We start from the raw sequence: 71153 nt of genomic DNA, 5'->3' as shown, positions 1-71153 counted from the left end.
AGCATTCTGCGCCTGTGGCAATTTCCAGGCGAGTCTCCAGAGTAGAGCAACAAACACACTGTCCAGTGCAGCTGTACATGATCTTTGTAACTCTCCTGAAACAGCTTCTGCATTATTATTATTATTATTATTATTATTATTATTATTATTATTTTACAAATTATGTACTTTAAATATTTTGAGTAGTGACAGTGGGTTACATACAAATCTAGCCCAAGAGAAGGTTGCCCATCTAGTAAGAAACAATGGTATTTGGTAGGCAAATTCTTTTCTGCATATCTGTATATCCTGCACAGCTTCTGCCTAGGAGATGTAGCAGCGTGGAAGTGAAAGATAATTTATTTCCTTTGTGTTGGGTTCCTCTCCTAGGCCGCATAATTGCTCCCAAGAAGGCTCGGGTCATCCAGCAGCAGAAACTGAAAAAGGTGAGATGCTCCCACGCTCCTCCATGCTAAACTGACACTCTGCAAGCAGCAACGGCAGAGACCACCTTCTGAGGCTTGTGCTATGTGGGCGCATGTTTTCAACCCACGGACCAATCATCAATTGTCTTCAGTGGCACGGAGCACTTTTCCACTGGCTTAGCCTAAGACATGATGTGTAGCTGCTTCTGGACAGGGGTAGCCTGGCCACCATGCTCTATGCTCAAGTAGCTTCTCGGTTAGACTCCTGCAATGCATTGCATTTGGTGTTGCCCCTGGAGACAGTTTATAACTAGTACAGATTCAGCTGCTGTGCTTCTAGCTGAGATGGCTCATCTGAATTTAAAAAACTTCTCTGGTTCTCTGTCTGGTTCTCAGAGAGAGGGCCTTCTCGGTAGTGGCACCCGCCCTGTGGAACGCCCTCCCATCACATGTAAAGGAAATAAGCAACTATACTATTTTTAAAAGACATCTGAAGGCAGCCCTGTTTAGGGAAGTTTTTAATATTTCATAGAATCATAGAGTTGGAAGAGACCACAAGGGCCATCGAGTCCAACCCCCTGCCAAGCAGGAAACACCATCAGAGCACTCCTGACATATGGTTGTCAAGCCTCTGCTTAAAGACCTCCAAAGAAGGAGACTCCACCACACTCCTCTATGTGACATCCTTTTATATATTTGAACATGGCTATCATATCACCCCTTAACCTCCTCTTCTCCAGGCTAAACATGCCCAGCTCCCTTAGCCGTTCCTCATAAGGCATCGTTTCCAGGCCTTTGACCATTTTGGTTGCACTCCTCTGGACACGTTCCAGTTTGTCAGTGTCCTTCTTGAACTGTGGTGCCCAGTGCTCTCAAGCCAGGTGTCACCCATCTTGTATTTGTGCTTCTCATTTTTGTTGCCCAAGTGCAATACTTTACATTTCTCCCTGTTAAAATTCATCTTGTTTGTTTTGGCCCAGTTCTCTAATCTGTCAAGGTCGTTTTGAAGTGTGATCCTGTCCTCTGGGGTGTTAGCCACCCCTCCCAGTTTGGTGTCATCTGCAAATTTGATCAGGATGCCTTTGAGTCCATCATCCAAGTCGTTGATAAAGATGTTGAATAAGACCGGGCCCAAGACAGAACCCTGTGGCACCCCACTAGTCACTCTTCTCCAGGATGAAGAGGAACCATTGATGAGCACCCTTTGGGTTCGGTCAGTCAGCCAGTTACAAATCCACTGAGTGGTAGCATAGTCAAGACCGCATTTTACCAGCTTCTTTACAAGAATATCATGGGGCACCTTGTCAAATGCCTTGCTGAAATCAAGGTAGGCTACATCCACTGCGTTCCCTTCATCTACCAGGCTTGTAATTCTGTCAAAAAACGAGATCAGGTTAGTCTGACATGACTTATTTTTCAGAAATCCATGCTGACTATTGGTGATCACAGCATTCCTTTCTAGGTGCTCACAGACTGTTTGCTTAATGATCTGCTCCAGAATCTTCCCTGGTATTGATGTCAGACTGACTGGGCGGTAATTATTTGGGTCCTCTCTTTTCCCCTTTTTGAAAATAGGGACAACATTTGCCCTCCTCCAGTCTGCCGGGACTTCGCCTCTTCTCCAGGATATTTAATGCTGTATTGTTCTCCAGCATATTTAATACTGTATTGTTTTTAATACTCGATTGGGAGCCGCCCAGAGTGGTTGGGGAAACTCAGCCAGATGGGCGGGGTATAAATAGTAAATTAGTATTACTGTTGTTGTTGTTGTTGTTGTTGTTGTTGTTGTTGTTGTTGTTTGTTTCTGAGCCTAAGTGAAGGCACAAGCACTGACTTTTAAGGCCCTTGGCTCTCATGGGTATCTAAAGGAATGCCCATTCTCACACTGACCCGCATCTACCGATACTTTCTGTCATGAGTGAGGTTGGTGGTGACCATGGGGAGAGCTTTATGTTTTAGACTCCAGCCAAATCCTTTTTTCCCCCCTCCTAGGCCTTCTACGTATGTTCAAACTCCCCTACTGTTCTTTTCATTAGGATGTTTTTGATCGTTGTTTCATGTGGATTGTATTGTTTGCTTTTATTGTAAACCAGCCTGGGGTCATATCTGATCAAGGGTGGTATAAAAAGGTAAAGGACCCCTGACAGTTAAGTCCAGTCGCGAACAACTCTGGGGTTGCGGCGCGCATCTCGCTTTACTGGCCGAGGAAGCTGACGTTTGTCCGCAGACAGTTTTTCCGGGTCATGTGGCCAGCATGACTAAGCCGCTTCTGGCAAAACCAGAGCAGCGCACGGAAATGCCATTTACCTTCCCGCCAGAGCGGTACCTATTTATCTACTTGCACTTTGACGTGCTTTCGAACTGCTAGGTTGGCAGGAGCTGAGACCAAACAATGGGAGCTCCCCCCGTCGCGGGGATTCAAACCACTGACCTTCTGATCGGCAAGCCCAAGAGGCTCTGTGGTTTAGACCACAGCGCCACCCGCTAAAAAACCGGAAATACCTTACCCCCCCCCCCGTAAGCAAACTTCAATGGCACACCATAACATTGGGACATTTCAGGTGCATAGCTGCTTAGTTGTCATATAAACTTCTTTCTCTGCAGAACCTGGAGGTGGGCATCCGTAAGAAGATTGAGCACGAAGTGGTGATGAAGGCCAGCGCTAAACTACCCAAGAAACTGAGTGTGCTGAAGGCACCCAAAGCGGACACCACAAAAGAGCCAGGCCACTCCAGCAAGCCTTAGCTATGACCTGTGTACCTGAGTGGGTGGCGGAGAGCAGCCATATACGGCTGGACGACTGTACCCATGACATCCGCCTTGTAGTGTTGGAAAAGCCTACAGATTAATAACGTAGCAACATTTCAGTTGGTGGCGAAAGCTTCCCTTCACACGAGAAACCGGGTGGGCTGTTCTGTGCCTAGGTGAAGAGATGGGCTTTGTTTTTCAGCTCTGTTGTATGTAATATTGGTTCAAGTCCCAGCATTTCCCCTGTTTTATATTTGGACTTGTCTTCTCGTTAACATCTTCAGTGGAAGCCATTCTTTCAAAGCTAGCCTGGACTGGGTAGAGTTTGTAGGAGCGACTGGAGCTGTTGCCATTGGTGTTTCAGCAGCACCAAATTGTCAGAATCAGACACGGACTTCATGTGTTCATGTGGGTCTACAGACATGGCATGTATGACACCTATATCACATTGGTATTTACACATGTGGGTGTCTTTGCAAACATGGGAGTCCAGTGTGTGAATGTTGGGCAGGACCCAGCTGGCTAGGATGAATCTCAAACCACTGTTTTCTATAGGGCTTGAATGTCTGCATGAGACTTGATCTACCCCGTATGAAGAAGCAGAAATTCTCAACTGAGTTTTGAGGTTTTTAGCTGTTTCTGGAAACAAGTGTGATTTACTCACTTGTGTTTTGTGGTTTGGGTAAAAAGGATCCCTTCTGTCATCTGTCCCCTTTCTGCTACCTTCTGAGTGTCCATATAGTTTTATTTTGCTGCCCATTTCAACCTTGTCCCTTTTGCTTCTGAAATAATCTTTGTTGATTGCTTTTGGAACCCAGAAGGTCCATTGTGGCTTGCTCATAGTAGCTAATTCTTCCACACGGAGATAACATAAAACCAAGGTATATGTTCTCAGATCAGGAATCCCAAATCTAAAGTAATTTCTTAAAATTGAAATCCCTGTTCCTGTAACTACTGCAGATGTTTGTTTATTACTATCGTATCTCCACCACATTTAATAAATATATTATCTAAAAAGCGCGTTCTTAACTCAGAGCATTTCATCTTGCAGTTTTGTCAGTTGAACAGGGATGAAAGATTTACAGTGGTACCTCGGGTTACATGTGCTTCAGGTTACAGACGCTTCAGGTTACAGACTCCGCTAACCCAGAAATAGTATCTCGGGTTAAGAACTTTGCTTCAGGATGAGAACAGAAATTGTGCAGTAGCAGCAGCAGGAGGCCCCATTATCTAAAGTGGTGCTTCAGGTTTAGAACAGTTTCATGTTAAGAATGGACCTCCAGAACGAATTAAGTTCTTAACCCGAGGTACCACAGTACTTGGAAATGTCCTGGAGTGGAGGCGAGAAGTTAGTCAACACAGAGGGCACAATCTGGCTAAACACAACCACTTTATCCTTATTTATTGCATTTATATATCCCTCCTTTTCCTCCAATGAGCTCATGGTGGTGTACATGGTGCTCCCCCTCCTCATTTCATTGCCACAGCAGCCCTGTGAGGTAGGTTAGGCTGCAAGGCAGTGATTGGCGCAAGGTCGCCAGGGAGCATTTTGGAGATGCAACCCACGATCTGGGACCAGGCACTGTTGTTTGGGTGAGAGGCAGGATACTTGCAACCACAAATTTTAAGATTTGCCACCTAGACTAGGCAAAATATGTGGACTTCTTATGGCAACTTGCTTTATTAAATGTGCTAAAATGCATATTTAAAAGATCTAATCAGAAAACAATTGGGAATTCTGAAATGTATAACAAGAGAAGCTAGATTCTGCAGCATGTATAAACTATGCATACTAAGCAAATTTGCATGATTTCTCTTATTTTGAATAATTTATTCTGCAGTTTTTGCATAATTTATTCTGGTTGTGCGGGTCTTTGAGGATAGACAAGGAACTGTGCAGGGCACTTAAACTAGGGTTGCCATATTTCAAAAAGTAAAAACCAGGACACCCTGAAAGTTGTTGAGTGTTTTTTAGAAGGACTCAAAATTGTTGAGCTTTTCTTAGGCAAACCCGAAAGTTGTTGAGCATTTACAAAAACACAAACAAACTTGACTTGCCTAAGATCCAGGAAAAGATGCCACATTTCAGAAAATCCCCCCAGATGTCAATTCTGCCTTTCAAATCCCAGTAATGTCCAGGAAAATCTGGACATATGGCAGCCCTAACTTAAACCCCACTCCCAACCAGTAGAAATCTGACATAGCATCTTCTTTGGGCTTCTGAGATTTCTGCAGGTATTGCTTGCTTACTTTGAAATATATTTATTTTTTATTATGTGTTCCATTGTTAGCTGCCCAGAGAATCCTGTTGAGGGGCAGAATTATGCACTATAAATATATTGGCAGTCATGTTGAGATTGTCAGGAAGTGCACCTAACACCCCATCCAGTGGATTATCGGTAAAGGTAAAGGTTCCCCTGACCTGCTAGGTGGGCAGGAGCTGGGACCGAACAACGAGAGCTCACCCCGTTGCGGGGATTCGAACCGCCGACCTTCTGATCGGCAAGCCCTAGGCTCAGTGGTTTAGACCAGTGTTTCCCAACCTTGGGTCGCCAGCTGTTTTTGGACTACAACTCCCATCATCCCTAGCTAGCAACACCAGTGGTCAGGAATGATGGGAATTGTAGTCCTCAAACAGCTGGAGACCCAAGGTTGGGAAACACTTGTTTAGACCACAGTCCCTTTTGGATTATCTGTACTCCTGTTTAATTAAGGCACACGCACAAACACCACATGTAATGACTAAAAGAGCATTAACAGGACACAGAGGAGGGGATTACGGAACGAGGGAGGAAATGCCACACAACAAAAGCCAGCTTTGATAGAGACATAGTCCACATGTTGACAACAATCTCAACAGCGTTTGTAACGGTGTTGGGGTGTGTGTGGAGGGTAGGGTAAACCTGAGCAGATTCAATGCGCCTTCACTTCTCAAGCTGTACAACATCTCATCTGAACTGGTCCTTTGGTGACAAATAGAACTTGGAGGAAGAAAGAACGGTAAGATCAATACAATATGATAGGGGGTTTGTCCACACTTTTGACTGAGGTGCCAAAAGCAAGAGTGTGGGAAACTCCCATTTGGACATGCTCCAAGTTCAGTGCTCCTATTTCAAAACTGTCCTGCCTCCTCTGGGGAAGCCCTGGCCTGATCAAATCCCATCAAGGAGAGAGGAAGTATCTAAGGTAAAAGCCTTTTCCCTGAGATTGAGGGATGACCCTCTTTTTTCTTTTTCTTTTCTTTTCTTTTCTTTTTTTTTTTTTTTTTTTTGAGGCTCATTATGACCAGTTTTGGGGAGCAGACAGATAGATGAAACAGGAAGATAAGTCTAGTAAACAGCTGCAAGGATTTTTTAAAAGAAAGACTTGAGACTTCAAAAGGGATCTGGTGGCATCGTTTCTGGAGGTATGCAGTGGTAACTGAATGTTGGCTTCCCTCTGAGCCTTTAAACCATCCAGTATTCTATTATTACATCCATCAAAACTTATTTACACTGTAATTTTTCTTTCTTTTTTAAACTTATTTTTATTAAAGATTTTCTTGATTTATAAAGGTATGTGCAATGTCTCTCTGGTTTTTTTTTATGTAACTTTTTTTTTACAAATTGGTTTCATTTGTTCAGACTTTAGGAAGAATAGGGGGAAAGAGGCGGAGGGGGAAAGATGGGTGGGGGTGGGGTCGGGTGGTGATGTTTCTATTTTGCTTAATATATGTGGGGGTTTGTGTCATCGTTGCTTGTGCAGGTTCTTTACACTGTTGAATTTATCTTAATGCTGCCAACATTTTCAAGTGTACTCAATTTCCCCCCATATATTCAATAAACATTTTCCAATCTTCTTTAAACGTATGTTCTTCTTGTTCTCTTATTCTATATGTTAGGTCCGCAAGTTGCGCATATTCCATCAGTTTAAGTTGCCATTCTTCTTTAGTTGGGTCCTCGCTCATTTTCCATTTTTGGGCTAAGAAAACGGGCCGCTGTAGTAGCATACATAAATATTTTTTTTGAACACCTAGGAATTTCCATCTGAATTATCCCCAACCCAGAGGATTCTGGTTTTTTTGGGAAAGTACTTTTAAACATTTTTTTCAATTCATTATGAATTATTTCCCAATACTCTTTTACCCCTTTACAGGTCCACCACATATGAAAGAACGTACCCTCAGCCTCATTGCATCTCCAGCACTTACTGATTCAGTCTTATACATCTTAGCAAGACTAAAGGTAAAGGTAAAGGGACCCCTGACCATTAGGTCCAGTCGTGACCAACTCGGGGCTTGCGGCGCTCATCTCACTTTATTGGCCGAGGGAGCTGGAGTACAGCTTCCGGGTCATGTGGCCAGCATCACTAAGCCACTTCTGGCGAACCAGAGCAGCACACGGAAACACCGTTTACCTTCCCGCCGGAGCAGTACCTATTTATCTACTTGCACTTTGACGTGCTTTCAAACTGCTAGGTTGGCAGGAGCAGGGACCGAGCAACGGGAGCTCACCCCATCACGGGGATTCGAACTGCTGACCTTCTGATCGGCAAGCCCTAGGCTCTGTGGCTTAACCCACAGCGCCACCCGCGTCCCTACTGAATGGTTTAGTTTAAACTGAACATAAACATAAACAGAATGGTTTAGTTTATGTAAAATATGCAGGGATTTATGTTATAAAAAATGAACCATGGAAAATGAAGAAGGGAAGTCATTGATATTTTAAGGTTGTTTAAATGAATATTCTAAAATGTAAAACAGAAAATTTAATGAGAGAGAGGGAGGGAGAGGAACTGAGCATGGAACCTGCAGGCATAGCATTTACACTCCCACTGAGCTATAATGCGTCACACAAGTGCAGGAGTTCAGGAGGAGTAAGAATTAATTGTTTCTCATAAACCTTACCCGATGTGCTTCTTCATGAGTCACTGTTTGGGATATTCCCTCCTATCCCTGATTGGACGGAGGCGAAGGCAGAACAGGGAACCTTCTCAGAACGCAGGTAATTAAGAAATTTCTCTGGTGGTGTGTATGCAGAGACCAGGCAGAATTGCCCATCTTGAGCATGGGCTCAGTGGAAGGAGCCAAGGTCAGAGCACTGTGGCATTCAGTGTCACAGTGGGCAGCCTCGGCTGTGAATGGCTACTTTGGCTCACAGGGGCTTTGAATCTGTTTTCTCTCTTCTTGCGTTCCTGTGTGATCATGTGGCACACAGTTTGGAAATTACTTCCCTTAGCTGTGACTGACAATTGGGAGGCTTTCCTCTATGGTCACCAGGAGAGGTCACTGTTGGAGTCAGAATAGTAGTTTACAAAGATCATAGAATTGCAGAACTGGAAGGGACCCCAGCGGTCATCTGGTCCAAGCTCTGGCAATGCATGAATCACAGCCAAAGAATCCTTGACAGATGTCCATCCAACCTCTGTTTAAAAACCTTCAGCAAAGGAGAGCCCACCATCTCCTGAAGGAATCCATTCCACTGTCAAACAACTCCTACTGTCAGAAAGTTCTTCCTAATGTCAGAATGTTTTCCCCAAATCTCCTTTCTTATAATTTGAATCCATTGATTCAGGTCGTACTCTCTGGAGCAGCCAAAAACTAGCTTGCTCCATTTTCCTTTATATATATATATATATATATATATATATATATATATATATATATTATTCTTTATTGCTTAAAAATTTACGTATCTATAACATGGTACCTCGGGTTAAGTACTTAATTCGTTCTGGAGGTCCGTACTTAACCTGAAACTGTTCTTAACCTGAAGCACCACTTTAGCTAATGGGGCCTCCCGCTGCCGCTGCGCCGCCGGAGCACGATTTCTGTTCCCATCCTGAAGCAAAGTTCTTAACCTGAAGCACTATTTCTGGGTTAGCGGAGTCTGTAACCTGAACCGTATGTAACCTGAAGAATATGTAACCCGAGGTACCACTGTACACACATTGTATGCCAGGCTTCCTCAACCTCGGCCCTCCAGATGTTTTGAGACTACAATTCCCATCATCCCTGACCGCTGGTCCTGCTAGCTAGGGATCATGGGAGCTGTAGGCCAAAAACATCTGGAGGGCCGAGGTTGAGGAAGCCTGTTGTATGCTATCTCTTTACATATGAAGAAAAAGGATATTATGTAGAGAATAGAAAATTTATAAAGGAACGAAAAAGAGGAAAATAAACAAATAAAGAAATAACAAATATACGAAGTAAAAAAATCAAAAGAGGAAAAGAAAAGACAACATTATTTACACAACAAAAATGTTCATCGACACAATCCTTGCTCCATCTTCCATGTGACCAAAGCAGCATATTGGAACTAAAGCAGATTCGAAAAGATAAACAAGTGGACCTTTTGCTCATAACCCAACTGATTGAGCTTTATATTTGAAGCACACGATTCATTTATTATCCTCACTGTTGGTTTTTTTACATTTATTATTAAATAATGTATATTTGTGTGTACTTTTTCTTATATTGGTACCCCACATTTCCTTTTTTTTAAGTTTTATTAAATGTTACAAAAAATGAATAGAAAAAAAGAAATAGAAACAATACATAACCATACATAAATACATTTTGTCTACACAATTTTCCAGAATGCATACTAGAAAAGAAGAAAGACAAAAGATAAAAGAAACAAGAAAAAGAATGAAGAGTAAAAACATTTTTTATAATCAATTATTCCAAGTTTTGGAAAGTGGCAGAGGGACATTATGAAGTTTGTCTGGCAGGGCAAAAAGCCCCGAATAAAATTTAAAATATTAACAGATGCAAAGGAAAGAGGGGGTTTTGCCCTGCCGGACTTAAGGTTGTATTATGAAGCTGCATCCCTCTGCTGGCTGAAAGATTGGTTTTTGCTAGAAAACACTGATGTCCTAGATCTGGAAGGGTTCAACAATGCTTTTGGGTGGCATGCATATTTGTGGTACGACAAGGTAAAGTCTCATAAGTTGTTTAAAAACCATATTGTAAGGAAATCTCTGTTTTCTGTCTGGACTAAATACAAGGACTTATTTGAAAACAAGACTCCGAGGTGGTTATCACCGATGGAGGCTAAAGCCACAAAAATACTTAATATGGGGGGTGGCTGGGCAAAATACTGCGAAATAATAGAAAGAGTGGGTGACACTTGGAGGTTGCAGAGCTTTGAAAAATTGAAAGGGAAGGTGCGAGACTGGTTTCACTATGCCCAAATTTTAGAGATCTTTAAAAAAGATAAAAAAATTGGTTTCCAGGTGGAAAAATCAAAATTAGAACTAGAATTACTTGAACCTAAGACGAAAGTGCTTTCAAGAATGTACAACTTGCTGCTTAAATGGAATACTCAAGATGAGACAGTCAAATCAGCCATGATAAAATGGGCACAAGATATTGGATACAACATTATGTTTGAGGACTGGGAAAGGTTATGGACCACCGGTATGAAATTTACGGCATGTAGTGCCTTAAAGGAAAATATTATGAAAATGATGTACAGGTGGTACATGACCCCAGTCAAACTTGCAAAGATATACCATTTGTCTGATAATAAATGTTGGAAATGTAAGGAGGCTGAAGGAACTTTTTACCACCTCTGGTGGACATGCCCGAGGGTGAAGGCCTTCTGGGAAATGATTTATAACGAGTTGAAAAAGGTATTTAAGTATACCTTTCAGAAGAAACCAGAGGCCTTCCTCTTGGGCATTGTGGGCCAGAGGATACCTAAGAAAGACAGAACCTTCTTTCTATATGCAACGACTGCAGCAAGAATTCTCATAGCTAAATACTGGAAGGCACAGGAGCTACCCACACTGGAAGAATGGCACACACAACTGATGGACTATATGCAACTAGCCGAAATGACTGGCAGAATCCGAGACCTGGGAGAAGAGGCTGCGGAAGAGGATTGGAAAAAATTTAAGGACTATTTACAAAAACATTATAAGATATATGAATGTTAAAAATTTGCTAAGGTTTGAGGTAAATATGCTTCAGTATTGAAATTCGGAGTTGATAGAAACAAAGTTAATGATTGAGAAAAGTTTTAATTTCAGAGTGAATAATTAGATGAAAATACAAAAACACAGGAAACAAGGTATTAATTTGCTGTTTATACTTATTATAAAGAATGCAGGGATGGAGGAGATGGGGAAGTCCAGTGGATGATGAAAAAAAAAAAAAAGACTTCGAAAAATGAATTTTTTCTTGTTTAATTTCTTTTTCTTTCTGTAAAACCGCTTTTGTTGTGTTATTGATGATGGATTTAGATTCTGGAAAAAAGCAATAAAAAAATTTATAAAAAAAAAAATATATATAATCAATTATTCCAAATTCATACTTCGAACATTACAATATTTAAATCCTAGTTAAAATATTATAAAAGACTTCCACCGCATTCACCACACGTCTCTTGGTTATCTAATTCACCTTTACATCTGTTCTTCAGTCACTTCTTTCCTTAAATTCTTTCGTAGTCCGTCTAATCTTTGCATTCTCAATATTCTTCACAAGGTTTGTCTAAGCACAGCCAAACTTTTGTGTTTGATCCCTGTTTGTGTAAATACTCATTTCAGCATTCCCATTGTTTCTGTAGATTTATGCCTTATTATATCCGTCAATTTTGCTAACTCCAGATACTCACATAGTTTACTTAACCATTCCCTTTTTGTTGGGATGTTATTTCCTTCCCAGTAACTGGAATGAGGACAGCACAGACTTCCAGGCCCTCATATGCGGCTTGGTTCCTAGTGTGGCACATGTCAGATCTCTATGAAGTTGCTCACCCCAAACCATTTTGCTTCCGTGAGGAAAGAAACCTTCAGGGCATTCTTGCCAGAGTTGCAGTCTATTTCAAACGAGGCAGAATAGTATCAACCCGGCCCGATGACACAGAGCCCTGATTACTTCATTGGGTTGTCTTTGGAGGAATGAGCCCTATTGGGTTTCCATGCTGCAATCCATCTTATGACTAGTAGGAATGTTCCTGGAAGCCAGCTTTCCCACTGCCCATGTGCTGAAATGCTTTGGCCTTCATCATGCTTGGTTTCTGTAGAACAGGCTTGATTACACCAGATGCAAGCCAAGGGTGCTGTGAAGGCTGGTAGAGGGCGGAAGGCGTACCTGTCTGACCCACAGGGCACAATCCATCAGGAAGTTTTCCTGGGCAAGCCCTGCAGAAAAGGACAGGAGCTCTTGCGCAGTTTCCTCTCATTTCACTAAGGAGAACGTTCTGATTATTAATGAGCAGGAGACTAGTTGCCTTAGGCTGCAATCCTAACATACCAGACAGGTCAAACTCCCAGTTGGACTTAACTTTTCAGTCTGCACTATAAATTATGAAGTTATCAAATTCAGTGTGTAGCGCCATGTTGCTCCATCATTGCTGGTGTTTGTATACATTCAAGCTGTGTAAATAAATGCATATAAAGTTCAAGAGTTTAGGGGAAGAGGTTTTGGATGAGAAACCTCTAGTGCAATAATCTGTTTTCTCTTCTCTTCTTTTCTTTTTTTTACTTGTTCCCCAAAAATTTTATTGGTTTTCACAATATTATAAAAACCAAACAAACACACAAGACAAACAAACAAAATAAACAAACATAAATCATAGCATTATTGAAAATTACAGTTATTAACTTTCTTAAGTGACTTCCTCGCTTCCCCTTAGTTGAATTTCATTGCATGTCCTTTTAACGGTTTTCCAAATCCCAATTTTTATGAAATTTAACTTAAACATTAACATCCTTAAATCTTCACCTTATAGAATTAAACATATTACTTCATCACTTAACATAAATAAAATCCTAAGCCCATTAAGTATCTGCAAGCTATTTCCAGTTAATTTAACTTAACAAATTTAACTAAATAATCATTTAAATTTATTCCATTCTTCCTGGTATCAATAATCTGTTTTCAATATGCAGGACAGGAACAACCTGGAGCCCCTAGACCAGGGTTTCCCAAACTTGGGTCTCCAGCTGTTTTTAGACTACAATCCCCATCATCTCTGACCACTGGTCCTGCTAGCTAGGGATACTGGGAGTTGTAGTCCAAAAACAGCTGGGGGCTCAAGTCTGGGAAGTCCTGCCCTATCCCCTCCAAGGAGGGGAGGAGAATGGGAGGAGAAACATACATTAGGAATCTTGTGAAGGTTGTGTTGCAAGGTCCTTGACTTGAGGGACTGGTATTGGTATAAATTCTGCGCAGTCCTAACTATTATTGCCTTTGCAAAGTTGGGATCTCTGCATGGTTGCATTATGATCTCTTTGGCTTTTCTATGTGTCCTGTGAACAAGGTGGTCTCTGGTTCAAATTTCACCTTTGACATAAAGTGCTAAGTATTTATTGTATATTTTCCAGAGTTATAACCATGTTATCAGAAGTTGAATGGTCACTGAAGGCGGAATTTCCCTCACACCACCAGGCATGCATGTCACGTCCTGATCCTGAGATGGCTTCTGTTTGGAGGATTGGCTTTATAAAGTTTTAAGACCTGCCTGCAGTTAATTTTATCGCGTGATCTATACTGCAATAATTTTTTGTATTGCAATTGCATTTTTATTGTTTATTTTGTATTTCAATGTACTCTTGCCTAGAGACCTTTGGTTATGTAGCAGCACAGAAGCATCAAGAGAAGCTTCTCCCTTCACTGACAGGACTATGGTAGCTGAATCATAGGTGATAATATCCTGTTCTCTGTGAGTCTGTTACAAGTAAATGAGGGTTATATAGTACACCAATATCAGGGACACATTGTGCCTCTGAATACTAGTGTTCTCATGTCCTGCTTGTAGCCTTCCCAAAGACATCTAGTAGGCTACTAGGAGACAGGATGCTAGAACATACCATGCATTTAAAGTACATGCATTTAAAGCTCCAAAACATGAAGGAGTCTTGTGGCAATTTGAAGGTTAAACAAATTTATTATGGCATCAACCTTTATTGACCGAAGTCTTTTTTATCATATGCACGAAGTGTTGGCAAGTATATGGATGTAGAGAAATACACACACACACACACACACACACACACACACACACACTGAATTCAGGGGGAAATGAAATGCAAAAACAAATTGGGGGGGGGGGACACTGATAATTACAGCAACCATTCACAAAGCAGTGTTGAAGATAGCCAGCATCCTGGCATTTGTAAGCTAATTGACACCTGTAGTGAGGTTAAAAACCCGTTATGTTGATTCAGACCTCAGGTGATAGAACCTAACTTCTTGTTAAGTTGCAACTCATCAGTTTCACACTGAGGATTCCCTTTGAAGTCCTTTTGTCCAAGAAGGACAAAGGTCTGTAAAAGAGTATTGTAGGAGGTTGAAATGTTCTCCAGCTGGTTGTTGAATATTGCCCCTTTTGATGTCAGATTTGTGTCCATTATTCTTTTGCACAGACTAGTCTGTTTGTCCCTTTTAGATGGTGGAATGGCATCGCTGGCAGAAGATGGGATCCCAATGAGACGAGCAGGTGACAGGACCATTAATGTTGAGGCTATCATTATCAGATCCTGTTATAGTGCTGCCCTTTATATTGCCTTATTTCCCCCACCCCCACCCCCCCAGTAATAGTGTGTATTCAGGGGGAGATTTAATATCCCAAGCCTTTTTCTTTCAATTGTCGCTTTAAGAATGTCCAGGCTATATGGCAAGTCTGGAGACTGGCAGCTTTTTTGCAAAAGCGTTTGACAGGAATGGTGACGTGTGCGCATTCTTGGAGCAGATACTGAAACGGGATGCTATCTGGAATTGTCCTGTTGCTGTATTTTTGGTTTTTATGGAAGCCGCCCAGAGTGGCTGGGGAGGCCCAGCCAGATGGGCGGGGTATAAATAATAAATTATTATTATTATTATTATTATTATTATTATTATTATTATTCATTTAATGTGATTAAAATCCCGTCCCCCCCCGGATTATATGAGGGGGCTTGGGGTGGAGGAAACCCTTGATGTCCTGCTCCTTTAGCCCCAGAGGCTGGGCGGCTGAATTCTTCCACAACAGGCCTAGTTTAAAAGTTTGCTCCTTACGCTTTCATACTGGAAACGACTTTTCTTCCTGGTCATTTTGTGAATGAAGGTGGTTCGCAGCACAGCAGCTCGGCGGCTCCCCCGCCTCCCCCGAGTCCGGTGGGGAGGAAGGCGAGGGCGCGGCGGCGATGAGCCCCCGGGGAGTGACGAGCGGCGGAGGCGGCCCCTTCCCGGCTTGGAATGCGCGGCTCGCCACATTGTTGCCATTCCCAGCCGGCTCCAGAATGTTGTGAATGGAAGGCTCGCAGCGCAGGCCACGCCCACATAGAACCCCATCGGCAGGACTGGGGCCGCCCCCGCCTTGCCTGATTGGCTGGGTGGGCCTCTCGACCTATGATTGACACCTTTTCCCCCCAGACGGCCCTCCCCTCCCACTTTCCTTTCTTTCCTTTTTTTAATATTTATTTAAACCCCACGACATGGGGGCGTGCATTGTTTCCTCCTTGAGCGGCAGCCGGGCTCGCCCAATCCTCGCCGGTCTCTCCCTCGCCGGCCACCCAATGGGAGGCGAGCAGGTTGAAAAGGGAGGACCGGCGAGGCCGCGGCCGCCGAGCTCATTGTTGTGGGAGCTCCTTAAAGGGGCCGCATCCGACGCCGCCAGCGGAGAGGGAGGAACGGCCGACTGAGCGGGCCAGGCCCGGGCCGCCGCCGCCGCCTCCGCCGCTGGGTTTCCGGGCAAGGCGCGCAGGAGAGGCCGGGGATCGGCCGGGCCTATGGAGCCCCCGCCCGCCAAGCGCAGGTGCGGCGGCTCCGGGGAGCAGCCCGAGCCGGGGCCGGGGCCGGGCGCCGCCGCCTCCGCCGCCACCTCGGCCCCCAGCGCCGTCGAGACGCTTCTGGACCTGAGCGCCCGGCGGGTGGCGGAGACGTGGGCCTTCGAGCAGGTGAGGGCAGCCGCTTCTCCGCTCCCCCCCCCCCCCGGGGCCGCTGCGTGGGAAGGAGCCGGCGCGTCCGAGGCTCCCTTCGCCTCTCTCTCCCCAAGAGGTGCCGGGGCTCGCAGCTGCCCGGCAAGCCTTCCTCCCCTACCCCCTCGTCTCGCCCGAGGGTGCTGGACGGCGAAGGCACTCTGCACATCCTCAGGAGCGCGTCCCTATATCTCGGCCCCCCACCCCCGGCCGCGTACCAGCCCTTCCCCCTTCTAAAGCCCCCCGCTTTTCCTCCCCCCTCTCTTTTTCTTTTCTCCGACGGCTGCGGCCTGGCGTTGCAAAGCCGATCCCGGTGCCTCAGGCCCTGGAAGTTGGGGCTGCCGGCTCCTTCGAAGCTGCCCTTGTGGGGCTCGGCCCCTTCGAACAATGGGTCGGGGTGCAGGTGGCAGCGTCGTCGAGGGGCTTCCTCGGCCGGATTTATGCGGGCAGGAGAAGCGAACGCAGGAATTCTGCGCGCCCCTTGAGTTGACAATCCTACTTACTAGCCAGGCTTGAACAAAGCCGAGCCTAATCTGTTTGTTTTTCTCTCCACCAATCTCTACCCTCTGCCATCTCCCTGTAGTCTTCGCTGGGGCCAACTCCTTTCTTCCTTTTAATTCTGCCCCCTCCTGCTGCTGCCACCCTAACATCTTGTCATTCATACTTCGTTTGTATGCTCTATCTCCTACCATCCTTTCCTGGGAGGTCAAATTTGGGCTGGCTGGATTATTGGGGGCAGGGTGTCCCCTCTAAGTAGCTTTTGAACCGGGAACAAGAGGGCTGGTCCCATGAGCTGGGCTAATGGCCTAAATGTGGCCTTGCTTGGTATATTGACTTGCGATTTAGTGGACTTCCTCTAGGTCTCACCAGAGTGACTGACAATTACATTCCGGATCTCCTTCTTTCTTTAGTCCATATACCTTGACTTTTTTTAGTTGTTGAATTGAGGAGAAGCTCCAGCATTTTTCTGACATCCCTTTTTGTGTGATCCCACCAGGATTTACAGCCAGGCTTCCAAGGTCGTTGAGATTGGAAGAAAAACATGACTTTGTCTCCTGGCTTTCTTTGCGTACTACTTGCGCATGCTGCGTTTTATCTTCATCTGTTTGTGATTCTCACCCACAACCCCTGCCCTCTGTTCAAATGATGCCTTTACGCAGCTTGATCTGAAGGAAGTGGTTATCCTAGGGTGTCCTTTAAAGGCTTTCTCTGTGTGTGCCTGCTGAGAAATAGGTGGAGTGGGTGTTAATTGGGATAGCTGAAACTAGCTAACTTTGGCTAGCCGAGAGAGCCAGGACTAGTCTGGGCAAAGCCTGGGAGAAGGTAAGGTTGTGATACTGTGGCGTGGAGGGTGCGGGGAGGCTAGACTCACTACACACGTTCTTCTCCTCTTTCTGAAATTTGTCAGAGCCACACTTGCTCACAATTCTTGGAGATCAAAGCTTAGCTACTTCCTTCCCTCAAATCTAAGAATTCCTTGTAAGCAGCTGTAGTTCCATCCAGGGAGACGACAGGGTTTGATTTCTGTGTCAGGCTGGGAAACTCGTCAGACAAGAGTCACTTGTCACTGCCATCAATGAGTGAAACTTCCAAGGCCAAGCACTTGCACACCTGAAATAGGAGGGAATGCGGAGGAGCTCTGGGCTGAAAAAGCATATCCCCCTCCAATCTCTTTAATTTTCAAGACTGGAAAGGTTTCATCAGGGAACGGTAAAAAGGAGAGGGGTGTCGCTAGGGAAAAGGCTGCTGTGTGTGCAAAGAACCTGTTGAAAAATTCTGAATTCTGCTTATTTAATAGGCTAGTCCACAAGGATGACTCTCTGGACACTGTGCCAGTGCTTAGAGTAAGTGTAGACTGTTTATCAGTCAACCTCCATCTCCTCAATTTGCCTTGGCTTTGAGGCACATTTAGAACTCTGGAGCAATGAGAGGATAGAACTGGGTATCCCAAACACCCCCTCCCCATTTTGTCATTTGGAGCAGGCATAGTCCTCATCTTGCATGTGAATTTGAACTGAATAGCTGTTGTAAAACAAAGCCAAAGAGTTGCCTTTTAACTTGGTACCTCAGCTCAAGTTCGATAAATGGAATTCTCACTGAGAAGGGAATGGCTTTGACTTGAAAGTGACAGGGTTGTAACCATGGTCTATAAATAAGCCTTTGTCTTGGTCATTTCATGTAGTCTGGCCTCTTCCACTTAAGGCTGCAGGTGGTGGTGGGTGTATTACTAAACTCTTCTCTAAACAAATTGGTTTATTTCACAAGGAAGAGGAGCACATTTGGGAGAAGGTTTCTATCTTTCTCCCAGACATATTCCATGTTCAAGGAAATTTGTGTGTGAAGGAGTATTCTATCATAAGAGCGCCCAACTTCAATCTAAATAATAGCAAACAGGGCATAGGTTTACTACTTTAGTGAAAACTAAGCTTGGTGTTCGCTTAGCTACATGAAGTGGCAGAGTCTATGTAGAAGTTGTAGTCAGTTGTACAGTTGACTGCTTAAATTCCATTGAGGATTTAAGCAGGGTCTGTGAACAGGATCTTCTGTAGTTTCATACCTTGATTTTCAGCATTGGCTGGTTAACTTTCCTTCCTTCCTTTCTTTCCTTCTCCCCCCCCCCCCCCCCCGGTGTTTAAATTGAAGGACACTTTTGCCACAGTACACCATTCCTGACTGACTTTCTCTCATTGCTCTTGAGCTGTGTGTTGTTCTGGTTCTCTCCCATCAAGTCACTTTATTAAACTCTGTTCCTAACTGGCTGAAGTACAAACGGGAATAGGTAGAGGAAACCTTCTGGTCACATGAGGTGATATAGCTCTTATCAGGTGAGGAATTCTCTGGTGCAGTTTTAAGAGCAGTGAAGTTTGATGTGGACGAGTCTGATTCTTTAGGTGAAATCCACTGGGAGGTTTGCTGTGCAAGCCCCATTTATTTATTGGATTAATTTATTAAATTGTTATTTATTTATTGAATTTATAATCATTTCAAAGTTGCCCAGGGTGGCAGATGACCAGTGATAAAACATCTTTAAAACAATTCCAGTATAGCTACAGACTGGGAAAGTAAAGGCATGTTGGAAGGTGGAGCCCTTCCATAGGCACCATAGACAGTGACTGTGTAATATTTAAGGGGAGGGAATTCCTAGGGGGCAGGTGCCACAACACTAAAAGCCTGATTCCTGTATTGTGTGGAACAGACCTTCTCATAAGATGGTATCTGCAGGAGGCCCACATCTGCAGAGCCGTATAAGGATATGCAAGGGGCAAGACGATCTGTATAGGGTTGTATACATCAAAACCTTGACCTTAGCCTGGAAATTAATGGCAGTTGCTTTTATGAAGCTTACATTTGTTTGTGCAGGAGATCTTCCAGGGGGTTAGTGGGACACAGTCCCTCCCCCATTTGGATCTCCATCCCCCCCCCCAGTGTTTGATTAAAGAATAGCCAGAAGGAGGGAAGGATACTAGAGGGAAGTTAGCACAGAAGAGATAGAAGCTTATTTATTTATTAAATGGATATACTGCCCTTCATCTGAAGATCACAAGATAAAAATACAAGATAAAAGCAGAAACAAATAGTTAGAACAAAAGCAAAACAAGACAATAATTCTCCCCGCTCAAAAAGCAACAACACCACATTTAAAATGCCATAGAATATAAATCAGCTAAAGGCCTGGTTGAAGACAAACGGTGTTTTCACCTGGTACCTAAAGATGTATAATGAAGGTGCCAGACAAACCTCCCTGGGGGGTGGGGAGAGCATTCCACAAATGGGGAGCCACTGCGGAAGACAGCTACCCTCTGGACCTCTCATGGAGGAAGCATGTGAAGAAGGGTCTCAGACGATCTCATGATCTCGGAGTCTGGGTTGGTTCATATGGGGAAAGGCAGTCCTTCAGGGATTGCAGCCCTAAGCCATTTAAAGCTTTGTAGGTCACAACCAGCCCTTTGAATTGCGCCCAGAAACTAATTGGCATCCAGTGCAGTTGGGCCAGGATCAGTGTAATATGCTAAAACCGTCTTGTCCCGGAGAGCAACCTGGCCACTGAATTCTGCACCAGCTGGTTTCCAAACATTCTTCAGAGGCAGAACGACATAGAACGTGTTGCAGTAATCCAGCCTAGAACTCTCTGGTCCTTAGGGAGACTGTGTGTGAGATGAGTTTTGCCAGGAGGACTGGATGAAAGCAAGGCTGAAACTAGGCTTTATTGTTGTTGTTGTTGTTTAGTCGTTTAGTCGTGTCCGACTCTTCGTGACCCCATGGACCAGAGAACGCCAGGCACCTCTGTCCTCCACTGCCTCCCGCAGTTTGGTCAAACTCATGCTGGTAACCACGAAAACACTATCCAACCATGCCTGTTGTCTTTGTCCATGGAGTTTTCTTGGCAGGGATACTGGAGTGGCTTGCCGGTTCCTCCTCCAGGTGGATCACGTTTGGTCAAAACTCTCCACTATGACCTGTTCATCTTGGGTGCCCTGCTCGGCATAGTTCATAGCTTCTCTGAGTTCTTCAAGCCCCTTCGCCACGGCAAGGCAGTGATCCATGAAGGGGCAATAAGCGGCGACCGACGAGGCTTTATTACACCCGGGTCAAAGACCCAGTTTGGCAACCCCCGTGTGCGCATTTGTGTACACACACACAGAGGCTGAGAGCCTCAATGGTGTGCCTCTGGAAGCTTCAGCTGGGACAAAATGTCCAGCTAGCGCGCACCCCCTCCCCAGCTATGGCCCTGGCATCTGCTTCCTGTGTCAAGAGCAGTGTGAAAGGGGATGGGGGGTGGAATTAAGAACATGGGGAGTTAAAAAGAGAACCTGCAGCTTTACGCAGTGGCCGTATCGTAGCCAGTGAGCTTAATCCGAGGCGCGATTATTGCTAAAAAAGAGAGAGAGAACCTGCATGGAGACACGGAAAGCGCTGGAAGAGAACTTTGAACTAGAAGCCCGATGCTGAAAGAGCTGAAAATTTTGGCAAAAAAGGTGGTGTGAGAATAGCAATACGGTGTGTGGGAGATGAATTTAATGAAGGCATCAGAACAGATTAAGTGGGAGAAATTCCAGTAGTTAAGACGACTGCATGGAGAAGGGGGCCGAAAGGGAATGACATATTAAGACTGTGTGTGTCTGCCCATTTTGGATTGAATCACAAGGTTACTTACAAATTTGGCACAAGTTCTGCCCATTTTGGATTGAATCACAAGGTTACTTACAAATTTGGCACAAGAGGAGGAGGGTTTAGTGAAATTTTGGAGTCTTACGACCATCTGCCTGTGCCAACGATTCAGCTGCTGCTTGTGAGACAAGAGTTGAGAATGCTCTGTTACCTGAGGAAACTATTGGGTAGAAATTAGGCAAAGTTTTAGGCTGAAAGATTTGCTCATTGTTTTATCTCTAATTTGGGAAGATTGGGCGAGAGGGCAAGGGGGAAAAGAAGGCTGGATGAGATCTGAGAATATTTGTAAGCAGACCATTGCTTAATATGGGAGAAAACTTCCACCAGTGAGGAAGCTGCTTGTATTAACATAAATTAGCAAGAAGGGAAATAAGTTAGTTAAGTGGCAACATGTGGACCAGTTTCTGTTTTCTGGACAGAGTTGGAATTGTGTACCTATAAGCTACATAAACTGGACTAGGAGGAAATATCTGCGAGTGGACTTTTAGGAGCCTGCCTGATCCTTGCTGGCCATTCTCTGAATACCAAGACTTTGTGTGGCCACCATTTATGCTGAAGTGAAGGAAAAGTCTTTTCCTTGTGGCGTCAGTTGGTCGTAGCAACTGTGTGGGAGTCTGGAACCAGAAATAGAAGAGAAGGCCAATTTTGAGTATCCTTTGCATGGAAATTGGTGTATAGATTTAGAAGTTAGTGTGCCTGTTGTGATGCATTTAAGAGATCTGGTTGCAGCAGTGCTGAAACTTCTGGCACCTGTTGGCTGAGCTGTTCTGTGGTGTCTTGAGCGCTCTGAGAAGCGAGAATGAATTGGCCATGCAGAATGTTTGCGCCAAGTGGGAAGTCGGTTTGGCTGGGGCTGAAGTCACCTGCTGTCTCTAGAGCAGGAGCAGCTTTGTGAGGAAGGTAAGCCAGATGAATGAGAATGATCCCAAGAGATGGAGGCTGAAGGGCCAGGAGACTGTGCCCAGGCAGAAAATTCAGATGAAGTGGGAGAATAACCTATAGACTGGAATATGAGAGAGGAGTTGGAGCTGGCTCCAGGTTTTGGAGGGTTGTTGGGCAAGATGCCCTCAAGGCAACCCTTACTTGGGAAAGGCCACCCTCTCCTTGCCATCACCTCTGCTTGGTTACACAACTTCTCCTTTTAAGCCCAGTCTGCGCAGCTATCTAGAGAGAGAGAGAGAGATTGGCAAGGTGGGTAGAGGCTCCTCTTTCTCCCTCCTATCACTGTTCATTTGCTTGGGGACGGTAGGCAAGAATAGCAAGAAGGAGGAGTTGGAGGCTCCAGAGACTAGCATTTGGCCCCCCGTTGCAGTGTAGCCCATGGCAGGTGCCAACAACATCCCCATTCCCAATACTGCCCTTTGACCTAGGAATCTCCTTTCTTGTAACTAGAAACCATTGGTTCAAGTCCTACCTAACCTTCTGAGCAGGAGAAAACAAGCTTTCTCCATCTTCCATGTAACAGCTCTAAAGATAATTGAAGATGGCTATCATGTCTCCTCTCTGTTTCCTCTTTTCCAGGCTAAACATATCCAGCTCCCTTAACTGTTCCTCACAAGGCTTGGTTTCCAGACCCCTGATCATTTCGATCACACTCCTCTGAACATGTTCCAGTTTTATCAACATCTTTCTTTAATTTTGGAGCACAAAATTGGACACACTATTCCAGGTGTGATCCGACCAATAGAGTGGTTCTATTACTTCCCTTGACTTGAACTCTATACTTCTGTTGGTGCAGCCTAGAATAATCTTTGCTTTTTTTGCTGCTGTATCGCACTGTTGACTCATGTTAAGATTTTGGTTTACTAAGACCCCTAGATCTTTTTCGCATGTACTACTAAGCCAGGTGTCCCCCATTTTATATTTGTGCAGCTGGTTATTCCTTCCTAAGTGTAGAACCTGGCATTTGGCCCTGTTGAAATTCATTTTGTTAGTTTGGGCCCAGTTCTCCAATCTGTTAAAACTAATATTGAATCCTAATTCCATCTTCGGTGGCATTGGCTGCCCCTCCCAGTTTGGTGGTGGTGGTTTTGTTTTATTTTGAGAATGAGTGCTGGACTGAAAGGTTGAAAAACATGGACCTAAGGCATTTGCTGTTTGTCCCAGGGCGTTAGACGGTTTGTGCTCCAACCCTTTGGGGTTCCTGCATCTTCACAGCAACAGCAATTCAGCTCTCTATTCGTGAATTCCCTTGAAGGAATAAACACCTCACCCGTTCAGTTCTTCTCCAAAGTATTCATTTATATTACAAGTTGTGTAACACTTCATCACTACTGGTCTACATAAAATAAAACACAACTGTATACAGAGATTTCAATCCTTTGCCCAGAGAGACAGGTTCACAGTCTCTCACAAAGGCCAGCACAGGGTATGCTGGGTATATATTTCTGAATTCAGGAAATGGAGGAGCAATAAGGAGGTTATGATATGGCCATTCTCCCATTCGCATGCTGCTCTTGGTGTGCTTGGATTTTCCCATTAACACGCTGGGGCCTCCCTGCCTTTGGGGGGTTGTTATCAATGTGAATGTTGTTCAGGCTTGGTCTAAAGGGGAACGAGGCTCTGAGGCTCAGTGACCAAAATGGAGGGCGAGCGAGGGGAGAGAGGAAGGAATTCCAAACTTACTTGCATTAACTAGCCAGATATGCTATGACCAAAGAAAGTCAAGATGATCACGGGACCCAGCCCTCACCGGACAGGAGCTTAGCATGGTGTGTGGTAGTACCTGGCTTCACTCCCCCCCCCTTCCTTTTATCTGTGGCAGCAGGAACTCTCTGCTCTCTGGGAGGGATGGGTGCTATTGGCCCAGAGCAGGCTTCTTCATAGCTGCTCTCCTTTTTCTGAGCTACGGGCTACTAACAAGCCACAACAATGGCTTTATGCCTCTGGTTTACGGTAGATGATGCTTGGCGATCGCATCTTTGCGTAAGCATTTGCATTCCTTTCCCAGGCCTGTCACAATTCTGTGGCTTCCAGTATCATGTGGCTTCATGTCGTCTCCATCCTCAACCCCACCAAGTACTTAGGAATTCCAATTCACTAGGCACCTTCTTATAGTACAGAGAGCTCAGCGGGGTGGGTAGCAGCCCAAATAGCTGGCCATCCATCTGCTTGACCACATTGGTGTCTAGGAATTTGAAAAGATCTTTAGTCATACCCTGGTGTCCTGCAAATATGGTGTTTGTGCCCAGACAGCCAATGCAGTTTCTCTCCAGATGTTGCTGAACTCCAGCTGCAGTCATCCCTGATCACTGGCCCTGCTGGCTAGGGCTGATGAGAGGGCGTCAAGCGCTTTCCCATCCTTGCTGCATCAAGGCCGGGTTGGGGAATGCAGCTTTGCCTTGTGATCAGAGTGTATACAATCGTACCTCCATTTACGTAACCCTCTGGTTACATAAACTTTGGGATGCGCGCGCTGCAAACCCGGAAGCATTTTACCGGGTTTTGCCGTGCACACATGCGCAGAAGTGGTCCTCGGGTTGCGGAAACCTCTGGATCCGACCGGACCTCCGGAACTGATCCCGTCCGCAACCGGAGGTACCACTGTATCAGTTTATGGCATCCCTGTTCCGGGATGTCAGGCAGAGGGCCTCGCAGGCTTGTTTGGGGGTGGCCAGGGCCGAAAGATGCACCTATGTATTGTTTTAAACATTTAGATTCTCATTTTCTGTGTTAGGCTTGACAGTTGAATAGCAATAAAAGTAAAGCTCTGAATATAAAACATAAAAGTTTTAACAGGAAAAGGAACCAAGTCAGTCATGAAAAACCCAGTGACTGGCCCAGGGTCACCCAGTGAGCTCCACAGCTGAGTGGGGGTCTTGAACCTTGCCCCCCAGGTCCCAGCCCAACACTGCTATACCACAGGGCAGTGTAAAAGCTAAGAGTTGGTGCCAGGCAGACATCTCAGGCGAGCGGGTTCCATCACTCAGGTGCCACCACAGAAAAGACTTGATCCTTGGGTCTAAAGGTTGGGGCTGCAAGGATGGCACATGAAGGATGATCTTAAGAGATGAATGGGTTTATACAGGAGACAGTTGTCATTCAGATCCCTGGTCCCAGGATGTTATAGTCCTAACGGTGATCTTATTCCTCTCTTCCAGGTAGAAGAGCGTTTCTCCCGCGTCCCGGAACCTGTGCAGAAGCGCATTGTTTTTTGGTCCTTCCCACGGAGTGAGCGAGAAATATGCATGTATTCATCCCTTGGCTATCATCCTCCGGAGGGTGAGCGAGACTCACGTGTGCCCTTTAACCGTGGCCTAAATTTGTTACAGTCGGGTGCTGTTGACCGTGTCCTGCAAGTAGGTAAGTGGCTTTTGTGATGGATGACTCTTGCACACTGCTCCAGAGGGTTGGGGGAACCCCTGGAATAGATTAGGGGGCATGCAGGGGGAGAGCTTTCTGTTGCACAAGCAGAAATCTTTGTGCTGATGGAGCAATGGGGGTGGGGGGAGGAGAGGGAGGGGATGTCCTACTGAGCAAAGGAAAATCCTTGTGGCAAAGTTAAAGCAGTGATAAAACTATGCTTGCATAAAGTTGAAAGGTCTGGAATGGCACTTCAGCATATGCATGTATGTGAGAGGAAATACTCTCGAATTCTGAGTAAATATGCATTGGACTACGGGACGTGGGTGGCGCTGTGGGTTAAACCACAAAGCCTAGGACTTGCCGATCAGAAGGTTGGCAGTTTGAATCCCCGTGAATCCCCGCAATGGGGTGAGCTCCTGTTTCTCGGTCCCTGCTCCTGCCAACCTAGCAGTTTGAAAGCACATCAAAGTGCAAGTAGATAAATAGGTCCCGCTCTGGCGGGAAGGTAAACAGCATTTCCGTGCGCTGCTCTGCTGGCCACATAACCTGGAAGCTGTACGCTGGCTCCCTCAGCCAATAAAGCAAGATGAGCGCCACAATCCCAGAGTCAGTCACGACTGGACCTAATGGTCAGGGGTCTCTTTCCCTTTACCTTTATGCATTGGACTAAGTGGCCAGTCTTATTTCTCACGTAGACAGGCTGGGGAAAGAAGGGTATGCGATCTTGCCGTTTGTCGCAACCGTGAGCGAGCAAGATAGCAGCTCACTGCTACCATAGAGGTTTCCAAGGTAATGGGGCAAGCCAAGTTAACAGCTGCTCATGTAAGATCATGTGGCAGGTTGCTACACTCTTGCCATTCTTGGATTAACATACAAAGGGGATAATGATCAAGGCTATAGTTACTTGATGTCCCAAGTCATGTGCCTTTTTGTTTCTGTCGCTTTAAATATACCTGTGTTGTCTGTCTGTCTGGGTTCAGAAACTTTGCAAATGTTTTAGGTGGCATGGGTTGAATGATGCAGAGGGAAAGGGGGACTGATTTCAGGACAACCTGGGAATGGAATACATCTTTGTTGTTTGTTCCAAGACCTAGGTTGTAGAGGAAATGTTTTTGAGGGGATGTTTAAATAAAACAGAGTGTATCTGCCACAAAAATACAACTTTCCCCCCTATTCCAGCGACCCGATTTATGTCCAAATGATCTGTTGGAGCTTTCTGAGAATGCTTTAAGTAACCAAAGGTGGGGAATGCCAAAATTGAAGGTCTGCTGTGGAAAGCTTCCTCCTCTATGTCCTTTCTTTATATGCCCTTTTTGTAGGAATTAATGAAGGGTGTGTTTGGGGTAATCATGATGAGGCACTGAGCAGCAGGCGACGCCGGCTTGGCCCCGTCTACTTATATAGTGTCTTATGGGAAGAATTGGACTCTGGAGCTCTGCATAGCATTTGCTCCTGACAGTTGCAATCTCTGCCTCTTGCTTTGTTGTTGATCATTTCTGCGCAAACATGAGGCTTAGACTTGCTTGAATAAAGAAAAGGTTTCATTAGGTTGCCAAACTGTGGCCTCAGATTCTGTAGTTGGGCAGTAAAGTTGCAGAACGGCACACATCCCTGATGAGACCAGGCACTTGTTGATGATCTTGAGCAGAAAAACTTCTCTAATAACAGGATTAGTTGCGGGTGGATCCTTGATGACTGTTGCTGAAATATTAATAGGCTATCTGTGAACTGGGCTGGAAGGGAAGTGACTAGCTCAGCCGACTAACTGGCTTTCTTTTGGCTCAAGAAAATCTCTTCATTTTTTAACTTTGCAAAGTCATCAATTTGATCATGTATTTCTGTTAATACCAGCACTTGCTTCTTGTGTACACCCCTCATAGAATCCTATAATTATTGAGTTGGAAGGGACCCAAGGGTCATCTAGTCCAACCCCCTGCAATGCAGAATTCTGACACTTGCAGACTTCTATCAGCATCCTGCAGGGGATTGACCCCATATATATGTATGGCCAAAATGGAGCCCTCGGCATTGATGAACATGAAATCCTTGCTATGTTTCTGTTCCCTGAGCCTTGGCTGCTTCCTGTCTCTTCCTTGTGTCGGCCCACGTTAGAACATGAGTGCTGCTGAGTCTTCCTGCTGCTTCGTTAACAGAAGTGCATTGGGCTATTTCTTAACAGCTGTTTTATTTGAGCTCTGCTTTAGTATCCCAGCACCTATTACTTTACATCTAAAAACAACAACAAACAATAACATCTTCTCAAATGTCACTAGTTGAATTTATGACTTGTAGTTCAATCCTATATATATCTGTTCAGAAGTAAGTCTTATTGAATTCAGCTGGTCTTACTCCCTGGGATAAGCGGGATGTTAGGGGAGGGGTACTACCTCTGGGGGGGACGGACACATCATGCTCTTTCTGGGGTAGTTTGTCCACCTTTGGTCCCTGCACTCAGCTCTCACCTGTGGTTCCTAGAAGCTGTTAGCGTGCGACAGCGGCCACATCCCGCGAATGACTTTGACTGGCTGGCTAAACCAGGTGAGGGCAGCCGATGGATCTCAAACCTTCGGTGAGTTGGGCACTTCCCCTGCATGTGAAGACAGGCTCAGTGGATTGAGTGGATGAGGCTAATAGTTGGGTCCAATAGTCAAGAAGGCGGTTGCTGTAGAGGGCAGTGAGGGGCAGGTGGGGCTCATCAACCTGGGAAGGTAGCCCATCTAGGAGAAGAAAAATTGATCCTAAACCTCTGCTGCCTTGTGGGACATGTCTGGGAGAAGAAAAGACTAAGGAGTAAGCCCTACACAAATCCGGAGTGGAGTCCCTTAGATGGTTGGATGGTGCCTTGTACACCTCCTTCCAGCAACTCCTGCAGCCAAGCTGGTGCCAAACGTATTGTTCTGCTTTCCTTTGGACCACATCAGCGAAGCCGAGAGAGGGGTTTTGTCATCTGGGCAGCCCAGGATCTCCATATACGCTGCCTAGGCTTGTGCCCCAGAGACGTTACTTCAGTGCTGCTAATGCAGCAGTTTGACTTCACCCCTGGAGGCACACTCCATTGTCTTTTGCGACAGATGGGTGTCAACCAATTCCCTGGTTAGGTGGACCTAGGATTGCAGCCTCATGAGGCTGCAATGAATTGGAAATGCCACGTTGAAAGTCCTGTTCTAGGTTTTCTCATCGATTTAATTGCAAGGAATGCTGTGTGTGTGTGTGTGTGTGTGTGTGTGTGTGTGTGTGTGTAAGCCATGAAGTATTTTGATAATCTGTGGCTGTGTCTTTAAGTAAGGCAGAGACTGTGGCATGTGGTTAGTGCTGAATATCCTCCAGCCCAAGTAATATTCTTGACAACCTCTTGCTCCAACTGCGTTTCAGTAGCCCTTACTTTATTAGAAGGGTATTTAGAGGACCATGACACTTTTCTCTCTACTTGAGTTTGTGCCATATATTGTGAGTGGCATGCTAGCATTTGAGAGTTCATATTCTGTGTTCATCTGAATGCTTAGAGAAATAGCATGTTTTACAGTGAATGAACCCCGTGAATGTTACACCCAAAACATGCTGAGAATATAGAACTAACATTAGGACTTGCTATGTTTTTGTTGCAAGTCTTGATGGCAGCAGCTGTGTTCTGTGTCGGTTTTAGCTCTTCTGGTCCTTTCTTGCCCATCTTAGGTCTGCAGTTGCTGTACTCCTGCCACCTGCCCGATAATAATCTGCTGTCTCCTGGTCATATAAAAGCAAACAGAACATTAAATACTTTGTAGTGGCTAGAACTCAAGATTTTGGCATAGTTTAGTATCCCAGTGATGCGACCTTGAAACACAAGACTGGAGGTCAAGGGTTCAGATGTAACCTTGGCGAAACAGGTTCTCTTCCTCCCGCCCCCTTTCTAGTACATGTGATTTTCAAAAAAACCCAAATAACCATGCCCAATAAAGACTGAAAATTATTTTAACATTTCTGTACAATAGATGTGAAGCTCATGACCACCCACAGGGTCATTCTGCTATGTAACAGTGCTCAGGAGACAGGCTTCCACTTTCTGGCCACCAATACTAGATTTACATTCCTTTCCCCTCTTCCTGCCCCTAGCCTAGCACTGAGTCTTTTGGTAACAAAAAGGCCAACATGGCATTGGGTTTCCTGTCTGCAACTCCCCCTAACCTGTTCAAGGGATCTTGGAAGCTGCCTGAGCTGAGCAGACTGCCATGTCATCAAGACCTCAGAGCTGCCCTATATGACTGCTGCAAATGTTACAGACTTGCTAACAATGCTAAGCCAAAAGTAGAACTGATGAGCGGGAGCTGCGTGCCAGGAAATCCCCAGTTCAACTTCCAACTCAGCCATAAACTTGGTAGCCTTAAACAAGCCACCGTTCCCTGGGGCTCGGCACCCACAACATAGGCACGATCCTGGCCTGCCTTGCAGGAAAGGCTGTAAATACATCGAGACAATATGTGCGCTTGGAATACTTGAAATCTGCTCTGTGAATACCATGGGCAGACTTAGCTTGGCTGATTTGCAAAACTCAGGTTACGAACTTGGGACCCAAGTTCAGCTTAGTTTGGATCTAAGCCATTTCTTTATATAAAAGTAAGTGTGAACTGCTTGTTGCAACATTTATTGGACACAGTTAAAACAGAGAAGCAAGACTGTCTGGAACTCATGCCCTTCTGGTATGAAAGCCATTCTTAATATTGGATCTGCGTAGTGTATAGTGCTGGCTCAATAAAGGAATGGCATTCTGCACCTACTGTTTTTTAAAGTAAAGCCATGCCACTGGAAACACGTTCTGGAATTTTAGCTTTGGGTCACATATTAAGTCCTAAAGTTACATCTAAAGCCAGGGGTGGATGGGAAACCAGTGGTTCTCTATATGTTGGATGATCTGCCCTGATCATTTGCCATGCTCATTGGCGCTGAAGGGAGTCCAGAACCGTCTGGAGGCCACAGAATCCCCAACACTCGTTTTCCCCTCCTACTCTGTGTTGTTTTGGCCAAGCGGTAGGTAAAGTGCTCTCAGTTCTCTGAAAAGAAAGATGAAGTAACTTAACAGCTGGATCTTGTTTAATAAAAATGACTTAGTGCTGTCTTTCCCATAAAAATCACAATTTTTTCCGAAAGACAACAAATCTGGAACTTATGTACTGGATACAGACCAAACATAACATTTTGTTAAAGTCTTTCTTTTATCTCAAGATTCTTCACACATTTACAGTTCCAAAATAATCTGTTGAGCTCATGTCCAGTTTGCAGGCTTTCCACAGGCATTTGGTTGGCCACTGTGAGAACAGAATGCTAGATTAGATGGGCCATTGGCCTGATCAGGCGGACTCATTTTATGTTCTTAATCATGCAGGCTGTAAATATGCTTAGTTTTTCAAGCCGGATTTAGTCCTAATGGAGCACAATCTGCTCAGAGTAATCAGTATCTCTCTTGGGAGGGTGCTTGCACATGGGATGGGAGTGGGGAGATAACATGAGGGTGGTGGTCAAATATTTTTTCAATATTTTAAAATTCAATATTTTAAAACCAGTGTTCAAAACTCCTATTGTTCTAGGCGCATTTTTGCGACAAGGAATTTCATTAGCGCAAGCCATTTCTGAGGTCCGGGCGCAGTGGTGGGCCTAAGATTTCAGATTAAAACTGCAGAGTGGAAGGAAAGGAAGACCTTTTTCTGCCTCCCCACTTCCAGCTACTCTCTGAAGACTCAAGAAGAGACCCTCTTAAGAATATTAGGGGGGTGGGCAGGGGAAGCATGGCTTTATTTTTTGCATGTGAAAAATGAACATAATATTTTAGCTGCATTTCATTCATTTTCAGCTTTGTATTCTTGTTATTAAAAAGTGTGCTTAGACATTCCATTGTTGCGCCCATAACCTAGGTTTAAGGTGTCATTCAGCTCCTAGCTTTCATATCTCAGTTTCTAACACTGTTTAAAATGCCGTGTAAATCTGGGGTAAATAACTAATTGCCCTCCAAATGTTTTGAACTCCCAAATCCCATTGGCCCCAGGCAGCATGGCTAATACTGAATAGTGCTAGGATTTGTGTTTCAGCAAGATCTGGAGGGAAGCACCTAGCCAAAATGTTCTGGTTGCCTCTTTTCAATTTCTTTTCTAGAACTAAAAGGGTAGTGGGGAAAGCGCAATTAAATAGGGGTAGAGCCTATTACTGGAACAGGTTGAAGTGTTTGGGGCTTTTCATTTAGAAGAAAAGACTAATGGGAAAGGTATTTCTGTCAAAATCCTGCATAGTGTAGAGTAAAATGTGTCTCCTTGTCCTAATATTGGAACTCAGGGCTTGTCCAGTGAAACTGGCTGATAGACATGGTAGACAAGTTTTTCTTTGCATAGCGAGAGTTCAGTGAGTAAGCTATGGAATTGTGCCAGTGATTACTTTAAGGAAAGACATTTTTACTTGAGGATTATTCTTGCAATAGCTGTGAGCTGGATAACTTAATAAAACCTTTGTGTTCAGAAGTGTTTATGTCTGAGTAGCAAGTGTTGCTACCTGCTGGTAACTGATCCTGACCCCTTGATACAGTTTCTAACTGCCTGCCATCTTTAACTGCCCATTTTTATAAAATTGGGGTGAGGGGACTTGAAGCCACCTCCCTGTTCTTTGGGCTGCTCAGCTATGTGTGCTCACTATTCATTGCAAATGAGCACACATGCTTGCTTCATTTGATAGCATGAACAGTGCCTATCTTTGCTCAAATGCTGCCTCAAAGACAGTGCTTATAAATGGAGGCAGTCTGCATGCTCAGTGGAGAGTCACTGTGCGGTGTGTACGCATGTTTGAATCATTCTGCCTCAAATATGAGTTTGCCTCTTGAGTAGTTGCAGCACATGGATGCCCACTGAGGTGCCCTCTAAATGTTGCTGGAGTAAAACTTGCACCATTCCTGAGCTGGTGTTAGAAATTAGCCAGGCGTCAGGTGCATTTTGCCCATTGCAACTGCATGGAGATCTCTGGATGCCACGTTGACAACTCCATCTGACTGGCTCCTCCAGGTTTCTTAAGCAAATAATCAGATGAGCTTATTTATTGCATTTATCTTTTTCTGCAAGGAGTGCATGGTTCACCCCCCTTCTCACCCCCTACCCTGTGAGGTAAGTTAGGAGGCTGTGACTGGCCCAGGGTCACCCAGTGAGCCTCAGGACTGAGTGGGGATTTGAACCCTGATCTCTCAGTTAATAGTCTGACACTCTAACCACTAGACCATGCTGGCTTCCTAGAGTTCTTCTGCTATGGGGCAGCTATATAAATTAAGTAGGTAAATAAATATGGGGTGAGCAAAATGTCACTTAGAGAAGGATCTGAAATATTTCCCCTGAAGCGTGAATTTGTTTTAGTCTGGATTGTTTTATTTGATGTTTTAATTATTTCATTTTTTTTGTAACATGGGTCCAAGCAGTCTGCTGGGAGTATGACGAATATCTCCCTAAATAAACTTAGATATAAAAGAGAGCAAATGTGCTGAGAGCATGCTGATTAATTTGGATACTACCCCCACACGTTATTTGAATACAAAAGTCCTTTCTGTCCTTTGGAGTTACAGCTGTTTTGTTATGCATGCAGCAGGTATTGCTATTCAAGCAAGTTGTTGAGCTGTATGAGAGCAGAGCTTGGCCTTTTAATGAAAATGAGGCTTTGGAGTTGGAACTGTGCTTGCAGCATAGCGAAAAGGGATCACAGGCTGCACTGCTCTAGTGCAGGTGACTGGAATCTTGCTTCCAAATGCTCCTGTGTGTAATAAACTCTCTGCTAGTTAAAAAAATAAAGCAAAAAAGCTAACACAATAAAGAGAATTCTCGGCAAACATACACCAAATCAGGTGTAAAGACTTGCCAAGAGAGTTAAGAATAATAAGAATTGGGGGGTCCTTCAAGATGACATCCCCATCCGTGTCTGAAGTGGTACAGTCCACCTTGTCACCTTTTTCTTCTGCACTGGTAGACCAAAGCTGAGATTTGCCTTGCCACTAGCATGTTTTAAAGCCTCCAATCAAAACCAGAAAAGTTACCACTTCAGATTAGACTTTGGAGTTGAGTCATACAGAAGCAGAAAGGCTAACCTACCCTGCAAGGCTTGAGTTACCGCTTATAGTATAACGGATGTGATATCTGTGCAAGTCAAAAGGTTGCTAGCTTCAGGTGGGCTGGAGTTTAATGGTTCACTTTAGTAGTTCTTCTGATACAGCAAAAATAGAAAAATGCTAAAACAAAATATGATAAGCAGTGACATGTTTTTACCGCTGTCATCTTGCAGTCGCCATACTCCAGGTAGCTAAATAAGCCGTAGCAGTAGTAGTAGTGTTCCATTGTGCCAGAAGCGGTTTAGTCCTGCTGGCCACATGACCCAGAAAGCTGTCTGTGAACAAACGCTGGCTCCCTCGGCCTGAAAGTGAGATGAGCGCTGCAACCCCAGAGTCGCCTTTGACTGGACTTAACCGTCCAGGGGTCCTTTACCATAGAGTCCTAGGGCTGGGATGAAGCAAGAAGTCCTTAAGCTCACCCCATAGCCTCAAGCCAGGGTCTTCCATTAACGGCACCATCTGTTAAATGCATGCAGCATCCAAGGCGCAGTAGCTCACTTTGTTGCATTCAACAGTAGCTTAAAGCTGTGATTTATTGTGAGCAGGCTATTCCCGTGGCATCTCACCCTGGCTCCTGCTTAGCCACGGATTAAAAACAGCTCTGAGGCTGGCTTGTGGTCTCATCTGAACCCCTTGTCAGTCCCCCCCAAAATAAACCTCAAGCGATAACCATATTCTTGATGTACTGCTTTGGATCACGTGCTGCTCGTTCACGATCAGTCTTATGCAGGCATCCCCAAAGTTGGCCCTCCAGCTGTTTTGGGACTACAACTCCCATCATCCCTAGCTAACAGGACCCGTCGTCAGGGATGATGGGAATTGTAGTCCAACAACAGCTGGAGGGCTGACTTTGGGGATGCCTGGTCTTGCACAAACCAGGCCAGTGCGTCTTCAGGTGACTCTGGAGCAGATAATTCTAGGCAACTCACAAAAGTGAAGTTAAATATGGGATACTGGAGAAGTCTCTACCTCTTCCCACCTTTCAGTACCATCTCCAAATTGCCAGTCTAGATTTATCAATTATATTTTAACATATTGTTTTATAGTTGCTGTTGCCTTAAAATAAGATAAATAATTATTGATTGACTTCTCCTTCCGTTCCTGTTGGATTTTTTTCCTCCTCGAGAAGAGTGGCCAGGTTCGCCTTCTAGATGACGTCTTGCCAAAGGCTTGTGCAAACTCATTAATGCTTCCTGCTTGAAAGTGCTCCATCTCGTACAGCGAAGAATTACATTTGTCTCCTTTACAGCTGCATCTCATGGGTGGCTCATAGCCTTTTGTGACTGAGCAGGATCTGCCCAGTTCTTTCCTCATTTGTTATTTGCAGCTGATGAGTCCTTTGCTAATAATACAGAAAACTGTGGTAGTTTCAGTGTATGACTCCCAACTCTTTCCGCTGTAGGATTTCATTCCATTGCTCTGCTCAGTGAATTAATCCAGTTTGTCCTCCTGGTTCTTTAGAAGCAATGGCTTTTCACCTCCTTTCATTCGTAGACTTTATCAATGAGCTCCTCCTACCTAATAAAAAATATTGATTAAAATATGTCCCAAGACCGATCCCTGATGCTTCAACACGTTTCTGTTTTATCACAACTTTTAATCAAAGCTGCTCTTTTTCCATCTTACTGTAGATGTTTATGCCAATGATGGGGCAACACTCTGATGTACAGAATAGCTAAAGACTTTTTGTGGCTATATTTAATACAAGATTCTCAATGCATACCATTTTTCAGGAGCGAGTGGTAGCACAAACCTATGGAGACTTCTTCAGAAGTAAATACCGCTAAGTTCAATGGGGCTTAATTCCAAGTATTTAGGATTGCAACCTTAGAGCTTGTCCACACAGCCACTTGTCCTGTGGCTACAAGGCATGGCTCTCAGAGGTTTTCCATTTGCCCCGCTGCTTTCTGCTCGAAAACCTGCTCTTTGCTGCTGAATTGGAGCATACGTCAATCCACAGAAAATCCAATTGATGTTTGCTCCAGTTCAGTGGCAAAGAGCAGGTTTTCCCTGGGGGAAAGCAGCAGAACAAGGGGAAGTATAGATGAGTCCTGTGTGCAAGAAAGTTGTTTGAAAATGCCACTTAAATGTACTGCTTCTCTTATGTAGCTATCCTAATGTTGTAGAAGGGACGTGGGTGGCGCTGTGGTCTAAACCACTGAGGCTCTTGAGCTTGCCGATTGGAAGGTCGGCGGTTCGAATCCCAGTGACGGGGTGAGCTCCCATTGCTCGGTCCCAGCTCCTGCCAACCTAGCAGTTTTGAAAGCACATCAAAGTGCAAGTAGATAAATAGTTACCACTGCGGTGGGAAGGTAAACCCAGAAGCTGCCTGCGGACAACCGCTGGCTCCCTCGCCCCCTAGAGCGAGATGAGCACGCAACCCCAGAGTCGGTCGCGACTGGACCTAACGGTCAGGTGTACCTTTACCTTTAATGTTTTAGAACTGGTGTTCAAAGAGCTTTGACAGAAGTTCTGTTGTTTTGAAGTTCTGCATGGTCCAGTTTATTAATTTCCTAGGGGCTAGCTATTTTAATTTCATTCCCCTTTATTATTTGCCCTTCTTTCCTCTGCCACTGAACTTGAGCTTATAGCTCTGAAGTCATCATGACATGTTTCTTGAATATAGGACTGAAGATGGGCCTACAGGTTACATAGCATTTGGAGTTTCAAGGAAACTATTCCACTGAATTCTTATGACGTATTTACTTGGTTCCCTGTTTTCCTAGAATAGGGGTAGCCAAAGGGATGTCTTCCAGATGTTGCCAGAGACCCCAGCCCCTATCAGCCCCTGTCAGAATGACTGATGGCCAGGGGCAGTGTTAGAAACTTAGATATATAAGCTTATCACCAAATGGCACCATAAATCTAGGTTGTGGTGGCCACAATGGAATGTCCTGGTGTCTTCGGGGTTTTTTTTATATTTTTATTTTTATTAGTAGTAGTAGTATTCATTTCACTTCTATACCTCTTTATATTTTAAGGGGGGGGGAAATCTCAGAGTGAATTACAACACATGAAAACAAAGATATTTACAAAATTGAGTACAGTGGTACCTCGGGTTACATATGCTTCAGGTTACACCCTCCGCTAACCCAGAAATAGTGCTTCAGGTTAAGAACTTTGCTTCAGGATAAGAACAGAAATCGGGCTCCGGTGGCGCGCAGCAGCAGGAGGCCCCATTAGCTAAAGTGGTGCTTCAAGTTAAGCACAGTTTCAGCTTAAGAATGGACCTCCGGAACAAATTAAATACTTAACCCGAGGTACCACTGTAATATCCATTCTGCTGCACCACAGACGTACATATTGGTGTTGTAATACAAACATGCTGTTAACAGGACTGGGAGTACCAAGTACCAAAATGGTGCTTGTGATCTCTGAAATGTGGGCTTTCTAGTTGTGTCCTTATGGAGCCCCATACTTAAGGCCGTTAGTAACATTTACCCCTCAGGCGCAGTTTGTTTTTCAGCTTTGCCTATTATATTATGGGCTGTTCCAGGGTGGAAGTCCAGGTGAATTTGCAGAGCTCTAGGTCTGCTTTGTCTCTCTCTCTGTGGTTGAGGACAGGGTTGTGCCTGGAAGCTACTGTGTAGCCAGTAGTTTCCCCGTGCCAGAGGGCTGAGGACAAGCTGCAGGGTGTGGGGCCAGTTAGAGTGAGTCACCCTACTGGTCCGTATGGCCTAGCTGGCACTACCAGCAAGGTGTCCTCCTTTGCTGTGCTTGGGCTGTGATGCACCAGGGTCTACAGGTGTGGCCTTGGGCCTCGCCTGCTTTGTCAGTGTGCCTGCTTTCGTCATCTGTGTGTGACTCACCCACTTGGTCAATGCAGCTGAGCTGCACCTCCCAGGACTTCCTCCGCCTCGCTCAGGTGTGTGTTACCTGCCTGGTACCACTTCCAGGTTAAGCTGCAGGTGCAGCCAAGATCAGGACCCTGCAGGCAGGCAGGTCTGGGCCAAGCTCACCTATTTTTGAGTGGGCGGGATTTCCTCTGGCTTTTCAGCAGCTCCGCATGATCCTTGGATGAAGGACGGCCTATCCGTTTAATAAATAATAATTTCCAAAAACCACCTGCTTTAAATTATGCACTAGGCTCACCCCTGAAGGGGGCTGACTGTGAATTTTTTGAATAAGGATTGTGCTGTGGGTTGGGCTCTTTAGATTTCTGCGTTGCAAAGGGTTGAACTAGATGACCCTCAGGGTCCCTGCCAGCTCTTCATTTCTGTGATTCATATTTGCCCTGTTCCTTTTTCCAGGCATGGCCAAACTCGGCCCTCCAGATGTTTTGGGACTACAACTCCCACCACCCCTAGCTAACAGGACCACTGTTCAGGGATGATGGGAGTTGTAGTCCCAAAACATCTGGAGGGCAAAGTTTGGCCATGCCTGTTCTAAGCTAAGAGGACTGATGCTCCTTGTTCAAACTGAACAGGATGAAAGTTAAGTGGTTGGACTCCTGGCCTGTCAGTTTCCCTTAATGTCTGTTCGCTACACAGCTGGTTTCAGGGCAAGGATTTGTGTTCATGGCCAAACGCTAGTCCCCTAAAAATGTCCCCATCAGGCTGGTTTTTCCTAACCCCCTTGTGTAGCTTAATTTGGTCATGCTTGCTGTCTGCGAGGCCTTCACCTTCCCTGCAGGGGGAATGGTCCTCATTTTTTGGTCCTTTAGTTCTCTTGGTCAGGGGCAGACACTTTGTATGTTCACTGACTGTTTCTTTCTTTTCTTCCTCCTCTTTAAACACACAGGTTTCCACCTGAGCGGGATTGTGACAGAGCCTCCAGGCCCCAGTGAGCCTGAGCACAGTTACCATGTCTCCATCAGTTTTGACCGCTGTAAGATCACGTCAGTGAGCTGTGCCTGCGACAACCGGGACATCTTCTACTGTGCCCACGTGGTGGCCTTGTCCCTGCACCGCATCCGGCAGGCCCGCCAGGTGGAGCTGCGCCTGCCCATCTCGGAAACGCTGTCCCAAATGAACCGGGACCAGCTGCAGAAATTTGTGCAGTACCTGATCAGTGCGCACCACACGGAGGTGCTGCCGACCGCTCAGAGACTTGCTGATGAGATTCTGCTGCTTGGCTCCGAGATCAACCGAGTGCATGGTATGAAACTCTGTTTGGGTCCCCAGGGGAGACAGAGGAAGCAGCGGGGAGGGCACAGGACAGCTGCAGATGCGGCAAGGTCTGGGCAAGGGATGCATGGCAACATCCCTTGCTTGCCCGTTTCCTCCTCCTGGTCACGGAGTGGGTGGTTGAGTGCTGGGCCTCCTCCATGTCAGCTGCCGAAAAGGAACAGCCTAAATTCTCCTTGACTGCCGAGTGAAGGCCAAAAATCTGATTCACCATGACTGCCACTGTTACAAGGGGACAGCACCTCTTACACAGAAAAGAGAGGGTGTAGAGAGAATCTGTATTGTAGACTAGCAGTGCTAGGTAAAGGGACCCCTGACCGTGAAGTCCAGTCGCAGACAACTCTGGGGTTGTGGCGCTCATTTCAATTTACTGGCCGAGGGAGCTGGCGTTTGTCTGCAGACAGCTTCTGGGTCATGTGGCCAACATGACTAAGCTGCTTCTGGCGAACCAGAGCAGCGCATGGAAACCCCATTTGCCTTCCCGCCGGAGTGGTACCTATTTATCTACTTGCACTTTGACGTGCTTTCGAACTGCTAGGTTGGCAGGAGCAGGGACTGAGCAACGGGAGCTCATCCTGTCGCGGGGATTCGAACCACCGACTTTCTGGTCGGCAAATCCTAGGCTCTGTGGTTTAGACCACAGTGCTACACTGCTGCAAATGGTGCAACAGTTGTATAATGAGATATTAATAAGGCTAGTTCCGCATGGGTGATACTCACATTCCGTGAGCATCGGATAAGCTTTGTATTTCTATTCCTTGCGAAGATGCACAAGTAGCAACTCTGATGGGCCTGTCGTCTTATCTCTTATCATTCCAGCTCTGCTTCCAAGCTCAGCTCCAATTCCAGGACACTGCAGCTCTCACAATTCAGCTGCACGGGCGTGTTGACCCATTTCCGTTTCACTCTTGTGCATGAACTTCTATACATGTATATTCACAAACCTTTTATGTTGAGGGGATCACAGTCTATATATGCAAACATCCTCTCTTACTTTTGAAGTTCAAAAGAACGATGGTCGTTCTCTCCCCTCCCCCAACTCCCCAAAGGCACCTCGTTCAGCCGCCGTTTGCCCCTTTTCACTTTACTGGACAGGAGGTTGAACTCGACTCACTGTCGTTAAACTGGATTCACTTATTGTTGCGCGCACTCGTGGGTAACCCAGCTGGGTCAGGTCTTGGGTGTATGTAACAACAGATGCTTTGGCTGTCTCTTGCCAGGTGCCCCTGACCCCACAGCCGGTGCTGGCATTGAGGATGCAAACTGCTGGCACCTGGATGAGGAGCAGATCCAAGAGCAGGTGAAGCAGCTACTCTCCAATGGCGGCTACTACGGGGCAAGCAAGCAGCTCCAGTCCATGTTCAACAAGGTAAAAGCCTCTTATTTGTGGACCCAGCCCTGCTTCCTCCTCTTACTCATCATTGTGGGCATGATTAGAGCCACATTATCTCTCTGGCCAGCCCCTGCCTGGTCGGTGGAGTAGTATCTCTGCCCATTCACTTAGTTCTTTAGGGCTGTCTTTTTGACTTGGGGGGGGGCATACAGTGTGTGGCGTGCAAAGTTGCCATTGCTTGTGCATAAGAGTTATAATCTTCCTTCAACCTGTTCCTAAAGAGATCAGGTTTCTTGGGAAGCTGTCCCCCCCCCCGACCTCTGGTTCCTGCTAAGACAAAGCTTTTTAAAAGTGTTGGGTTGCTGACATTTGGGGATATAGAAAGATGTCGGCAGCATGGAGAAGATGCTGATACCATCTTTCCCCGAAAGTAAGACATCCCCCGAAAATAAGACCTCCCCGATAATAAGGCCTCTCCCGAACATAAGGCCTCCCCAGAATATAAGGCCCCCGAAGCTACCATAAGGCGCCTGACTCCTCTGGACCGTAGTGCCAGGCGCCGCCGCGCAGCTCACTGATTGGCCGCAGCGCAGCCGGAGCTGTTCAGGCGGTGCGAGGTCTCTTTAAATCAGAGAGCCAGTGCCACCGCCAGGACAAGCTGTCACCTGCTCCCTGCTCTGGCTGACTCACAATTAGACAATAAATGTGTACCGTATTCTACTTCATGGAAAAATAAGATATCCCCCTAAAAATAAGACCTAGCGCATCTTTGGGAGCAAAAATTAAGATAAGACACTGTCTTATTTTCGGGGAAACAGGGTAACTGATAACTGGGCAAAGTCAACTGGCTGTTTTGACATGCAGGACTCTTGAGTGCTGAGGTGTCAACACAGCCCAAAGGAGGAGGCCATGGGGCTCAGGGTAGCTGGGCTCAGTCAGTAGGTGGAGAGGTTTGTGACAGTTGTCTGCACATGGCTTTACATCTTTGGGGGAGAAGATGCAGTTTCTTTCTGGATCCCTTGGCCTTCTCCTTTCCAGTTGTGACCTCTCTCCTTTCCCAGGTGCGGGAAATGCTGCGAATGCGAGACTCCAATGGGGCACGAATGCTCATCCTGATGACCGAGCAGTTCCTGCAGGATCCACGCCTGGCCCTTTGGCGGCAGCAAGGCGCTGGCATGACTGACAAGTGCCGGCAACTCTGGGATGAACTAGGTGAGATCATCTTACGCAAGCGGGGGGGGGGGGGGCTGCCCAGGAGAGTCTATGGCCAGGAGCTGTGTGCTTCATGTCAGCGGAACTATTCAGCTTTCTCTCCTCGCCTTTTTCTTTTTAAAAATGAAGTTTCTAGTCCTTAGGATTGCGAAGAGAAGTTTGGAAATATGGGCAGAGCCCACTGAAATCCCAGGTGTTGGGACTTGCTTTGCCTCAATTGGAGATGTTTTTTAAGCTCATCCCATGCCAAAATGATGTGAGCAGTTTGCAGTGTTGAAACGCGATAAAGAAGCAATATTTTTTAAAAAGATAACATCCACTGATTCCACGATCAGCTGAACTCTCAGTTGAAATTGCTCCCCTCACTCCTTTCAGTCAGTTCCATGTTTTGGGCAGAAAAGAAAATCTTAAACATGTTTTTAGTCTGTAGGCAGAACTTAAGCAAAGATGGTGCCAGAGGTCCTTCACAAGATGATTAACAGCTGGAAAAAAAAGGAGGAGACTTCTCAGCTGTTTAAAGATTGACCCATGGCAGAGTGCAACATTATATGGAGAGATTTAAAAGGAACTACGCAGTCTGTAGCCGTGTCATTAATACCCCAAGCCTGCCTTCTGATGACATTGTGTGGGATTTGGGAGGAAGAGAAGGCAGTTTCTTGGGGTGTGCTGGCCAATACTCCTTGAGCAGAATTCTGCCCTTAGAAGTGCCCCTATATTTTGCCTTTAAACTCCCTGGCCTTCTGTATCCCTGCTTTGGTGAATCCTCCCCGCTCTGCTGCAACCTGTTTGCTAGATACTCTGATATTTTGTTGTTTGTTGCTGTCTGTCTTTCATACTGGAGCTCAAGGCCGCAACATGTGTGGACCCCAGCGCAATTGCTGCACCCTGTGGCCCCGAGGCAGTGAGCCTGATCCCTGGTTTATCACACAGATTTGTTGCAGTCCATAGACCCAAAATACACCGTTCAACAATAGTATATTATTATTGAGGTATAAAATCAGCCTTCCTAGCCAACAGAGGAGCTCTAGCCTGTACATACCGATTTCACATTTTTACCGCCTCCGAGAGGAATTTTGCTACAGACAGTGTAATAGTATCAAACTTATCCTCAAGGAGAACCTGGACATTCTAGGTTGTTCTATTAGTATTGGATTGATTAGTTGTTGTCTAATGCTGTTTATACAGACTACAATGCAATAAAATGTGTTCCATACATTCAACACCCTGGGAACATGGGCACAGCCTATCTTGGTATGGGACACCAGCCAATCTTCCCCATAGCACTTCAGAAGGGAAAACATTTAACCCGGCTTTAGAAAACAGACGAAAGTTAACCTGGCTGTTCTCCCTGCCCCCTTTCTCCTTGTGCCCCAGGCGCCTTGTGGGTTTGTGTGGTCCTGAGCCCTCACTGCAAGCTGGAGGAGCGGACTCTATGGCTGCAGCTTCTGAAGAAGTGGAACAAGCTGGACATCTGTCCCCTGGAGGAGGGAAACTACTCTTGCGACAGCAGCGGAGCCAACAGCACTTTGCCGCCGAACCCAAACCGCAGTGCAGGTAGGGAAGCCCAGGCCAGAACATCGGGGGCTGGGGGGGGGGGAGGTCAGAGTTCCTGGTCCTGGGCTTGATTGCCTTCCCCTACAACCTCTTGGCAATCATGGCTAGTAGTCAATAAAGTCATTGTCACAGGCAGTATGCTAGGGAGTGTGTTTGGGGAGAACGTTATTGCAGCCAGGACTCTGCATCTAACAGTCGTGCATTCCACCTCCTGTGACCTACTATACAGGATTTATTGCAATGATCTATGGTACGGTTACCATAGTCCCAAAGTGAAATTATGGACAAAGTTGTAGACCTTTTTAAAAAAAAATATCCCAGCTTTTTTCTTAAAAAATCACCCTTGTTGCCATACGTCTGGGTTTCCCTGGACATTTTGCTGATTCGTCAAAAATCCGCCGGGGCACCATTTTGACAGTCCGATTCCCGGATGTGTCCAGGAAGACCTGGACATATGGCAGCCCTAATCTATAGAGGTAACATATACGTGAAGTGCCGTATCACCATTGAGATCTTACTGAGATATGCAATGACAAGCAGGTTTATGAGAATTTGGTATGCAGCTCTTGCTGATGAAAGAGAGAAAAATAAGGAGGATTGTATCCTTTTTATTTTATATATCTGTGCACACCCATAGAGCTCCTGACCCCATTGTCCCGGTGCTCCTTTTGGAGAAGTGCCCTGTCCTCAAATATATCCCCACTCCAGATTTGTGCAGCCCACATTTCTCTGATGACGAAAGCAAACAAAATTTAGCACTGAAGTTCTGTTTCTATTTTAATATGAAATGTAATTTGTTATTGATTGAAGTTACGTTTTAGAAAAGCGTTCTAGTTAGATTTAAACCAGTGTTAAACCCGATGGGAGGAGGAGCATGGTGCTTTTCTGGGCCCAAACTCTTCCATAATTTTCACCTGCCCTGCTCTGGTCTGTTTCTTCCTTGGCAGCTGGTGTTCGGCAGACCGTCTTTGGCCGTGCTATCAAGGCTGCAGAGCTTCGCTGGGGCGATTGTCACCTACAGAAGATCCTGAGCAGCGACTGCTATGGTGTCTCCTTGAAGAGTGGAAGCGACAAGCTGGGCTTTGACCCCCAGGGCCACCCGCTCTGGCTGGGCGATGCCTTCCCCATGGCCTGCGCACGAGTGGACGCCTTGCGCTCTCACGGTTACCCCCGAGAGGCCCTGCGCCTGGCTGTGGCTGTGGTCAACGCCATGCGCTTGCAGCGACGCCATCAGCTGGAGAGCTACAAGCAACAGAAGAAAGGCAAGCGGGGCTTAGCACACTGGGATGGGAGGGAGGTAAGGAAGGAGGCAAAGTTTGGCAGCAGAGCCCAGGCCTCACCATCCCGGCAGGACTGCAAAAGAGACACTGGAGCTTGGAGAAGGACAGGGGCTCTGCTACTTCTAGGGTGCTTCTGAGGTCAGGTCCCAGAGTGGGCAATGGAGCAATCCTGGTCCAAAAATGCACTTGCTGGTGAGGAACCGGCACGTGTTGCAGTGGATTTCTGTTCATGGAAAGCAGCAGAGAACAGTTGAGACACACAGTCTTGTGAGTTAGAGCAGTGATGGTCCTGGAGGAGGCAGCTGCCGGCCTTTCCCACGACTGCTTAAGCACACAGCATTGTTTTCAGGGACTGACATTTGGGGTGGGGCTGCTTGGGCTTGGGGCTTGGTGTCTGAAGTATCCCTTCCTCTTCTTTTCCGCCACCCAGAGCTCTTGCACAAAGGCACAACCAGCATCACCAACTTGGAGGGATGGGTAGGGCACCCCCTGGACCCCATTGGTTGCCTCTGCCGCACCTTCCTGGAGGCCTGCCGGATGGATGATGAGGTGCTGGCCCTCTACCCAGGTACTGTGGGCACATGGGGGAAATGCGGGTGGGGGGAGCTGCAAGGTCCTTCTTCATAGCTGAGCATCACTGGCGCCTGGTCTATAGATCCGCCAGAAATTAACTCACTGTAGCCAAAAGACCACTTTGGGCAAATGATTTAGGCCATGGTGGTGTGAAAGGGGAGGGAGTTAATTAGAAGTTGGACTATCCTCCACCAGGGCCAGGGCCTTTTCAGTGATGGCTCCGACCTGGTGGAATGCTCTGTCCCATGAGACCAGGGCCCTACAGGACTTGATCTTCTTCCGCAGGGCCTATAAGACAGAGCTATTCCGCCGGGCCTTTAATTTGAATTCAGCCTGGACTTTTATTTCCCTTCTATTCCCTCCCCTCCCCTTTTATGAAGATCACCTGCTCTGAGACCCCACAGCTAATTCTCCCCTGGCCTCCTCGCTGGCCTAAGTAGGACCAATTCAGCCAGCTAGCCCTGGGGATGATCTAATTGATTTTTGAATGTTATTGTTATTCATGGTTTTATACTGTATTTTATGCTGCTTTTATAATTGTTTTAAAGTGTTTTAAATTTGTTGTTAGTTTTTGAACCGGGAAGGGCGGGGTATCAATAAAATTTATGATGGTGATGATGATGATGATTATTCTGTGGCCATATGAGGAAAGGGTTCTGCACATGTTGGGTTGTGCCTGTGCAGGAGCTTGCCCTTGTCCAGCCAGGTTGCGGCATGGCCACACACAGGCTTGCTGCAGCAGTGGGGCAGCTGCTTTATGTGAGCACAGCTGTGCTGGCAGTGGGGGCTGGGGTCTCTGTTCCTGCTCTGTGGTCCTACCTGTGCCACCTCTCCCCAGATTCTGCATCGGAGCCCAAGAAGGCACTCTACCAGCACATTCCAGTGCCCTCAAGTCCTGGTGAGTCATACTTCATGCTGGCCCTGGAGGTGGCGCTCCTGGGGCTCGGGCAGCAGAGGTCCATGCCGGAGGGGCTCTACGCCCAGGACAAAGTGGTGCGGAGTGAGGAGCAGCTGATTGGACTCCTGGACGAGATGGAGCTGGATGAGCGGCTGGTTCCTGTGCTCCGCAAGCAGGTGGCCCTGCTCCTGGATGGTAAGGGGACAATGGGTTGGGCTGTGGGTTCCATGGGTCCCATAGACCTGACACTCCCCCACCATGCCTCTGAAGGGAGTGGAGGAGGTAGCGAGGGTCTCCCAGGGTGGCCGGAAGGGATTTGCTCTTGGGTGATGGAGAAGTGAATGGGGCGCAAGGAAAGTAGAAGGCCTCTTGAGCGCCTTCAACGTCGGGTGCTTAAAGGAGAATTGAACATCTTGAACTAGGACCTGGAAGATCTGGGATGAAAGCCCCACTCAGGTGTGGAGGACTGGTCCTGAATGGGGTAACTGTGCCCCTGAAGGACCAGGTGCACAGCCTGGGAGTCATTTTGGACTCACAGCTCTCCATGGAGGCGCAGGTCAATTCTGTATCCAGGGCAACTGTTTATCAGCTCCATCTGGTACGCAGGCTGAGACCCTACCTGCCCGCGGACTGTCTTGCCAAAGTGGTGCACGCTCTGGTTATCTCCCGCTTGGACTACTGCAATGCACTCTACCTTTCCGAGCACAAAACGGCCTTCCGGCAGTTCCCTCACTGCGAGAAGCGAGGTTACTGGGAACCAGGCAGAGGGCCTTCTTGATAGTGGCGCCTGCCCTGTGGAACGCCCTCCCATCAGATGTCAAAGAAATAAACAACTCTCCGACTTTTAGAAGACATCTGAAGGCAGCCCTGCTTAGGGAAGTTTTTAACGTTTGATGTTTTATTCTGCTGGGAGCCACCCAGAGTGGCTGGGGAAACCCAGCCAGATGGGCGGGGTATAAATACAACAACAACAACAACAACAACAACAACAACAACAACAACAACAACAACAACAACAACAACAACAACAACAACATTACACTCCCTGGGTGACCTTGGGCCAGCCACTATCTGTCCCCATCACTTGAACATGAACCTGACTTGCAACATGCTGACAGTTGGATGCAGGCTCAGATGTTGAGTCGCTGGCAGAGAGAGGGGTTGATTGTGTTGGGGATGCTGAGTCCCCTGGGGATCGGGGCCCTGTGTGGTGTTACTGCTCTGTGGTGGTGGCCTGCTGGAATCCCATCCCATCCTGGGATACAGAGAAGGACCAGTGATACCAGGTGGTGCAAACCAGCCCCAGGTGGCTCACTGTCCACTTGGGAATTGTTACTTGGCCTTGTTCTCCTCTCTTCTTGGGCAAAGTGCTTTGAGCTGGGTCATCAATCTGTTAATTGCCCGCTTGCCTGTTCCTCTCAGGGGGACCCTTCAGTGGATTTGGGGAGGTCGTCTTCCGTGAAACTGTTCCCATGCACACCTTTGCTCGCTACCTCTTCACGGCCATGCTGCCATATGACCCTGAGCTGGCCTACCGCTTGGCCCTGCGAGCCATGAGGTATGTAGACCCTGCTTCCCCTTCGCTGGGCTTGCTTTATTTGTAGAGCCACACTTCACAACAAAAGTTTTCTGGGTGGCTCACAATCCATTTCTTTCAGAAACATTGAAACGTTGATTAAAACACAGCTTATTGTTGTATTTTTTTGATAATAATTTTTATTAGTTTTCAATTACAATCCAATAATAGCCTCATTATAACAATGCCAAATTATAATACACTTTCCAATACCAATCATTCAGGTACCAAATTATATAATTTAGGTGCCCCCCCATGTGCTAGAATTGATGATTTACTTTATTTCCGCGTTCCAAAATCTTATTTATTTCAATTACACTCTGGTCAAAACAACAATCCCTTATCCAACAACTTCATATTGTCACATTAAATAATTTATAATTCTACAAGTGAGGCACTCAAACTATATCCTTATTCTTCCTGTGTGTGGCAGTTATTCTGTCCGTGGTGTTTCTTCCTGTTTAAAGCTGAGAAGCTGTTTTTAAAAGGTCTGGCTGAAGAGAAGGGTGCTGAAAAGGCCAATAAAGATGGCACCAGGCCAACCTCTCTGGGAAGGCTGTTTTATAGCTGGGGAGGGACCAGGGCCAATAAGGCCTTCTCCCTAGCGCCTATCTGCCTTGCCTTCATTTGGAGGGGGGCATTCAGAGTCAGGGCTCTGTAGACGATATTGAGGTTCCAGATGGTACATAGGGGAAAGGGCTGTTCTCCAGGGGCGGGGGAAGGGGGTGTGGTGGGGGTGGTCCGACCCAGGTGTCATCCCTGAGGGGCGTGACATGCTTCCCCCCAGGTGCACAGCATGTGCACCGTTCCGGGTGCCGGAGCAGCTAGCTCTGTCTCTGCTGTTCTTCTACCTTTTGCTGTTCCTCTTCCTCCTCCTTGTTCTTTGTGGCCAGAATCCAGCCCAACTGGCCTTGTACTGTGTCCTGCTTTGCTGTGTTTCTCCACTTCCAACACTCTTCCTCTCCCAGGCCATCTCAGGCTCTCTTCCAGCTGCTGCCAAATAGCATTGAAAGTAGTGCTACCCAAAGGGGAGAGTCCCGGGGCCTTGCCGCTTCCCATTTCTGGCTTCTCCACCTTCTGTCCAAATTTTGTGTTTCCCCCAAATATCTGCTTGAGTCTGGCCTTCCTTTCCAGTGTGGTTTCCAGAGCCAGTGTGGTGTAGTGGTTAAGAGTGGTGGACTCGTAATCTGGTGAACCGGGTTCGATTCCCCGCTCCTCCACATGCAGCTGCTGGGTCGCACTTCTTTGAAGTCTCTCAGCCCCACTCACCTCACGGAGTGTTTGTTGTGGGGGAGGAAGGGAAAGGAGAATGTTAGCCGCTTTGAGACTCCTTCGGGTAGTGATAAAGCAGGATATCAAATCCAAACTCTTCTTCTTCCTGGGGTCCTCTGCTTCTGGCAGGCAAGGCTACCGGTAGTCCCTCTTCTTCTGCCACGGCGACAACCTCACCCAGTTTCCCTCTCAATCCCCGCAGGCTGCCCGTGTTGGAGACAGTGCTGCCAGCCAGCGACATCCTGCACCAGAACCCCCTGGACTCCATGATGGCCAATCGCTTTCCCCGCTGGTTCACCCTCGGCCACTTAGAGACGCGGCAGTGTGAGCTGGCATCAGCCATGCTTACAGCAGCTAAAGGTAGCCCCAGCTGTGGATGGAGCTCAGAGATCTGGGAGCCACAGGTTTTTCTCCTTCTCCGGAAGGGAGAAGAGCATCCGTGCTCAGAGCAGTGGGCCGGAGGTGTGGGGTCTATTCTTGGCTCTGAGAAGAGTATAAACACTGTCCTTTCCTTGGCTCATTCTAGGTGACCCCAACTGGCTGCGCATGGTTCTGGGCTCCATCCAGCAAAATATCCACTCTCCAGCCTTGCTCTTCAAGCTGGCCCAAGATGCCTGCAAGACGGCCACGCCAGCTAACACGCCCCCAGACACCACCTTGCTTAACATCTCCCTGGAGCTCGGCCTGCAGGTGAGGGCTCGTTTGAGCAGATCCTGCGCCCTTCTCTCGGTGCAGGGCCATCGCCATAGCCCAGTCCTCTCGCCTCTTCAGTTTTGTTTTGTTTTTTTAAATAAAAGAATGGAAATGTTTTATTGAAGATTTACAAATAAATGGTAAACAGATAAGAACATTGGCAGGATTATTGGAATAACTTGCAGTTTTATAAGAGTATATATTTAAAGTAGATGAATAAATGAGTAAATTAATTTGGAATAGGCAGAAAATATATTAAAAAACGCTTTATCAGTACAGAACAGAACATTTTAAATCAAAATAAAGGATAACCCTGTATCATACAGGACAGGTGACAACCCCTAGCTGAGGCAGGCTTATTGAGGAACTGCCCGTCAGTCAAGTGCCTAAATGAATAATTTTTCTTTTTATAAATTGGTGTTTTGTTTATGATCTTCAGTTTCAATAATTTTACAATATCTTCAACATTTCTAAACTCGACTTGCCCCTCTTTCTGTGGTTCCTTAATTTTATATATATATATTTTCTGCCTATTCCAAATTAAATTAATTTTAGGTTCTTCAGTTTTTACTCGGCAAGATGGAGGGTCCCGAGTGAGAGAGTTCTGCTCATGATTTTTGGGCAGGACAATTTCCAGTCAAAAGCACTGGTGTGGCTGTTTGAAATAATAGATTCCTTTAGGATGCGGATTCTCACTAACCAGGGACACTGAGCTTTTTTAAAAAAGGAATTTTAAAACAGTATCTTTGTACCATTTGCTCATTTCCCACCCACTATCCTTGCTGAAATCAAGTTCCTTCCTGGATGAGCAAGAGGTTTCTGCATTCTTGAAAAACTGTATGGTTTTTATGGTAAATGCATGTTGAACTTTGATGGGTAGAGTTGAAAGGGACCCTGTGTCCGGCCCCCTGCAGTGCAGGAATCTACCTGCTTCGAGTAGAAAGTTAAGCAAAAGTCTCCTGTGTTGCTTTTGTTCTGTTCTTTTCTCCCCTGGGAGCCAGCCATATCACAAGGCGCTTTCTTGGAGTTCCTCCTGTCCTTTGAAGGTCTCCTTTTGCAGGTGGGGAACTTGAGAGGGAAGGAATGGTTTCACCCTAGGGGCACGCAGGGCTGGAAACTGCCTCTTTCCATGCCTACCACTGGATTGTAGTGCTAGATGCTTGTCTGAGACTTCACTTAATAGTAGGAGCAGCAGCAGCAGCAAGAACAGCCATCCTAGGAAGGGAGGAGGGAGGGCATCCCAAGTGGGGCTCCTCAGATGCCTCGTGGCTCCTTCCGCGCAGTCTTGCAAATGTCTGTCGCCCGCTGCTCTTCCCATAGGTGATGCGAATGACGCTCAACACCATGACCTGGCGACGGAGGGAAATGGTCCGCTGGCTGGTCAGCTGCGCCACTGAGATTGGTGAGTGCTTACGATGATGCGGCTGGGGCAGGTGGTCACTTTGCCGCAAAAATGTCCTTGGTGGCCGCAATAAGGAAATTTTGTCCGTGGCATGATTATTTTCCACCTAGTCTTTTGCAAGATTGAATATCCTGCCTTCGGCTGTGCTTGAGGGTCGGTTTCAAAAAACTCCACTGGAAAAACGGTTATGTCCCTGTGGAGATGGCAGTATGGAGTCAGTGGCTCATGTGCTTCTGACTTGCACTCTTTATGAAGATTTGAGGAGTGAGGTTATTACCCCTCTATTATTGTCCATACTGGGTCGCTCAACCATTGCCATTGTGTCCTTTCTTTTAGCAGATCAATAATAATAATAATAATAATAATAATAATAATAATAATAATAATAATATTTTATTTATACCCCGCCCTCCCCAGCCAAGACCGGGCTCAGGGCGGCTAACAACTAATAATAAAAACAAGTTGATTGAAATACAACTTAAAAAACAAGATTAAAATACAACATTAAAACATTAAAATGTATCCTCATCACAGGAGGAGAAAGGAAAAAAGAAAGAGGGGGAGGGAATCAAATTGACTCCAAGCCAAAGGCCAGGTGGAACAACTCCGTCTTACAGGCCCTGCGGCAAGAAATCAGATCCTGCAGGGCCCTGGTCTCATGAGACAGAGCGTTCCACCAGGCCGGAGCCAGTGTTGAAAAGGCCCTGGCTCTGGTTGAGGCTAATCTGACTTCCTTACGGCCCAGGACCTCTAAGGTGTTGCTATTTATGGACCTTAAGGTCCTCCGTGGGGCATACCAGGAGAGGCGGTCTTGTAGGTATGAGGGTCCTAGGCCGTGAAGATGATCAGGTGACCGCAAAAACTGCAAGGTGTTTAACGGGGGCAATTAGAATAAGATCTGTTATTTGATTATTGATGTAAACCCCCAAAATGTATTTTCTGTAGTTAAGTTTTTACCTCTATCTTCAGTACATTTTTTTTTATTGCCATGGGTGATTCAAATAAAGATTCTTCTGATTCCGATTCCTTGATGGGTCCTGCTCCTTTCCCACCAAAGAGATGACGGCCTCTCGTGAGCTGATCCTTCCCTGCTTCCACTTTACCCACAGTGCTCAGGGTCCACACTTTGGGGGTGGGTGCCCTTTGCTTCATGACCTTTGCGCTTAACCCCCCCCGCCTTTTCCCTTTCAGGTGTCCAGGCCTTGATGAACATCATGCAGAACTGGTACACGCTCTTCACGCCTATTGAGGCGACGACCATCGTGGCCGTGACGGGCACCACGCACGCGACGCTGCTGAGGCTGAGCCTGAGCACGGTGCAGCGGGAAGAGCTGTGCAGCTGCGCACGGACGCTGGCGCTGCAGTGCGCCATGAAGGACCCGCAGAACTGTGCGCTGCCGGCTCTGACGCTTTGCGAGAAGAACCACGCGGCCTTCGAGGCGGCCTACCAGATCGTCCTGGATTCGGCAGCCTCGGCCGGCATGGGCCACTCCCACCTCTTCACCGTGGCCCGGTACATGGAGCACCGCGGGCTGCCCTTGCGCGCCTACAAGCTGGCCACCCTGGCCTTCTCGCACCTCAGCATCGCCTTCAACCAGGACACTCACCCCGCCCTCAACGACGTCCTCTGGGCCTGCTCCCTCAGCCAGTCGCTGGGCAAGAACGAGCTGGCTGCCATTGTCCCGCTGGTCATCAAGAGCGTCCAGTGCGCCCCCATGCTCTCTGACATCTTGCACCGCTGGAGCCTTCCGCCCCCGGGCCTTGCCTCACTGGGTGGGGGGCGCCGCGGGGCGGGGGGCGCCGGTGCCGGAGGGAAGCTCTTTGCGATGGACAAAGCCCCTCTTTGCCAGCTCCTGGAGGCCGCCATGGCTGCCTACATCAGCACCACTCACTCGCGCCTCACCCACATCAGCCCCCGGCACTATGGCGAGTTCATTGAGTTCCTGGGGAAAGCCCGCGAGACGTTCCTGATGGCGCACGAAGGGCACATGCGCTTTAGCCAGTTCCTTGACAACCTCAAACAGACCTACAAGGGCAAAAAGAAACTGATGTTGCTCGTGCGGGAGCGCTTTGGCTAGGGGCTGCTCTGGGGCGCGCATGCTTTGGCTGGGGGGAGGGTGTTCAGAGGGGCACCTCTCTCCCCTTGATCAGAAGGACTTTAGCTTGGAGGGTGGGGTGGTAAGATCTGTTTCCCTTGGGGCACTAGTGCTTTGGGGGCGGGGTGATGAAGCGGAGCCTGGACTTCTGCCTGGGTTCAGAAATCCCTTTACTTGGAGGCGGGGGAGCAGCGAGGTCTCTCTTCCCTTCGGCGGAGGTGCTCCGGGGCTGTAGCAGATGGGCCTGCACTTCGGCTGGGGGTCCCATGTGGAGGCCTTGGGGTGGGGAGGTTTTTTTTCCCCTGCAACACCTGGGCTGAGCATAGCCTCTGTTTGAAGCCTGAAGCCTCAGCTGCTCCCTCAGCTGCCTCAGTGGGGCAGGAAGGAGCTGGGCTTGTTCTTTAGCTCCAGGAGTTGCCGGTTTTTCAGTATTAACTTGCAGGAATGCAAACAGGAACCCCCCCACTTTGGTTGAAGGGTCCAAGCCCTGGCAGGGTCTTGCAAGTGGTGGGGGGGGGTCCAGTCCCATGGAATTTCACAGCTGCTGTTCTGATGTCATATTTCAAGCCTAGCGAGTCGGTTTGGGCTTTGTTTATGCAAGCTCAGGTGGGATGCATGAATGCCGATCATCTTCCCTGCTGAGACCCACACGGGCTCTCTCGGTCCTGTCTCCCCCCCCCCCGAACCCTTTAGGTCTGAAGCCCCAAACCTGTGTGTTGAAGTCTGGAGACTCAAAAGAGGGGCTTGAGTGTCCTTAACAGGGCTGGGGTAGGCGACCCGTCAACTTCTGATACCTCCTTGCACTGATAACATTTAAGTTGCTCTCCCTTTGTGTCGAAAGCAGAGCCCTTAGTGCCAGAAGGGGGGGGGGGGCCTCGCTGCTGGAGCCGCCTAAGTCTTTCCGGCGCAAATGTTCTCCAAGAAGTCGAGCGACGAGGGGAATAACTTCCTGCTGGATGAGCCGGTAGAAGAGTTGCTTTTGGTCTGCTGGTGGTAGGTGGGGCAAATTCTGGGGTTCACCTGGCCCGATCTAATGAAGCAAGTAGTTGCCCACATCCACTGAGGCCAGGAACCCTGCTGCGTCCCTTTTGTGGAATTTCACCTTTGCAAGAGACCAGGAAGGCATCTGTCTTGGTCCCCAAAATGGGGTGTCTCGCACATGTTACATTCCCCCCACCCTGCTGCCACAGAACGCAACCTGTCACTCCAAGCAAACTGGTTTCTCCAGTCCCTTCCCCATTCTTCTAATTCCATTTGTGCATTGGGGGGGGCATCCTTATCCCCCCTGCTCTTTCCTTCCCAAGCATGACTCCCTAACTTCCCCCCACCCCTACCAAATTTGTCAGTATTTCAGCTTTCCCTTCGGCTTTTAGCTTGTTGGTTGCAGGTTGGCGCCAGGCCCTACTTGCGGGGGTTGGGGCACTTTAGCCATTTTTTTGGGGGGGCCCAGTGTCCTCTTCTGTCCCTCTCCCTCTAGAACTACCTTTGTTTCCAGTTAATGCCCCTCAGACTCCTACAACTGAAGGATCCCCGTTCTCTGGCTCCTCCAGTCTAGAATTCTGGAGCTGCTGGTGGGTAGACAGTTCATACCTCAAACCTCCTCCCCTGTTTCAGGATGATGCTGTGAAGTGCCAGGCATACCAGAAATGTTTTGCCCTTCCAGGTGGCTGTGCCACAGTGATCCAATAGACAATCCCCCCCAAATGCCTTTGGATGCTTTTCGGGAAGATCTTGGGGCTCACCCCTTGCGCCACCCCTGACTTGGTTGGTTGGCGCCTGTTAGATCTTGCCGCCTGGGTGTCTTGCGCAGCCGGTCTGGTGTTTCCCGTGGAGGAAGGCGGGGGGAGGTCTCTAAGTGGCCCTAGTGGGGTGCTAAATGGTATTTCCAGAGACATCCCGCTCAAAATCCCACTTCTTTTTTCTGCTGGATAAAATCTACTCAGGAACAAACCACAACAAGCTCATGCTACTAATTAGATTATTGTGATGACAAGATAATGTTTTAAAAAGTTAATATATATGAAGAGGCCAGGGGTCCCGAAGGGGCTCCTTTTCGTGCGCATGGGGCCAAGGGGGCTGCGTCCTGCACTCAGCCCCTCTTGACCCTTAGTGTTGGTGGAGATGTTGGTGTGTTGCACAGCTCCACTTTGGAGCCAGCTAGTCAGTTAGTTTTAAAGTTTCTGGGTTTATTTCTTTGTTTCCCTGTATTAAAAAAAATCCTGTAATTTTGTAATTTTTTTTTCTATTTATTGAATCATTTATTGTATTATTTTGTAAAAGGTTTAACATAAACCGCAACATTTGTTTTTTTGGCTTCTCTTTTGGAGATGGTGTGTGTGTGTTGTTTCTCACTGTTTTCTTGCAAATGATCCTCAAATGAATTGACTCACCTTGGCTAAAAAGGTAAAGGGACCCCTGACCATTAGGTCCAGTTGTGGCCGACTCTGGGGTTGCGGCACTCATCTCGCTTTACTGGCTGAGGAAGCCGGTGTACAGCTTCCGGGTCATGTGGCCGGCATGACTAAGCCGCTTCTGGCGAACCAGAGCAGCGCAAGGAAACGCCGTTTACCTTCCCGCTGGAGGGGTACCTATTTATCTACTTGCACTTTGACATGCTTTCGAACTGCTAGATTGGCAGGAGCAGGGACCGAGCAACTGGAGCTCACCCCATCGCCGACCTACTGATCGGCAGGTCCTAGGCTCTGTGGTTTAACCCACAGCGCCACCCGCGTCCTACTTTGGACCAAACCCCCCACAAACACTGACTTATATGTGGGTGCCCAGGGTGCTGGGGCAACACTGCTGAAGTTGGTGCTTCACTGCTTCCTTCCACTCTTGCTGCTGCTTCCAGGAAAGAAGCCGTGTTCTCACTGAGCATTACATCCAGCCTTGGCAAACAAGGTTTGCTTTGGACTTTCCACCCATGGTTTGTTTAGAGGAAAGAAACCACGAGCCAGGGTTGAGATGCGATGCTAAGCAAGACCATGAATTCTTTCCCAGTAGTACAGGGGAGGATCAAAGCGCCTGCGATCTCAGCCGCAGCACATGCACTCCTTTACAGCACAATCTATAACTATGGCTTAAAGCAATGTGCCAATTAGATCTTATTTGTACCTCCAGGACTAAAATGCACATTAAACCTCCCAGCTTTCATATTTCCCAAATGCGCCAACACCATTCTTTGGTTAAAAGGCATATCAAAAGATGCTTAAAATATTCAGAAATGTGTGTGTTCAGAGAAAATACATTTAGAGATACAAGAAGAAATGCATACTTTGTGCGGGATGCATGCTGGAAGAGGACAGACCAGACTTTTGAGTAAACATACATGTACATGGGTGACATGGGAACAGCCTGAGTTGCCCATCCCTGCCCTTAATCTAGGTTTGTCCCTGTTCCATGCCTTCTTGAGCATTGATGGTTCAAATGAGCTTCTTCTCATGTAACATCCATGTCTTCATTTGGTACAAGATTCCATAATCAGGTTGGGTATAGTGGCTTGTATCACAGCGTGACCATGAAGTATTCCTTCATGCCCTGAAAGACAGAAGTACAGTGGTACCTCAGGTTACATATGCTTCAGGTTACAGACTCCGCTAACCCAGAAATAGTGCTTCAGGTTAAGAACTTTGCTTCAGGATAAGAACAGAAATCTGGCTCCGGCGGTGCAAATTAAGTACAGTGGTACCTCAGGTTAAGTACTTAATTCGTTCCGGAGGTCTGTTCTTAACCTGAAACTATTCTTAACCTGAAGCACCACTTTAGCTAATGGGGCCTCCCGCTGCCGCTGCGCCGCCAGAGCACAATTTCTGTTCTCAACCTGAAGCAAAGTTCTTAACCTGAAGCACTATTTCTGGGTTAGTGGAGTCTGTAACCTGAAGCGTATTTAACCCGAGGTACCACTGTATAAGAAAAGCATACTGAAATTGTATTCCACAACCCGTCCTAAAATTTTGTTGTGCCTGTGGCAGAAATTCTAAATAACAGGACTTTGACAAGTATATTCAAAGCTAAATTTGAACACCGCTGCTATCAACCTCCAGTCTCTGAAATGGTTGCCTAGCTTGAGCTACCTATTTCTCAACAAGTTTTGGGGTGAGGTCCCTGGCAAACCTGCAGGGCAGTTGTAGCACTGAGAACTCTATAGTCATAATACAAGCCTTGAGTGAAACCCAACCGTGCTGGGTGGGACATTTACTTCCAGATTACATAGTCCTGAGTCACAGATAGAGAGCAAGTAATGACTGGCACACAGCATTTAATTATTAGCAGGATGGTGGCAGTGCCCCCGAGCCCCAGCCTTGATACTGGGTGCCGCATGGGCAGATAAAGAAAGCAGTCTTATGCTAGAATGAGCAGCGGCTGTTTTGTAGGTCTTGAAGTTCTCTGAAAGCTGATCACCCAAATTTGAAATGCTTCTTGGGGTGTTTCTGCATGTGAAAGACACAGAGAGACGGACAGACCCACCTGTTTCCTGATTGGTTAAATGCACAGGTGACACTAGTACAAAAAGCATTTGTCACATGGCAGCTGTTGGGTTTTGGCTGTTGTTGCACTCTGTGTGTCCGCATATCACCCAATCAAAGCGATGGTACCAACTGGCAACATGAAGTGCCAATCAGTCAATGAAACCAAACATGAAAATCAAAACATTTTGCCAAATATTTGCATAGAAAACAGCAGTATAATATTTGGCATCTATTTACACAGGAGAAGGGGGGGGGACTGAGGTCAGCTCTAATTCCTGTAACACAGATTTCACATGGGAGCATAGATGAGGATGTCCTTGTGTCAGCCTCTGTTAGTGGGGCTTCAAGTAATTGTCCTCTCTGAGTATCACTACTAGAAATTCGAAGAAGAGTCCTATGGCACCTTGAAGCTGGGAGCAGAGGAGGCAAACCTGTGGCCTTCCAGAAACAGATTGTATCTTTTTGGTAAGCCTAATGTACACCACTTAAGAGACTCTGGCGCTCAATGATACATAAATTGTTCAAGCAAAGGAGATTAAAAATCAGCTCATTTTAACCATACTGTACAATCGGAACAAGTTTGCTGTTCAAGCGCTGGAAGTGTGATCTCAGCAGGGTCTGAGTGGCACAGAGTAGGGTTCACTGTTACTGCCCACTGGATAGAGGGGAGTTGGAGCCCAGTGGCCTCTGTAGGGCCATACATTCCACACTTGGGTCTGAAAGGGTATCAGGTTTTCTTGTGGCATAAGGGACTGTATGTAGCCTTTAGCCTTCAAAGAGGAGAACCACCAGGAACATAACAGCACTCTAGGGCAATTGGCTATTCCTTCTTGGATTTATAGCTTTCAGAGCCACAGTGGCACTTCCAGAAGGCGTAAGGACAGTAGCAGAACATCTGAAGAAGTTTGATCCATTAATCTTTGAGGCTCGGTTTCTGCTCTAAAAGACTAACCCTGCCTGCTGTGTAGCAGAAGTTAGGAATGCCTGAATTTTAATTAACCTAAAGGTCAACAAAGCCTGACTGACTACAGTGCCACAATAGGTAAAGGTACCCCTGACCGTTAGGTCCAGTCATGGACAACTCTGGGGTTGTGCGCTCATCTCGCTCTATAGGCTGAGAGAGCCGGCGTTTGTCTGCAGACAGCTTCCAGGTCATGTGGCCAGCATGACTAAGCCGCTTCTGGCAAACCAGAGCAGCGCACGGAAACGCCGTTTACCTTTCCACCGGAGCGGTACCTATTTATCTACTTGCACTTGACATGCTTTCGAACTGCTAGGTGGGCAGGAGCTGGGACCAAACAATGGGAACTGTACCTCAGGTTACAGACACTTCAGGTTACAGAGTCCGCTAATCCAGAAATAGTACCTTGGGTTAAGAACTTTGCTTCAGGATGAGAACAGAAATCGTGCGGCGGCAGCGGGAGGCCCTATTAACTAAAGTGGTGTCTCAGGTTAAGAACAGTTTCAGGTTAAGAATGGACCTCTGGAACGAATTAAGTTCTTAACCCGAGGTACCACTGTACTAAGTAAAGCGAGCCACAAATGTGCATGTACTGATTTATATGTATCGGTGCTAAATTATAAATAAATGCTATAATTTAAATATAAATATCCGTGCCCACTCAGCCTGCTATTGATGGGCAACTTTATATTTGAACTGGACTTGGACCAGATAGCCCTTCAAATAGAGGAACATCTTCAACTCCTGTCTTTTCTAAGGACACCTGACCATCCTCACAGTCTGTCTTACATCTTTAAACAGAAACACTGGGTTGGAGGGCTGGGCTGGTGGTTCTTCCAGCAGTGCATGGGCTGAGTCAGCAAACCTGGATGCCTAGTGTTTGCTTTCCTCTTGCATGATAGTAAAGGATGACTCCCGTCCAGGTTGGCCAACCCAGGTAGGGCCATGACTGGCGGTTCCGTTTTGCAATCGTAGTTTCTTTCCCTGGAGGTAGAAAGGTAAAGGTAAAGGTACCCCTGCCCGTACGGGCCAGTCTTGACAGACTCTGGGGTTGTGCGCCCATCTCACTTAAGAGGCCAGGGGCCAGCGCTGTCCGAAGACACTTCCAGGTCACGTGGCCAGCGTGACAAAGCTGCATCTGGCGAGCCAGAGCCGCACACGGAAACGCCGTTTACCTTCCCGCCAGTAAGCGGTCCCTATTTATCTACTTGCACCTGAGGGTGCTTTCGAACTGCTAGGTTGGCAGGCGCTGGGACCAAGCAACGGGAGCGCACCCCGCCACGGGGATTCAAACCGCCGACCTTTCGATCGGCAAGCCCTAGGCGCTGAGGCTTTTACCCACAGCGCCACCCGCGTCCCTTCCCTGGAGGTAGTTGCATGGATAACACACAAACAGCCAGATGCAGCAAATTTAGGAGGAAATAGATACAAGCTAGACCACAAGGAAGGATGGCGCTGTGGCCTAAACCACAGAGCCTAGGACTTGCTGATCAGAAGGTAGGCGGTTCAAATCCCTGTGACGGGGTGAGCTCCCGTTGTTCAGTCCCAGCTCCTGCCAACCTAGCAGTTTGAAAGCACGTTAAAGTTCAAGTAGATAAATAAGTACTGCTCCGACGGGAAGGTAAACTGCATTTCCATGCACTGCTCTGGTTTTGCCAGAAGTGGCATAGTCATGCTGGCCACATGACTTGGAAAAACTGTCTGCGGAGTGGACAAACGCCAGCTCCCTCGGCCTGTAAAGCGAGATGAGCACCGCAACCCCAAAGTCGTTCACGACTGGACTTAACTGTCAGGGGTCCTTTACCTTTACCTTAGACTATAAGGAAGGGTGCTCAGGCAGGGACAGGTCATGTGCAAAACTCAGCCGGATGAGTCACCCAAATCAGCGCTGCCCACACAGAGGTTGCTTAGTTGGGTGGGGTGGCCCTGAGCACCTGTTCCTCAGCACCAGCCTGACTGTACCAGGCCCAAGGGAGGTCGCCTGTATCATGGAGACACCCAAGGAAGCGGAATGTGGAAGATTCAGGACAGAAAAAAGAGAGTACTTTTTCACTAGAAATGGACCAATCCAGCCATGTCAGTTTCTCACTAATTTTTCCAACTGCAATTTTAAAATAGTAACTTCATGGAAATTTTTGTGCAAATCTATCCTACTATAGGGTTGCCATACATCTGGAATTTTCCAGGCATAGCTGGTATTCAGCCCCCTTAAGCAGCGTGCAGACAGAAATCGCTGAAATGTCCAGCAAAATCTGGATGCATGGCAGCCCATGTCGGTAGCGAAGATTTTGGTAATTTTCATTAAAAAGAGCTCAAAAACTTTTTGTTGTTGAGATTTTGCAAAAAAAAAAAAAAAAAAGAGCTCAAAACTAAAAAATCCTCAACAACTTTTGTGTCTGGATTTTCACTTTTTGAAATATAGCCACCCTAAAAAGCAGAGACATCACCTTGCCAACAAAGGTCCGTATAGTTAAAGCCATGGTTTTCCCAGTAGTGATGTATGGAAGTAAGAGCTGGACCATAAAGAAGGCTGATCGCCGAAGAATGGATGCTTTTGAATTCTGGTGCTGGAGGAGACTCTTGAGAGTCCCATGGACTGCAAGAAGATCAAACCGATCCATTCTGAAGGAAATCACCCCTGAGTGCTCACTGGAAGGACAGATCATGAAGCTGAGGCTCCAAGACTTTGGCCACCTCGTGAGAAGAAAAGACTCCCTGGAAAAGACCCTGATGTTGGGAAAGATGGAGGGCACAAGGAGAAAGGGACGACAGAGGACGAGATGGTTGGACAGTGTTCTCGAAGCTAACAACATGAGTTTGACCAAACTGCGGGAGGCAGTGGAAGACAGGAGTGCCTGGCGTGCTCTGGTCCATGGGGTCACGAAGAGTCGGACACGACTAAACGACTAAACAACAATGTACTATATACCTTTTTATATACAGTTCTGCCTAATAGACCCATTTTTGCAGAGCGATTTCCCCAAATAGAAAACGCTTTTGTATTTTATTTCACTAATATATGCATTTGTTAAGTACTCTGTATCTTAGTGTATGTGTTACCTGGCTGGCAAACTGCTTTGCAGCATTTCCAAGGATGGTTGTGTTTGTTTCCTTATCATTTTAGAAAGTGTGAATTAGGCAGATTGACTCTTTAAATGCGAAATGAATCAAGTTTCTGCTCCAGCCCTGTGCAAACTATGAATCACATTCCCCCAACAGATAATGATGGCCACCAATCTGGATAGATTCAAAAGAGGACTAGACAAGTTCATGGAGAACAAGGCTGGCAAGGACTAGTAGCCATTGTGGCTCCATCCCTTTCCAACTTTTTTGACCAGGAGAGCAAAATCTTACACTAAGCTCCTTGGATCAAAATATAAGCATGACAGTTCCGATTTCATGTGCTGTTGTAGCCATTGGTGTCACAGAATAGTAGAGTTTGAAGGGACACACAATCTCTCTGTTGCCTATCTATGTATTTTGGTGGCACTGTGGCCTAAACCACTGAGCCTGTTGGGCTTACCAATCAGAAGGTTGGTGATTCGAATCCCCACAATGGGGTGAGCTCCCATGGCTCTGTCCCAGCTTCTGCCAACCTAGCAGTTCGAAAGCATGCCAGTGCAAGTAGATAAATAGGTACCCCTGTGGTGGGAAGGTAAACGGCATTTCCATGCGCTCTGGTTTCCCTCATGGTGTTCTGTTGCGCCAGAAGCAGTTTAGTCATGCTAGCCATGTGACCCAGAAAACTGTCTGTGGACAAACACCAGCTCCTTCGGCCTGAAAGCGAGATGAGGGCCGCAACCCCAGAGTCGCCTTTGACTTGACTTAACTGTCCATGGATCCTTTATTTTGTAATATCAGTTGCTAGGAATCACAAGTTTGGACAGTGGTGCACAACATTGCCAGAGGGTGTTGCATGCCCCTTGGGAATGCAGGATGAAATAACCCAGGGAAGCAAAATATCTCAGCTTGGTGGTCTTTGGACTTCTCTTGGGTGGCAGGGAACCCAAATGTCCTTTCCTCCTCCTCAATAATGAACACAGGCACAACCCCACAGAGAGGGGTCTCTGTGCAAGTCCTACTGAAATGAACGGGGTTGCTTCAAAAGGTCAGAGCTTCCCACCACCCTCTCTTGCCCTCATTGATGGCAGCCCAAGATCTGCCATCACTTGCCTCACCTCTTGGTAATGCTGCCCTCTGCTGGCTGCTGCCATCCACAATGGCATTACTGGACTTCTCAGTAGGCCACTTGGGTTAAGGAAGGGCTCATGGGAGTCTCTGGCTCCTTACCCAGTTGGGAACTGGAAAAGGGGTGCCTGCCATTTGGCATTTTGCGTTCACTCGCTCCTGATGTGTGCAGGATGAAGTTCTTCCCTAGGCTCTGTGCCCTAGTCAACTCAACCAGTGCACACACATCTGAGATTATTATTTTTATTTCATTTCTATACTGCTTTATAGGGACGCAGGTGGCGCTGTGGGTTAAACCACAGAGCCTAGGACTTGCCAATCAGAAGTTTGGCGGTTTGAATCCCCGCAACAGGGTGAGCTCCCATTTCTCGGTCCCTACTCCTGCCAACCTAGCAGTTTGAAAGCACAAAGTGCAAGTAGATAAATAGGTAACACTCCGGCGGGAAGGTAAACAGCGTTTTTGTGCGCTGCTCTGGTTTGCCAGAAGCGGTTTAGTCATGCTGCCACATGACCCGGAAGTTGTCTGCAGACAAATGCCAGTAAAGCGAGATGAGCACCGCAACCCCAGAGTCGTCCGCCACTGGGCCTAATGGTCAGGGGTCCCTTTACCTTTATACTGCTTTATATTTGTATATATAAATGCCCGGCTGGCATTGCAAGACCCAGGCAGAAATACACTGAGGACTGCCAGAGTCAGCCAAGCCAGAGCTGTGCTTTCCCTCTTCTGCACACCTTTGAAACAAACAGGAGTCTCATTCTTCTACAGCAGGCCTGGCCAGACTTGGCCCTCCAGCTGTTTTGGGACTACAACTCTCATCATCCCTAGCTAACAGGACCAGTGGTCGGGGATGATGAGAACTGTAGTCCCAGAACATCTGGAGGGCCAAGTTTGGCCATGCCTGTTCTGCAGTTTATAACTGGATTATAGGAAAGAGCTGTAAACTCCAAGTTGGAGGAGCATGGCTTATATAAGCAAGTAGTTATACGACATCAATTTATCCATCATTTCCAGCTGTGATTATTAAGACCTGTTCCAAGCACGTTGCCAATTAAGAACCTGAAGGCTGAAATCAGATACACACAAACCTGGATCCAAAACGAGCGACCCTCTGGCTGCGGGCGGCGAGGGTGTGTGTGTTTAGGAGATTCAAAACTCCACCCCCATGCTTTGCAATGGGAGTTTTGTGTGATCCGGGGTGACCAACTCACCCCAACAGCGACGCCCCGCAGCAGCCGCGCCTTGTCTCGCGCGGGATCCTCAGCTGCAAAGCTCAGCCTCGGCCGCGAGAGGGCGCCGCGCCCCAGCGCATCCTTGGCCCGTGCGCTACGTGCGGGCGGCGCGGCTGCTTTTCCGCCGGCGGCTGTTCCCGAGCAGCCGCTTCGCCCGCCTTCCCGGCCCACGCTCGGGCGCGCCTCATCCGCCGCTGGGCGAGGAAGCCGCCGTTGCACGCGAGGGAAGCGCTTGCTGCTGCTGCTGCGGCAGAAACAGCGCCCGGCTGGGCCGAGGGAGGCGAGGGAGGCTGGGGTCTCCCCCCGCCAGTTGTGTGTGCTTTGCTACAACACATCTGGAAGCCCATCATCCCTGGCCACTGGTCCTGCTAGCTAGAGATGATGGGAGTTGTAGTCCAATCTCTGGGGGCCCCAGGTTGTAAAAGACTGGCTTAGCTGCATGGGTTTATTATTTATTATTTTGTTGGGGGGGGCAGGTTTTATGTGGCGGGCAGAACCAGGGTATCTGTGATGCAATGGGTCACTGAAAAAGATCAACAGTTCTGATATGGAGCTGCCATATGCCTAGGTTTTCCTGGGCATTTGGACGCTTTGCAATAATTCTGCCCGGGCGCCATTTTTGATGGACGAATCCCAGCTATTTCCGGAGAGTTCCAGATGTATGGCAGCCCTAAGCTATGCCCATGCCTACCTGGGGTGGGGTTGATGGGCAGTGGTGGAGCCCCTGCCCCGTCTGGCTGGGAACACAAGACTGGCACCAACAGGCCCCCTCCTCTCTTGCCCTGGCGGCCCCCTGGCTGACCCTGGGCCTGGCTCTCTGGACCTTCAACAGGAGGACACTTTGCATTGCTCTTTTCAATCCCAGTTCCCCCTCAAATACTTCTGCTTGGGCTTGACTCATTTCCTTTGTGTGCTCGCTTGCTCCTATTTTGGAAAGTTCCTGGGAACTGGGGTGCCTTCGAGCTGCTGGTTAACAGTCCTGTGCAGTCCTAAGCCCCCATTTCCTTTTTTAAAACTTGCAACATATCCTTGCCACAGAGGAAGTATGGGTGGCTTGTGGGTGCTGCTTAGTCCTTGCCCGCTGCCCACTACCCGCCTGTCCAACCCTGTGGTTGCATTGCAAACATGGCATTGGAGCACAAGATGCCCGGAAGGGAAGTTCGGGGGGGCAGGGGAGGTGGCAGGTGGTTGAATAAGAAGGATTAAGCATCTTCTCCCCTCCATGAGGCCTAAGAGCCTCTAAGGATAGCTGGGCTGGGCTGGGAGGGCCAGGGCTGAGTGCAGCCGACAGGTATCTCTGCTTAACTTCTAAAATGAGAGGTTGAGGTCAGCGTTCAAACCTCTCTGAGCATCATACTCTTTGAACGGTTTGCTCTTCCCCCAGTCCATCTCCCCAGCAATTGGGGTGGGGGTGGGGACTACAGTTCTGGATTGTGGGTGGGATAGAGAATTCATGGCACCCTGTTCAAACTGCAACCACAAGCATTCTTTGGGGAAAGTTAAAGTGGTATAAACATCAGGTTAAATGTTCCTGGTAGGTATGTTCTTAGCAAATAAAAGAGCAGGCCTAATTTGCTCTGATAACCTGATCTTCTTTATTGACCCAAAGAGGAATAGAATCACAGAATTGTGGAGTTGGAAAAGACTTAGATGGTCATGTAGTCCAACCCTCTGCAATGCAGAAAACTCAAGCATGGACACGCGTCCCAACCTCTGCTTAAAAGCCTCCAAGGTAGGAGAGCCCATCACCTCCTGAGAGAGTCTTACCGTCAGAAAGTTATTCCTGATATTTAGTCAAAACCTCTTTTCTGGTAACTTGAAGCGGTTCGAGTCCTACCCTCTGGAGCAGGAGATAACAAGCTTCATCTTCCATTGGACAGCTCCTAAGATATTTGAAGATAGCTGACATATCTCCATTCAGTCTCCTCTTCTCCAGGTAAACATACCCAGCTCCCTCAACCATTCCTCATAAGGCTTGATTTCCAGACTCCTGATCATCTTGGTCTCCTTCCTTGGCACACATTCTGGCTTGTCAATATCCTTTTTAAACTGTGGTGCCCAGAACTGGACACCATATTTCAGGTGTGGTCTGACCAAGGTAGAATACAGTGAAACTATGACTACCCTAGACTTCTGTTGATGCAGCCTAGAATAGCATTAGGGTTTTTTTGCTGCTGCATCACACTGCTGACTTGTGTTAAGCTTGTGATCTACTAAGACCCCTAGATCCCTTAGAACCCTGGAGAGACGCTGCCAGTCTGTGTAGACAACACTAAGCTAGATACACCAAAGTTCCTCCTGTGTTCCTATAGTATGTTGCATTTGGGTGGGGCTCAAATCAGCCATGGAGGTACTTTGCTATTCTACATCCTCCTAGGGTTAGTGTGAGAATAAAATAGGTTGGCCCTACTTGGGGGACCTTGGAGGAAATTTTGGGATATTGCTGTGATTAATAAATAAGATGCTGACATATATTTATTCCAGGGCATGGAGTACTGTCTCCAAGGATCACATGAAACCTTGAAAGATTCCCTTTTCTCCACCAGGGCTGTCATTTGGCTCCCAGCAAAATGAGCCTCTAGCCACCAGGAGATATAAATAGCAGTCGCTTTAGAGTGATGTCTCTCATCTGGCTGTGGTGATGACTCTGTATTTTAGTTGCTCCGATCAAGGGAGGGAGAATTGCTGAGCTGTAAAAGGGGTGGGGGTATTTTTAATGCCACTCTCCCTCTGGGTTTTGTCCTAGAGCTTGGCTGTTTTGACTGCTAGGTTGGAGGAGGAATTCTGTTATGTTAGAATTTTAATAAGAAATCACCAAATTCACACACCAATGAGAAAATAGTATACAGTGTTACTTCAGGTTAAGAACTTAATTCGTTCTGGAGGTCCGTTCTTAACCTGAAACTGTTCTTAACCTGAAGCACCACTTTAGCTAATGGGGCCTCCCACTGCTGCTGTGCCACCGCTGCGCAATTTCTGTTCTCATCCTGAAGCAAAGTTCTTAACCCGAGGTACTATTTCTGGGTTAGCAAAGTCTATAACCTGAAGCGTGTGTAACCCGAGGTACCGCTGTACAAAAAAGCCTATCAGGGAAATTGGTTCTAAGTGTATATATTAGTCAAAAATGCATGCACAAAAATGCTAGCGGATTTTCATGATTAAAACAAATCGCACATTGCTGCGGAAATGTGAAGACCTGTAAAAATGAGAAACTCGGAGAACTGAAATGGTCAGGGTTGTCTTTCCTTAGCTATGGGCTCAGCTCTGCTTAGCCGTGGAGTATGTGAAGAGAGTGCCTCCGAGCATGTGCAGACTGCCTGGCCTCCCCCTCCATAACAAAAACCGGCCCCTGCAATCTCTGAGGTTGTTGGTGGCCTTGAGTCCAGGCTGGACTCGCCACTGGCCTCTTGACTGCAGAAATTTCTTTGCTGAGTTTAGATAAGACCCAGCCAGGCCAGGGGACCCAGATCCCTGCTGCCTTGCCCCGATCTCCAGGCTGCATTGGTGAAAGGCCCCTTCCCTGCCCCCTGCCTGTCCTTCTGGCCCCCCCCCCCCGCCCAGACTGCAGCTCCGCTCGCTCAGCATGGGTGTGCAGTGGGGGTGGAAAAGGAAGGATCTGCTTCCAGGATAGCTCCATTTCCTCCAGGCCTATTTATAGTGGAGCATACATCAAAAAGCTCTGGACAGACAAGGACTTCCTGACGGGGTTGTTTCAACTGCCGGGCGCCCTCACGTCACCCCCTTGCCTGCCCCCTCCCACTCCATGTGCTTACAACTGCTAAATAGAGCTCACTGGGCCAGAGGGAGGGCCAGTGTCTACACAGGGACATAAGGTCCTCCAGGAATGGCCTGTGCTCCCAGAGATGGGCTAGAGACAGACAAGGCCCGCAGCACTTACTCTGACCTCGTGGATTTGCACGCAGTGTGGCTCCCATGGGGAAATGTCCTGGCAGAGAATGTCCCACGTTAATTATTGTTGGGAGTCGGGCTTGAATTCTCCTGCATCCTCCTCCTGCATCAAGATATCATGAGCTGGCCTTAACTTGAGGGTCTTGGCGTAGGGTTGCCACACGGCCAGAATTCCCTGGACAATGCCGGAATACGGCAGTCAGAAACAGTGTCTGGGCAGAAATTGCTGAAATGTCCCAAAGTCTAGATTTTGGTGAATTTCCTTTAAAATAGCTCAAAAAGTTTGGACAAAACTAAAACAAAAGCTCAGCACCTTTGCTACCCCCCCCAAAAGCTGAACAACATTGGCCAATAAAAGCTCAACAACTATTTTCATTTTTGGAAACCCTGGTCAATCCTATGGCAACCCTAGTCTTGGGTGGCCCTTGCCATGCTTGAAGCAGACCAAAGAGACCCTAATCGCCCCCCTACCAACTTTCTCTCTGAACCTGATGAGCTTATTTGTGATAGGTGCCTATGTGTCCTTGGTGTGTTCCCTCGTCCCTCTCTGGACAAACAGGCCCTGCAGGTTTTTGTAGTGTGCTTCCAAAACCTGGGGAAAAACCCAACTATTTGCCAAGAAATGGTGCATGCTTATGAAGTGCAAGAAAGTACAGGAAAATACAAACCTATAAATACTCCTTGGGACATTGTTAGTTATTCAAGCGTGTGTGTGCGCACAAACACATACATTCCATCTAGATGAATATGTAGTTCACCCTTATTATTGTTTTCTCATTCTGTTATATCATTACCTATATTTTTCCCTTGTTACTTGTATTTTGATTTTTACTGGATCTCTATTGACAGTATTAAATAAAATTACTTTTGGGGAAGGGAGTAATTTGTTGTCTGTCTCCAGCTTTGGACTGGCATGAGAACTCCAGCTGAATACATATATTTGAGAGGATATGTCTGGGTAAATGGAGTGGTGGGGACTTGGTGGGCCGCCAGCTCTGCTAGTGGCTGACTTGAGCTCTCAAATTTCAGCGACGCTAATATTCGGCACCCCTGCCTCTTGTGCTCTGTTCTACATCACTGTTGTGGCAACCCGTGTGGTGTGGTGCCCAGTGTGGCCGAACCAGTCGTTGTGCCCTGCAGCCACCTCTGTCCCTGCTACGAGGCAGCTCCTGCAGATGGTAGATTTGGAGCAAAATGAAGGGAGGCGGTTGATCAGCCCAAGGGGGACACAGCCTGGCGGTGGTTGCAGTAGCATTTGCATGGGAGAACTTCCTGGTCGGTTGTGCTGGGTCTTCAGGTGCCAAAATGTCTTGGGTTGACCTCGAGGACTTTGGACAGTTCTTGCCTTGGGCATTTTCACACCTGAAGCAAAAAGTCCATCTGTGGTGAGGAGAAGAGGGTGACATGGATGCTGGGCAACCAATCCCATCTCCTGCAATCCTGATGTTAGCGCTTTGGATTTGAACGAATTCTCTTGGGAGCGAAGGGGCAGCATGTGAGAATGCTAGTGACAGAGACTGAAGTAAACCGCAACATTTTGTTGGCAGGTTCCAGGGCAAATCGTCCCCCAACTCCCTGCACCCTTGGTTTTCGTTTGCATCATCCAGAAAGGGGGACCTGCTCAGCTGTCTCTGCAGTGTGGATCAATACTCAGTCCCCCAACAGGCTGCTCATCGGCTACTGGGCCAGGTTCAAGGCTCTTGTATAAAGGTAAAGGGACCCCTGACCATTAGGTCCAGTCGTGGCCGACTCTGGGGTTGTGGCGCTCATCTCGCTTTATTGGCCGAGGGAGCCAGCGTACAGCTTCCGGGTCATGTGGCCAGCATGACTAAGCCGCTTCTGGCAAATCAGAGCAGCGCACGGAAACGCCGTTTACCTTCCTGCCAGAGCGGTACCTATTTATCTACTTGCACTTTGAGGTGCTTTCGAACTGCTAGGTTGGCAGGAGCTGGGACCGAGCAATGGGAGCTCACCCAGTCAAGGGGATTCGAATCACCGACCTTCTGATCGGCAAGCCCTGGGCTCTGTGGTTTAACCCACAGCGCCACCCGCATCCCTAAGGCTCTTGTATACAGATCCCCAAACAACTTGGATCCAAGATAACTTGGGGACCCCCAGAGCCCTTATACCCCAGCTCCATCACTGAGATCACCAGCTGTTCCCCATGCTACAAAGGCCTCAGACAGAAGTTGGGCACATAGTGTGAGCACACGCCTGCTGTGGAACACTCTTTCAGTCGAGAAACAACAGGCACCCTTACCTTTGATATTCAAGTGCTTCTTTGAAGACTTTTGTATGTATAGGCCTACATTGCTGCTTAATTTTTTATTAGCCAGCCATTTAATGATTTTTTTTTAAATGTGCTTTACTGCATATATTGTTTACCCCACCATGTTATATTGTATGAATTGGCGCTGTATGAATGCTTTTGTAAATAAAAGAAACAAAGGGATTCGTTCGGCAGGGACAGTAAAGGTGCCTGGCAGCTGGTTCTCAGGAGCCATTCACAGAATGTGTCCTTTGTCTCAATGGACAGGATGCACTCCCTCTCCATAACAGGTGCTGCTGAGCAGCCACCAAGGATCACCAAGTCCCCTGTCTCCAACCCCTGCGCCCTGTGCTACAACCAGCTGTATTTGGACCCCACCCCTTCTGTGTTTCGCCTCCCCTGCTACCCCAGCTGCCCTCCCCTGTTGCGCCTTGGTACACTCCAGCATTAACATTCCAGCTCCGCCATCTTACATCTACAGGCAGGGGTGTGCGGAGAGGGGCCTCTTGGGCTCAGCCCTGGCATGACTCAGAGTGGGTGGGATCCCCAGCACCACTCCTCTCCTCTAATCCCTTAATTGCTCACGAAGCCTGGACTTGCTGGCAGAGTGCATGATGGGGTGGCTGCGTTGGGGAGAGTGGGAAGGTTCACTTTGTGCCCTGCCTGGGCAGATGGCTTCAGGTGTTCACAACACGAGGGAGAATGCTGCACCCCCTACAATGCCTCACCTTGTTGTCTCAGTGCATGATGTCACAGGGGCAGTGGGGTTCGGGGAGGGGAGGCCATCCACCCTACTGAAGGCAGTAAGAATAAAGCCCTGCTGGCTCCTGGATGCCACACTTATAGTCCCGTAAGCCAGTGGTTTTCAACCTGTGTGCCGTGGCACCCTGGGGTGCCTTGAATGATGATCAGGGGTGCCGTGGGCAACACTGGCCTCTGTCCCTCTTTCTTTCCTTCCCTCCCTCCCCTGATTTTGTCTGGCGTCTCTGCCTTCCAAAGGCTTGCAGAGCTGTTCATTGCAGCAGCCCTGACTATAAGCTCCGCAGGCGAATGGTGCCTCTGGGAGACCAGGGGTGGCAGTGGCAGCTTCCCGGAGGACTCCCAAGGAGAGCGGGGAGAAGAGGAGGCCTAGGGAGCACTCCACAAGGGAGGGTGTTCAAAAAAGGGTGAGAGGCTGCCAGCTCTGCAGCCAACGGGTGACAGAACTGGGCTCCTGAGCCCCACAGGGGTGCTGCAGAAAGAATGGAGTTGGTCAAGGGAGCCGTGGGCTCAAAAAGGTTGAAAATCTCTGCTTCCATTCTATTCAACAGGCGGAAATCCAAACAAGGAGTCGACAACCGTTTAACAGCAACTGTTTATTTACATGTGGGGTGATGCAAGGCCAGCCCCCAAAGATGGTGCAGACGCTCTCACAGAGGGATGCGGAGGAACAGTGAAGCTGTATGAGGTCTGGTGGGGATGGTGAGAAGGTTTTGGCCGGGTATTCCTGGCATCCAG

General features: G+C 47.4%; 2 protein-coding genes across 2 annotated transcripts in view; both read left to right on the top strand.

Annotated features, from left to right (window-relative positions):
* C17H19orf53 (chromosome 17 C19orf53 homolog) overlaps positions 1-4185 on the top strand; it is a 6019-nt gene extending 1834 nt beyond the window's left edge. The window contains exons 2-3 of the mRNA XM_053371081.1: positions 370-425; positions 3009-4185. Of these exons, the coding sequence (XP_053227056.1) occupies positions 370-425; positions 3009-3149 (197 nt within the window). The 3' untranslated portion in view covers positions 3150-4185. The remainder of the gene's footprint in view (positions 1-369; positions 426-3008) is intronic.
* Positions 4186-15662: 11477 nt separating this feature from the next.
* Positions 15663-54956, top strand: ZSWIM4 (zinc finger SWIM-type containing 4). Its single transcript, XM_053370657.1, has 14 exons — positions 15663-16019; positions 25310-25511; positions 38356-38712; positions 39962-40110; positions 41136-41286; positions 42661-42840; positions 43788-44102; positions 44551-44688; positions 45532-45786; positions 47014-47149; positions 48642-48799; positions 48966-49129; positions 50453-50534; positions 51726-54956. Exons 1-14 carry the CDS (start codon positions 15852-15854, stop codon positions 52610-52612), a joined length of 3342 nt encoding a protein of 1113 aa, XP_053226632.1. The 5' UTR covers positions 15663-15851; the 3' UTR covers positions 52613-54956.
* Positions 54957-71153: the final 16197 nt, after the last annotated feature.

The sequence above is a fragment of the Podarcis raffonei genome, chromosome 17 (assembly GCF_027172205.1).
Source record: "Podarcis raffonei isolate rPodRaf1 chromosome 17, rPodRaf1.pri, whole genome shotgun sequence".
Taxonomy (NCBI): Eukaryota; Metazoa; Chordata; class Lepidosauria; order Squamata; family Lacertidae; genus Podarcis; species Podarcis raffonei.
Note: the sequence above shows the minus strand (reverse complement) of the source record. Positions and strands in the feature narration are given on the sequence as shown.

Coding starts and splice junctions, on each gene's coding strand:
- ZSWIM4 (XM_053370657.1), top strand. CDS start 15,852: ATGGAGCCCCCGCCCGCCAAGCGCAGGTGCGGCGGCTCCGGGGAGCAG. Junction 16,020..25,309: donor AGACGTGGGCCTTCGAGCAG/GTGAGGGCAGCC, acceptor CCTCTCTTCCAG/GTAGAAGAGCGTTTCTCCCG. Junction 44,689..45,531: donor GGTGCTGGCCCTCTACCCAG/GTACTGTGGGCA, acceptor ACCTCTCCCCAG/ATTCTGCATCGGAGCCCAAG.